The 59273-nt window shown below is 40.9% G+C and overlaps 1 protein-coding gene across 7 annotated transcripts; it reads right to left on the bottom strand.

Moving 5' to 3' along the window:
- Positions 1 to 15610: 15610 nt before the first annotated feature.
- KYAT3 (kynurenine aminotransferase 3) lies at positions 15611 to 58191 on the bottom strand. Of its 7 annotated transcripts, none has more exons than XM_029617802.1 (14): positions 58045 to 58191; positions 56095 to 56186; positions 52242 to 52300; positions 51690 to 51834; positions 49548 to 49697; positions 40692 to 40778; positions 38724 to 38849; positions 38507 to 38627; positions 36413 to 36489; positions 35401 to 35490; positions 34988 to 35174; positions 30302 to 30375; positions 27308 to 27394; positions 15611 to 17858 (listed from the first exon to the last, which is right to left on the bottom strand). In XM_029617802.1, exons 2-14 carry the CDS (start codon positions 56182 to 56184, stop codon positions 17796 to 17798), a joined length of 1356 nt encoding a protein of 451 aa, XP_029473662.1. In that variant the 5' UTR covers positions 56185 to 56186; positions 58045 to 58191; the 3' UTR covers positions 15611 to 17795. The 7 variants fall into 7 exon arrangements, with proteins under 7 accessions (XP_029473662.1, XP_029473661.1, XP_029473664.1 ...); XM_029617801.1 differs by lacking the exon at positions 58045 to 58191 and adding an exon at positions 57820 to 57976; XM_029617804.1 differs by lacking the exon at positions 58045 to 58191 and adding an exon at positions 57403 to 57740.
- Between the last annotated feature and the right edge of the window lie 1082 nt (positions 58192 to 59273).

The following is a 59273-nucleotide window of genomic DNA, read 5'->3' as shown; positions in this document are numbered from 1 at the left end:
TTTCCCTACTGAAAAGAAAAAGGAAAAGAAGACATGATGACTGGATAGCACCGCTTGGCTCCTGAGGTGATACCATTAGGTCCCTCCTTTAGTTGAGAGCCTTCAGTCCGGTAGACTTTTTCTGGCATAGAAAACCCAAAAAACAGTGGTTGCATACCGAGAGAGCCTTGGTCGTGAAGACTTTTTCCCTCTCCCGCTGTAGGCAGAGACCCGATTCTGTCTTCAGTCAGGGATGAGTGAGCGCAGGTAAATTAAAAAAAAATTTTTTTAAAGCGAGAGAGGAAGTTCTTGTGACTTCCTTCCTACCGGGTCTTTCTTCTCAGTGTTGGTGTTTAGCATCTTCCACTCAAGCCTCTGAGAAGTTAGTGAAGTGCTGAAGCAGCACAGGCTCAGCCAGTTGAGCAGCCCTTTTGGGCTAGGCCCCTCTTCCAAAGCTTCTTTTCCCTAGTCGCATGGTAGGCCTCAGTGATTGTACCTTTTCTGTGTATGATGGCCTTCTTGTGCGCCTAGATTCGCACCTCCTGTTGTGCATGTACATATGCAGCCTACCGGTGTGTGCACATAAAGACTGGCTGAGCACGTATTGCGTACATGTTACTGAGCGTATACTGTGCATGTTGTGCGCGCAGTTAAGCGCATAGCTGAGGGTGATATGTGCATGTGTCTCATTCGCGTTCCTGGACGTGTAGCTGTCTGCTGAGGTGTTTTGAGCGCATATCTTACTGAGGCACGCGTCGACTGGGCAGCTCCATGGCACTAGCATCCAAGAGGTCTAAGCGCTTGGCTATTGTGCTGCATGCCATATAAGGGCAATTCAGCCAAAGTTTTCTGCGAGCCTGTGTCAGCGCTGCCTGGATGCTAGAGGTGATTTGCCCCTTGCTGATTTTGCCGACACTGGTCCATCCTCTCCGTCTAAGGGGAGTGGGACTGGAGGCAGCACAATGAAGGTGTCCCCCTTCTTCGGTTGATCCACTGGCAGAGACATCCTCAGCAGAGTCTCACTCACAGGATGTCAGGTTTGGGCCTAGGGGACCTGGTATGGATCCATCCTCTTTTCCCTGGGTAGTATTTTTCCAGAGGCTACAAACCTTTCTGCAGGGGCGTCCTGCAGAGAATGCATTGCCTCCTAAATCAGGGTCGCATGCTCAGAGCCTCCTATGTCTTTCACCGCATGCAAATGCCAGGGCAAAAGAATGCCTGACAATGGTTGAGGGAATGTAAATCAAGATGATTTGGGTTGCTTGCCTCGAGGAAGAAGAAATTCCCCCGGATTTAGAGCCACATCGAATTCTCAGTTTCTTTCAGAGAGGAGTTGCCAGATTTGATTACTCAGACACTGAAGACCCTTGGGGTGGCTGGGAGTGATTCCTCAGGTGTGCAGAAGAAGGATCCCATTTTGGTCACCCTACCCAAGACTTCATGTTTCTAGCCCCTCCTAGATAAGAACATACGAACATAAGAAATTGCCATGCTGGATCAGACCAAGGGTCCATCAAGCCCAGCATCCTGTTTCCAACAGAGGCCAAACCAGGCCACAAGAACCTGGGTTGATTGACTTTGAATGGAGTGCGCAAGAGGCAAATTTTAAAGGAGGACGCACCTTGGTGGGTTTATATCCCTTGGATCCGCAGCCAAGAGAGTAGTTGTGTTTCCCAAAAGTGGATGCATTGGTGTGTTCTGTCACCAAGTGAACCACCATACCAGCTGAAGAAGGGGCATCTCTAAAGGATGCTCAGGGTAGAAGAACTGAAGCTATCCTTAAGCAAGCCTTTGAGGCTATGGCAATGAATTTGCAAACTGCCGCTTATTGTTCCCTAGTAGCTTAAGCTACTCTGCACCTCTCTCAGGAGTCTGGAAGCAGTGATTGCAAATTTTCTCTCATGCATATTCATTGTGGATATCCTGAAAACCCGACTGGCTGGTGGGCCCCCAGGACAGGGTTGGGGACTACTGCTTTAGAATATGGAGGAAAAAACTCCTTTGCTTTATATAGAAAAGATGAACATACAGAGAGTGGGAAAAGTAATGTACTAATTGAAAAGTAGGAGGAGACTGGAGGTTCTGTCTCCAGTGATATGTCGCAGCATAGCTCTGTGCGGTGACTGATTGGCACAAAAGAAGAAAGACTAAAAGATGGGTTTGACTGGAAATGTGCTGATGGAAGGAACACCCCTGGAGGTGTTACCCTTGGTTACCAAAAAAGACCAAATACTTGCCGGATCTGTGCTATCCGTTCCTGGTCTGACCCTTGAGAGATGGGATAAATGGAAAAACCTCTTAGTGGGTGACAGGAATTTTAACTATTGCTCATCTTTCCATTATAATAGGGAATTTGGGCCAGGCACCACGACAACGACGGGAGCGGGGCTACACTAAATTGAACAAGTGTGGGATGGAAAAGGGATGAAGCCACGGTCTGGACTGATCCGGGTACATACAGGGAACCAAAGTTTTTGTTGTTGAATATTCCCACATTGAGTCTTGACCCACACATGACATCCTTGCTACATCAAATAACAATTGCAGCCAGATATGAATGGGCAAGCAGCTGGAGAAAAGTTATCACATCTTCAGAGGGGAGAATATGTATGCATTTGGAGAGAGTTTACTATTTGGGCAAATTTAAAGCAATCCAATGGGAAAGACTACAAACCTCTGAAATGATTTGGAAACCTTATGTACAATAGTTACAGAAGACTTCTCAGGAGTAATAACATCCGAGGCCACCACAAACATCCTGTGAAACACTGCCTAGACCCACCTTGCACCTGTGTACGTGCTCCTACACTGGCAACATCCCACCTGCCAACTGGATCATGTATGCTGTGCCAGTAGCCTGACCTCAAGCTATCCCTTGGTGGTTTCCATTTTTTTTTTGCAATTAACAATTCTGTTGATTTAACAACCCATTTATACACCAATAATCATAGGTATTGAATACAAAATTTTCTTGTTGCGGTAACAGTAATGAAATAACTGACAACATATACTGTAGTGGGATCAAACAAACTTTCAAGCTACTAGTTTGCCAAAAGATACAAAAAAAATACAATAAATTATAATATATAAGGTCCCCAAAAGCCTATGCTTCCATTACATGAAAGTATGGTGCTTCCATTAGATGAAAGTATGGTGGTTGGTAATCTTTTCTTATACCTTACACCCTCCCTTCTCTCTCCCCCCCCCCCACATATCAGCTTAGATGCAAGCTGATATGTGGGGGGGGGGGGGGGAGAGAAGGGAGGGTGTAAGGTATAAGAAAAGATTACCAACCACCATACTTTCATCTAATGGAAGCATAGGCTTTTGGGGACCTTATATATTATAATTTATTGTATTTTTTTTGTATCTTTTGGCAAACTAGTAGCTTGAAAGTTTGTTTGATCCCACTACAGTATATGTTGTCAGTTATTTCATTACTGTTACCGCAACAAGAACATTTTGTATTCAATACCTATGATTATTGGTGTATAAATGGGTTGTTAAATCAACAGACTTGTTAATTGCAAAAAAAAAATAGAAACCACCAAGGGATAGCTTGAGGTCAGGCTACTGGCACAGCATACATGATCCAGTTGGCAGGTGGGATGTTGCCAGTGTAGGAGCACGTACACAGGTGCAAGGTGGGTCTAGGCAGTGTTTCACAGGATGTTTGTGGTGGCCTCGGAATTAACCAGCAAGTGTGTTAGGGGCAGCACTGAGCCATTACGTAACAGTTGATCTCTAAATAAGAAAACCAGACCAGACTGTATGAACATAAAGGCATTTTTTTAAATTGTAAATAATTACATCATCATAAAGATATATACTCAAACTGTCAAGATGAAGCATTTTCCTTTAAACTGTCCCAAATTCTTTTCTATTTTGGAACTGGATGGAGCATTTTTCAGGTTAAATTTAATATAAAACCCCCATTCATTTATCAAGAAAGCATTATTAGTGAGATCATTATCATATTCTAGACTAGTTTATCCAAAATTGTTTTTTTCCCCTAGGATTTATGATGATAATTAAAAAACTATATGACCTCCACAGGGTTTGCTTCCTCTAATAAAGTTAATTGGATCCATTCTTTATTTTTCATTTGGAAACACTTATCTAACTATGGTCCATACACTTTTTGGATGCATATGGTAGTTGCCACATATTTATGATATCACTTGCTAAGTAGCAAAGTAAGCACCCTGATAGATTGTGTTTCCAAATGAATACCACCAAATGAAACAGCAATATGATCAGCAAAGAGCAGACAAGGCTAGGTGTCCTGTCAGATGGGAGATTGGAAGTAGGCACAACTGCAATGGCTAAAGAGTATTATTTTATTAGCACAGGTCTGCAAACCATTTGTGATCTCTGTGCTCACCCTTTCAACCACCTGTGGAGCAATCCCATTTTACTTATTTATATTCAGCTTTTTCAAAGCAGATTACATTCAGGTACTATAGGCATTTCCCTATCCCAAGGGCTTATAATTTAAGCTTGTGCCTGAGGCAACAGAGGGTAAAGTGATTTGTCCAAAATCATAAGGAGCAGCAGTGGTATTTGAAGCCTGACTTTCCTGAGTTATAAGCTCACTGCTTTGACCACTAGGCTACTCCTCCACTTTCACCCTTGGCCCCCAGCCAATTAGTTCTTGCTCTCCTCCCTCTCATGACATCCCACCCACAACCTCCCAGCCGACTTTTCACGAGCATTCCTCTCCCTCAGCCAGTTCAATCTTTCCTCTCCCTGGCAAAAGAACTATAAGAGAAAATTAATCCTCCAATAAGCTTAAACAGTTTCTCCATCAACAAGCAGGCCTAAATTAGCCATGACACATGGATGACATCATGCAACGGCACTGAACAGACCCTTCTCTCTAAGCTCATAGAGCATGTGCAGGAATTCCTAAGTGGGTGTTATCACGAGTTCCCTCCCTCTTTTTTTTGTCCAAGCCTCAGTATGGATGTGTACCCTATCTATTTAGGGAAATTTTTTCCTACTAATATTTTCACACCTTATTTTGATGATTTCATCAGCAGACCCCCCAAACAGCACTTTTCAGTGCTATACAAAAAAAAAAAAAGATTTCTTCACTGAATTTTCAGTTCCAAGAAGCCCATACTGAGTGGTTTCAAAGACTGTATATGCAGTAGGAAGTCTATTACTGATGGACATGACCACTGTTACTGCCGCCTTGGACCGGACCATGACCAGGCAACTGTTATCATTGTGGCCGCATGTCTCCGTGGTCACAAAAGTCCAAAGCCTGGAAAATGGAGGAACTGCATAAGACTCTGAGGAGCCACAGTTGATCATCCTCCTGGAGCTGGACCCCTTTATACTCCCCAGGTGTAGAGTTGAGCAAGAGTTCTTCTAAGAGATTGCCCCTATTGGCTGAATAGGCTGGATCTTCAGGATCGAGCAAACCAAAAACTAAGAATAAAATGTTCTACGAAACCAACAGCGCATCCAGAACAGAAAAAGCATTGATCAGCACCATCAATGCAGCCAAAACATATTCCTCTGACCCTGACATCATTGATGCTCACAGTTCTGGCACAATCGATGCCTCAGGCCTCTGTGCTATCGCTAAATCCAGCCCTGATGCCAATGACAGATCTGGCCCCAGTGCCATCAACACATCAATCACTAGTACTGTTGACACAGAGGGCTTTTTCAAAGTACAAAGCATCAGCAACATTGACGCAGAAAGCGCATAAGTCCTCAATGCAGTTGACACGCCAAACCCTGAAGCATGTGATGCATTGAGCCTCGTTGTCAGTAATGTACTGAGAAACAGAACAGGCTGCTCTATCATTGCCACACTGGGCCACAGTGCAAGCCATCTAACTGTATTCTATCTTACCCATACAGAGAGGTGGATCCTCAGGGACAGAAGGTGATGTAATACAGTTACCCCCATGGATCACCAGGGAAATGTCATTATCCAGTTTGTTGAAGCAAGGCCATTGACTAGCTACACCAGATACCATTTGTTCCATAGTACCCTTAATTTTAAACTGGCCTCCAGTGCAGATCTTTCAAAGTCCAGAGGAGGTGCATCCATCCTGGTATCAGAAAAAGAAGTTCCACTCCCAGCCAAATAGCACATCTGCCCTTGGACCAAGTGGAAGAACAGGTGAAAACTTTCTTTACTTCTCTAGTATCCAAGGATACGGAGGGCACTCTCCAATGTCTCCTTTCCAAGATATCAGATTCTCTCCCATGAGGAGTCCCAGCTTCCCCAATCAGAGTGGACACTCCATCAGATTTCCCATGAGATGTTTCTAGTCCCATTCACTTGAAGCAGAGTCCAACCATTCTGAGAAGGTTCACTAGGAATACACCCCTCCAAGATGGCCAAGGTCCCCTCCTCAGTCACCAAATTAATCTTTGGGGTCCTGGATTAGTATTCCCTCCCCTTGGATATGAAGAGGGCTTAACAGGGATTCCCTCTGATCCCCTACCTGAGCTTCCGAGTGCACCCGCTTCTGCCAGAAGACCTCTCTTATTCAAGATTTCCGGATAAAGAGAAGGATCCTCAAGCAAAAGTCCTTGGCCTTCTCCAATTTCTAGAGACCCTATATCAACCAGTAGGTATTCCAATCCATGATATTCTGCAGGAGTTACAAACAAGAATGTGGGAGAACACTATTTCCTGTACCCAAGTAGCAAGGAAACTAGACTTCTAGAGAGTACAAAAATCTCTGCAATATTGAGGGGTACAACTACCTTTCAAAAAATCACTTAAAACTTATCTCTTTCAGCTTGCATTTAACATACCCACCCAAGATCAAACGCAACATGTAACATAATCCATTAACCTACTCATAGCTCCTACTTATCCAATCCATTTCATTATATCTCTTCCCCTTCCTCTCTCCTCTGCCTGTTAGTTATACTTTCATTTTTATTCCAATTCCCTTCCGCTCCCTTTTCTCCCCTCCCGTTGCAATAGTAAGTCCCAGGGCAACAATTTTTGTTTTTTTCATTTTGAGTAAATGATTGATTTTATTTTAAGCTAGAATTTGTTCCAGCTATTAACTAACTTTTATGTATATTTTAAACTTATTTTGATTTTGTTTGTTCCTTTAAAATTTTTATTTTTTCAATGTAAACCGTTTTGACAAAATTTATTTTTTATAAAGCGGTATATAAATATTTTTAAATAAATAAATAAATAGCTCAATCAGTAGTAGTGAGTCAGCTCTCAAAACAGCAAAGAAAACAAGAATATTTTCTAACACCCCACTGGGGAAGGACCGCAGGTTACTGGACAATTTTGGTAAGAAAGTATTTCAGGGTTCCATGCTCAATGCATGTATTTCTGCTCACCAATTTTCTGTGGTTCAGTATTTACATGACTGTATGCAAAAGCTGAAGCCATTGTTCTGTCAGGTGATACCACCTTGGCACATCTACAAACATTTCTAGACATGAAAGAGCATATATGCCATCAGTCTGTCAAGTCACGAAGCATTTGACACAACACATTGCACTTCATTGGCCTAGATAGGAGCGCATCAAATGGCTTAGTTATATGCCAGCAGCTTGCGGGATGATGTCCATGATAAGCTGGTGGATGTCCCCTGCCTGGGAGAGCACCTCTTCAGAGATAAACTCAGGGAAATGGTTATTCAAATTAAAGGACAACATGTGGCAGTCCAATCCCTCTCAACCAGCTCAGAGCAGCATTCTACTTCACGCTGGCCATACTATGCTTTTAAAAGGCTGTACTTCCAGAGATGCCCCTTCCAGAAAATCCTGTTTCTGTAGCAGCAACAGCTTCTTACCTGGTTGACAGGGAGGATTCTGTCAACTTAAAGCAGCACAACAGACACAACTTACACCTGGGCCAAGATTTTCACCAACCTACAAACCCAACAGCCATTTTCCCCAGTAGGAGGAGGATTCAGCCCTAGCTGGAGGAATGGAACAAGATTACCAAACACTACTGGGTACTCAAAATAATGGAGTCTGGATATCAGTTATGTTTCTCCCAACTCCCCATGCTTCCTCATTACCTAGCCTTCAATCCGGATCAGTCATTCAGTGCAACTCCGCCTGCTAGAAGAGTTGCTTCTCAGTCAACAAGTGATAGTACCGAGTAGTCCCATTTGGACTATCAGCAGCATCAAGGATCTTCACCAAATTCCAAGCTGTAGTAGCAGCACACCTTTGTTGTCAGGGCATCCAGGTCTTCCCATAGCTAGACAACTAGCTCATAATGACAATTTCTCAGGAAACGGTTATCACTTCCTTGCAGAAGCCAATTCAACTCCTACATAATTAGGTTTCTTGGTGAACTTCAAAAAATTGATTCTATTTCCCACCCAGAGAATAAAATTTATAGGAGCATGGATAGATACTCTGCAAGCAAAAGCCTTCGTTCCATCAGACCAGGCAAACACACACATATATCAACTGCTAAACACAAATCAGGCAGCAATCAGAGACACTCTAGTTGTTCTGGGACACATACTGGCAGCAGCTCATGTAGTTCCATTGACCTGCCTTCATGTGTGACTCTTACTGTGGGACCTCCACTTCTAATGGGACCAATTAACTCAGCTCTTAACAATCTCAGTGGATGTCTTGCAAGGCATGAAACAGAAGCTTCGTTGATATATCCCTTCTAGAACTTTGCAATAGGGAGGAATGAAGCTCCTGCAGCTTCAATAGTACACTCTTATAAGTACCATAGCACTGATAAGAGCCTTCTCCATAGTAGCTCCTAATTGTGGAAAGCATTGACATTGAAAGAAAGTAACCTTAAGGTTTTCAGGAAGCAGATAAATGCTATTTTTCTTAAAGAGGCTTATGTGTAGGGGCTACATATCTGTTTTGGTATGTATGTATATTATCATCTTAATATTTTATTTACTTTTATGATTGTTGTACTGTTTCAATGATTCTATTGTTTTACTTTTTTTTTTTTTTTTTACTCTTGTATTGTAATCTTCCCTAGATGGAGTTTCTCTAGGCAGATGCAGAATATAAGCTTTTTAATTAAATCTTATAAAAGGGGAAACCACACCAGCTGCTTCCTCACCAGTAGCATTGGCAATGGATGCTTCCACAAAAGGATGCATCCATTGCCAATGGATGTATCCAAAAGGATACAGACCCCTTCCAAATTCAAGTTCGTTAATAGAAAGAATTTTATATTAATCTACTAGACCTGAGAGCACTCAAATACACTTTGACAACTTCCACACATCTCCTCTAGGGGAAGAGCATTCTCATTCAAAACAACAACCAGGTAGCCATGATCTATGTTAACAAACAAGATGGCATGGAGTCATACACCCTCTGCCAGGAGGTGATAAAGATATGGAAAACAAACACCAAGATGTCCTGCAAGAAAACGACCTTCCAGGAATTTCCAACATGCTAGCAGATCACCTCAGCAGAGTATTGCACTCACAGAGTGGTCCCTGCAACAATCAACTGCCAACAGGTTATTCAGTATATGGGGACTTCCAATAACTGACCTTCTCATGTCAGGGGAAAACAGAAAAGTGGAAAGATATTGCTCCATTTTGCCCAATGAACTCCGATCTGTTCAGGACACTTTTCTGCTTAACTGGAATGCAGATCTCATGTATGCTTTTCCACAGATTCCATTAATTGCCAGGATGGTGTAGAAACGTCTCAAGAGCCAGGCCCAGTTGATTCTTATTGCTCTAGCATGTCCCAATTTTGATTTGCATATCTACTACAGCTGTTCAGAGCCCCTTTGATCCATGTCAGGACAGATCCATCCTTAGAAACTCAAGAGGAAGGGCATCTATATCATCCAAACCTTCCCTCCCTCAATCTGACAGCATGGATGATGAGCGCATGCTGATTGCATGTTTTTCCTTACTCAAAAAGGTAACGCTGCTTACAGAATACAATAATCAGTATTACTATTCAGGTCGTATCACTTTGAAGCTAACCTTTTACAAATTTGTTTTATTTGTCTTACTAAGTTTGTTTTAAAATTATGCTTGTATGATTGTAAACCGCCTAGGCGGACATGTAAATGCCTTAATGCGCGGTATATAAAAACTTTTAAATAAAATAAATAAATAAAATAGTGTCTGCCCAAAAGCTGACTACTAGAAGAGCTTACAGATTCAAATGGAAAAGGTTCTCATCTTAGTGTCTATAGACTTTCTTGGACCCATTTGCCTGTGAACCAAAAGCCCTACGTAAGTGCTTACTTCCTATCCTCCTCAGGTCTCAGTACTTCATAAATAATAGGGTCATTTTCCAAGGTGTGACAGCCCATTATCAGCACATGCATTAGGGCATTATCACACGCGATAACACCCTAACACACATGATAATGGGTTTATCACGGTGGTAAAATTAAAATTAGGGGAAGGGGTGGAGTTTGGGAGGGGTTTTGGGAAATGGGGTGGCAGCTCCGCTGCTGGCAATGTTTTGGACATTATCGCCGGCAGGAGCACGAGAAATAGCACCACCTTTTAGAATGGGGTAATGGGGGCGATAGTGTGCAGCATGGGAAACCGCACCGCCGATGCGGCTGGCTGCACACGAGCATGCCCCCACCCCTTTACCGTGGCAGCTCATCATTCCGCAGGAATGATGAATCTAGGCCTAAGTGTTCCTCTCGGTACTACAGCGGTCTACCACTTTCAAACTGAGGGTAGGCTTCAATCTAGGGTTTGAGTCCCACTGTTGCTCCTTGTGACCTTGGGCAAGTCACTTTACCCTCCATTGCCTCAAGTACAAACCTTAGATTGTAAGCCCTCTGGGGATAGAGAAATACCTACAGTACCTGAATGTAAACCAAAGTGATATCTCAGATCAAATGTTGGTATATAAAAATAATAAATAAATCAATCTCAACTCATCCATTGGTACGCAAGCTCATGAAAGGTTTATGGTATACTAAATTTCCAGTTGTCACGTCTCCTATTGCATGGGATCTCAACATGGTTCTGGCACAACTAATGAAGCCTCAATTTGGCTTCTCTCAAATTTCTCACATGAAAAGTATTATTCTTAGTCACAACTCTCAACTTCAGGCCTTAGTTAATTACTCTCCTTATATGCAATTTTTTTCACAAGAGTGGTGCTCTGCACACACCCAAAGTTTTTACAAAAGGTGGCATTGTTTTACCTACTTTCTGAGGCCACATGCAAATGAAGGTGAAAAAGCCCTTCATTCCTTAGACTGTCAAACATCTTTTGCTTACTACAGAAAAATAACCTAGCCATATCACCAATCTTCAAAGCTATTTGTCTTTCATGATCTTGACTGGGCAATGCAATAGACAAATGAATATTCAGTTGGCTAGCTCAGTGTATTACACATTTTTATGCCCTAGCAGGCATGCAGATCCCAGATTCTATCAAGGCTTATCAAGTGAGAATCATGGCCACATTAGTAGCTCAGCTGAATATAGTACCTTTTGAAGACATCTGCAAAGTTGCAATTTGGTCATCAGTGCACACCTTTCATGTCCCATTACTATCTGGGCAATTTATCAAAAAGCGTTGAACACGTAGTCCACTCTTCACAGTGAGGTCAGAGTTGCTTATTCAGTATATACTCCTCTGTACTCCTAAGCTTGGGACTTCCTATGTGTCATGGATAATTCAGCTCTGCTTGTTGATGGAGAAAGCAAGTTTGCTTACTCTAAACAATATTCTCTGTAAACAGCAGGATGAATTAGCCATGCTCAATACCCATCCAACTCCCTGGAGAGTCAAGTACTCACCTAGACTTAGCTGTAATATTGACTGAGTTCACAAGGCAAAACCTGTGTAGGACACATGACTAGCAAAGGCTCTATGAGCTTAGAGAGGATGATGTCACACGCATCATGGCTAATTCATCTTGCTGTCTATGAAGAACACTGTTTACCATACGCAAACTTGCTGTATGGTGTGTGTGTGTGTGTGGGGGGGGGGGTGTCCCTGGACATATATATAGGAACTTGCTTTGCTTTCATATTGCAGCTCAGTGCCATTTTGTGAAAAGGGTTTCCTGATGGACAGTAGGTGGATGCCTTTAAAGATGCTGTACAGTAGAAAGGTTATTCTTAGCATACAGAACTGTTCATGCCTATTATGGATATAAGATTAGAGGGTAATTCCAGTCAATCCAAGACCCTGCAAGACTATGACTACAAGACTGCAAAATATGCCAGCACTTATCACAGAATCTCACCGTTACCTCCTTAGGAAAGACATTTAATTTAAAAAGTCCTTATAATTATGCCTTCTATAATGTAGTGCATATAAATATATTATACATACATATACAATATATAAAACTTAATGATTTACTTTTTTGACTGGATGACTAGAGAAGTAGATAAAGGATAAGCACTTGATGTGATTTATCTGGAATTCAGCAATGCTTTTCATGCCATCCTACATAGGAGGCTCACGAACAAACTGAAAAGCCTGGGAACGGTCCTGAGGTGGTGGAATGGATTAGAAATTGGTTTACTAAAAAACGACAATGAGTAGCCTTAAATGGAACCTATGAGGAGAGAAGCATACTATGCGGAATGCCTCAAGGTTTGGTTCTGCAACCAGTTCTTTTCAATATCTTTGTGAGAAATATTGCAGAAGGGTTAGAAGGAAGAATACTAAGATGTTCAACAGAGTAGACATATCTGAAGGAGTAAAGAGAATGAAGTGCAATCTAAGTAAGCTTGAGGAGTGACTGAAGGTTTGGCAGCTGGGATTCAATGCCATAAAGAGCAGTCGTGAATTTGGGGTGCAGAAATCCAAATGAACTGTACATGATGGGAGGTAAAAGTCTGATGTGCACAGCCAGGGAGACCTCGGGATAATAGTGTCTGACGCTCTGAAGGTGGCGAAGGCCAGAGGGATGCTGGGCTGTATCAGGAGAGACATAATCAGAAGGAAAAGGGATATGAGAATGCCCCTGTTAGAGATGCCATTTGTTTGAAACGAAATAGGAAATGTCAACAACCTTTCCTATTTTGTTTTATGTCGTTTTCAAAACAGAATGAAAGAAAAACCATCGAGATTGTGCTGGTTTTATTTTCGGTTCATTTTGAAAAGAAAAAAATCCAAGGTCTAGGCTCAACAGGACTCAGCCTGAGGCCTGGTCCAAGCACCGAAACCTAGACACATGCTCAGCAGAGGTCAAAGCTCTACCATCTTGGAGAGAGGAGTCCGTTCAGTGCCGCTAGATGCTGTCACTCACATGTAATGGCTAATTGATTCTGCTTATCAACAGAAAGCAATGTTTATGGACTTTTTCAAACCTCTTTTAAACTTAGCTATGATAGATGCCTTGACCACATCATCTGGCAACAAATGCCATAGCTTAATTGTATGTTGACTAAGAAAAAATACTCTCTCTGATTAGTTTCATAGAATGTCCCCTAGCTTTTTCTGTACCTTTTCTAGTGCCACTGTATCTTTTTTGAGATGTGTTGAACAGAACTATACACAAGGTGCCGTTATACCATGGATTGATAGAGGCATTATATTTAGTTTTATTCTCTATTCCTCTCAGAATTCCTAACATTCTCTTTGCATTTTTGGCTGCTGCCACAGAGTTGAAGATTTTGATGTATTGTCCACGATGACTCCAAGATCCTTTTCCTGGTTGAAGTCTCCTAATATAGAACCCAGGTTTTCCTGCTACTAATTTATACAGTATATTATTCTGGTTTTGGGGGGAAAACATCTTTTTTTTCCATGGTTCGGAGTGAGGGGGGTAATTTATATTTCACAATATGGAGGGAGTGTCTTGGGGGCTAACTGTGATTGTGCTATGGAAGAGTTGGGATAGATCAAGGTTATATTTATTATAATCATTTTTGGTATTAGAACTGTTACTGTCTTGATATACACCTTCTTCTCATACATCATTTTGCACCTATCCACATTAAGTTTAATCTTTTCTTACCTTTTATTTTTCTATATGTATTTAATTTATATTCCACCTTTCAGCACTTCAAAGCATACTATTGTAGGTATTTCCCTGCCATTTAGATGCATTTGTGTGTAAACAAAAAACTCCAAGTATATAAGCCTATAGGTATATTTTAATATAATAAATAGTTATTTTTTGCTGACTAGGCTGTATTACTCCCAGCTCCACAAGACCCCTCCTCATTCCAATCACTTGATATTCTGACAAACAGATGTGTAAATAGGAGATTTCCAGATCCATAGTTGCACCAACAGTCGCAATCTTTGAGGAAGCTGGCAAGTCTTCTCCTTCTGGCAATGCTACAAACCTTTAGGATAAGGAAGGATAATTCTCAACGTTCTCTCCAGGAAGGGGGAGAGAGAGAGAAAAGAGGAATCTCTTCCTTCAAGGACTAAGCAAAACCTCTCTCTTAGCTACTGTATACATGCCCTATTGAAGTCTATGTGAGCTTGAGTTTTAAGTATTCCATCTGCAAAGTTAAAAAAAAGTGTGTACATATATATATTTTACAACAAGCAAAACACAAGTCATTTTCTTCATAACAGCTAGAACTGTTTATTCAGCATATGTAAGAATCCACATATAACTGTTTAATATATTTCAGTCTATTTGTAAGTCAGTGGTTTCTTATTATGTTTCTGTGAACACTGTATTTGTAATGTTCTAAAAAAATATAATTTAAGCAGAGTAAAATTCGTTATCTGACTAAGCCAAAAGATGGCAGCAAACTACTGACAATTTGCTGCCATCGGTTTACTCTTGGTAGTTTTTCAAGAAAGAATTAAAGTTATATTTCTTTAAAAGGGAAATACCAACTGTAGACCTTAACATATTTGTAAAAGCTTGAAATTATATATAAACAAGGGAGTTATTGTCAATCCTAGGTCTCCCACTAATGACATAATAATTACTATAAGTTTAGGAAAAGTATGTAAATATTTCTTTCCTAAGTATATTTCTGACTTTTTACTTCCATAATTATTTTAAAATCATATTTTACATTTTTAGATAGTTCAAAATGCAGTGGGAATTATGGATTAACATTTACAAAATCCATAATCCAATTTTCATATTGTCATGGTGAGCTGGAAAAGAAATTTCATTAGCAAAGCTCCTACCAAACAGAGAATAAGATCTACTACTTATCTATACTAGACACATTCAAACGGCCACTTATTACTAGCCGACACTCAAGTGAAATTCACCAGAGGATCTTTCTTCTCTTTCCTTGCCCCTGCTAAGTGTGTTCTTCCCCTTTTCCTGCTCCTAACCATCTCTCTGGCTCCCTCCACTCCTGTGGCATCAATCAGACATTGGCTCCCTGCAGCCAGGGCAGCGAGCACACATTGCAAAGCTGACAGCTCCTGCATCCACCAGATTTTCAAAGTGAGATGTGCACACATGGTGCACCCCACCAGTCACCAACAGACACCACTTTGCAGGACCAAATTGCATTATATATAGAAAGTGATTTTTATAGATTTAAACTTGACCTCAGGTCAAATTTAATGAACATGAGCATTTTATTTTAGAGAGGAATGACAGTGCATAAAGGGCGGAACATGATATATGTACATAAAGCAAAAAAAAGGGAATGTAGTCAATAGCATATAGACTCGGGGATAAAGGGATACTGTCTCCTCCCACCAAAGCTGATCACGCAGTATTTGAAGGCAGCACTGATTTATGTATAAGCCAAACAGGAAACAAGTTTATTGTGCATATACTACAAAAGCTGATCAACTGACAGTAAGTCCATTAGCCATCAATCATAATTGTGTTGTCAGAAAAGCACAGTAGTAATTTTTTCTTGATAAACTCATTAATAAGGAGAGCAACGTAACAGTCATCTCTTTCTTTGATATGTTGCATCTTGGATGGCACCTTCTTGCACACTGCTGCCAATATCTCACTTTAGGAGAGCTCTTCTCTCTCTGATTTCTGGTAGTATCTTATAAATAACTAACAAATTACAAAATATCTATATGAAGAGGATGAAGGTTTCATATAGAAATGAAACCGATATACCATCGGTAATCAGTCTGATTACCTGATACTGATATACCATCGGTAATCAGTCTCACAATCTTAATATAATCATAAACCTCCAACATTATTCGTATCTTTCAAATTTTTTTTTTTAAATTCAATAGTGAAATGTCACAACATACTTTTGATGACTTAAAGTGGACTATTACTGAACAAGAATCCATCCCCAAGCGGTGGGGGTGGGGCGATATACATGCCCGTTTGAACTTGCGTGAAGCGTTTTGGATTTACACTCTCCACACAGCGACGCCAGCCGGCATGAATGAAGAATTAAATTGGAGTACTTTAATGTAAATTATAGGTGTTCTTTATTCGTTGTTGTGAGTCACTAAAATGAAGTGATTCAAGAGGTTTACTTTGATTGGTCTAGGGAGCTTGGCTAATACTTTGAAGCTATTGGTTTTCGTATCAAAAACCCATCCCATTGGCTATTTCCAGGTCACATGATGGATATATTTTTGAAATGGACGTTTTACGCTTACCCTGTGCAAGTTCAGGGTTTCAACGAGAAAGAGACAAGTTTAAAGGAACGTAGGATCGACACAGCTGTAAAGGAAGACATTTCCTCTGCCGAAGGATTTTTTCTGAAACGTGGCCTCGTTGGGAGGGACAGTAAGATATTTTTGATGTCGAACAAAAATTGACACTGGCTCAGTGTAGCAAAGGAAAATCTAAAAATAGAGTGTTTTGGTTGCCCGTTTGAAGAAACACATTTCACTACTGAATTAAAAAAATGTTTTTTTGAAAAATACGAATATAGGGAGGAATGTGGTTGTAGGTTTATGATTATATTAAGATCTATATGAAACCTCCATCCTCTTCATATAGATATTTTGTAATTTGTTAGCTAAATATATACAATTTTGGGTCTATTTCTGTAAGGGTAAGGAACAGAGTGACAAGATTTGGATTCTGTTAACAAAATCGCCACCGGAAAATATCCTAATTAGTATCTTAAATAAACCATCAGCATCTTTCACATAACTCAGGTATAAGCTGAGGAGTTAATACAAGTATAAATAGTATTACAAATCATATAGGTATACTTGAAAGGGAGTTCTGTGCCCCAAATAGCTTACAATCTAAAAGGCTGGTGGGGTAATAAGCAAAATACAATAAAACAGGGTGGAATGGCATGGGCACAATACAGGATGTAAATGGAGACTGCAGAGGAGAAAAAAACAATAAACAGGATTTGAGACTTTTCCAAATGTCACAATGGTCACAGTGTCCATGATTTTTAAAAAACTTCCTGTATTTTGGATATGATTTTTTTTTAAAGAGAATCTCTAAAAATTTCATAAAGAATTGGGCAGGGTGCTCCATTGATTAAGATTGTGTTTGTGCACAGAAAGCCTGATTTGAAAGATATTTCAGGGTTCTTATTTCTTGGATCAGCTAAAGCTGAAAATTCTGTACAGGAAGAAGTTATAGGAAGAAGTATGGTACATCTCTTAAGAAATGTCTCTTCAAGAAACACTTTAAAATGGTATTGGAAGAGACCACGTGTAACGTTGCACCACAATTTGCAACTGACTGAACTGAGAGTGACAGTACATAATGCTCACCCCATGCTGGCTCCGATACAGAAAGTAAAACCTAATTTTCATTATATGCCTTTTTTTTAAATTATCTGACAACTGGTTGTGATCCTATACCAGAGGTGACATGACTATTTCATTATCTGCTTCAATTATAAAATAGTAAGACAATATAGAGAACAATTATCTGTATCAAAAAGATAACGTATCAAACTAAGGGCCTCAATTATGAAGCATTTTTCCCATAGAGACAGAATGGGAGAAAAGTCTTAGTAAATCAAGCCCTAAGATTTTTGTTTACTCCAGGATTTCAGGATCTTTTCAGCTGCATCCAGTGTGCTATCTTGCTGTAAGTGAAGAAATGTACCAGTTAGGTATCCTGCTATTACAGTACAGAAGTAACTTATTTTAGGATTATTTTCTGTTTATTAAGACTGCAATAAAAAAAATCTAATCCATGCATTTGAATTCTATTACTTTACAATACATTAAATATGTTCTTAAAATGCAGCTCCTATTACAAAAATATTATATGTTGTACTGAGAGCAACTTCAGTGCAAAAAAACTCTCTTTGCTCTGAAAAGCCTAGTACAGAAATAGCAAAGTGGGTTCTGGATAGTAACCGAAGTAGATTGGCAGTTATATGGCAAAGCCTGTACCTACATGTGTCTCAGGTTAATAGTTAACATTTACCCAATTTCTAATAGGGCACTTAAATTTTTTACCCAGATCAACGTTTTTAGATCAAAAATCTATTGAGGATTGTAAACAAAACAGCTGTTCGCTATCATAAAGTCTGGCTAGGTTTATACCGCTTGGATCACAAACCTCATGAGCCAAAAAAAAAATCTAATCTCTAGTATGTGTGTGATGTTTACATATACTGCCTTTATACAATTCTCTCTATTTTAAGTTTAAATCACCTCAAGTTGAAGTATGCAAATCAGATGTGGCTTGGGAGAGTATGTAAATCTTTTATTAGTTGGTTGTGGATTCTCAACTCCTAGAGCATACTCTGCATTTACGCCTGCAATTATGTCAAGACCTGATTTGATATGTAATGTTAGGCTAGCAAACTAGATCAGAACTTCTCAACCCAGTTCTCGGGGCATACCTAACCAGTCAGATTTTCAGGATATGCACAATGAATATGCATAAAATAATTTGCATGCACTGTTTATTGTAACCTGCTGAGATCTATGGATTGGCAGGCTATACATTTTATACATAAATAAATATGCAAACCTCTCTCGTGCATATTCATTATGGATATTCTGAAAAACTGACTGGCTAGGTGTACCCTGAGGACTGGGTTGAGAAACACTGATCTAGATCATTTGATGCACTGGAAACGATCCTTACTTCATTGGACTCCTAACATCAATATAATATCTCCAATATATAGATATTTGATAATGAAATTTGTGGTGGCTGAGATTCCCAATTATTTAATTGAATACTGGAACCAGGGCCATCTTTTTGGTAGGGCAAACTTGGCAACAACCCGTGGCACAAGGAGACAGAGCACCACAGAGGATCCGGTGGCCGAAAAGAGAAAGCGATAGAAGCCCAGTAGGGCAGCTGCGGATTCCACCCCGTGGTTGCCCAAGAGCGACAAAAGCCTGTTGGGGCCACCACAGATTCTATCCCATGGTGGCCCAAGACAGACAAAGGCCCAGAAGGGCCACCATGGGGCCCAGTGGGACCCCATCCCGCGGTGGTTGAAGAGGCCCGGCAGGCAGAGCCTAGAAGAAACAGCACAGAAGAGAGGGAGAAACTTTGAAAATGTGTGTGTGCATGTGAAAGCAAGAGAGTGCATGTGAGTGTGAAAGCCTGTGTAAGTGAGATCCTGTGTAGGTGTGTGAAAGAGTAAGAATGTGAGCCTGTATGTTTGTGAGTGCGAGGACCTATGTGCACGTGAAAGAAAGAGGGGTGTGAGAGCCTGCGTGTGTATGTGGTACAGGAGGGGCGAAAGCCTGTTGTGCATGTGAGACAGGAATGACAATGCATGTGTGTGTGTGTACATGTGAACCTGTGTGTGTATGTGACAGAGCTTGCGTATATATGTAAGGAGGGGTGTGACAGCCTGTGTGTGTAAGAGAGGGAGGGGTGCTGTAAAAGCCTGTGTATGTGAAGGAGGGAGGTGTGAGAGCCTGTTTGTGTGAGATGTGGGTGTGTGAAAGAGAGAGAGTGTGTATATGTAACAAGTGTGGTACGGGTGTGTGTGTGTATGCATGTGAAAGAGGATAACATTTGTGCAGCCTCTCTCCCCCTCAATCCATAACAATCTCAGGGTGACTGGAAATCAAAATATTCCAGGTATGGAGAGAAGGAGCTTTATTTCATTCTTATTAGTTTAATTATTGGGTGTTATTTGATGTGTCTGCTGTTTTGAAATATTTTATTGGTGCTTTGGAAATGTATAACTTTTATAAGGGTTTTAAATTATTGGATCTTCTATTCATCAGCTGTTTTTAAATATTTATTATTTTTATTTGCAAGAAGGGAAGAGAAGAATGGGGGTTGGAGACAGAGCAATAGTGACTGGGAGAGTAGATGGGCGGGAACATGGGAGAATGCAGGAATTCAGAGTTTTGGGAAGTAGAGGGTAGAACTGGGACTTGGGGATGGGTGAGGAGAGTAAGGACTTGGAGACCAAGTAGAGATTAAGGTATGGGGACTCAGTGATTGGGTGGGGAGTATACGATGGGGCTGTGGTGAGATTAATCTAGAAAAAGTAAAGGGAAGTCAATCCACAGAGATTTTCTCAGAGCCCCAAAACTGGTTAAAGCAGCCCTGGATCCAGGACAGGAGCGTCAACCTATGAGTAAGGAGGAGTGGAGCAGCAGCACTTAGGTGGGCAGGATGGAGAGAGAGGAAATGTCTTGAGGAATGGAGGAGGGAATGGTGGAAAGAAGGGGAGGTGGAGGGAGGGGGGAGGGGGGAATGCTTGGAGGGAGGAAAGAGAAAAGAGAATGTCAACAATTTTTGCCCGATGCACCATTTGCTCTAGAGCCAGCTCCAATTGGACCTCACTGATTCATATACATTTAGATCAAGAGTTCTGGCAAAGTATTCGCAGGGAGGCTTTCAAGATATTGATATGTTGAGAGTTGCTGTACAGGATTTTGCATCATTCCTATTGATATTCTCATTTTTTTTTCCCCAAAGTTCAACAACTGCAGTCCTTATTCTTGGAGAGGCTATGGGAATGTTGGGTCTTTATTTTCATGTCTTGGAAAAGCAGACATATCTAAGATTTCTGGTACGGTCTGAAAAATTACTGATAAAAGGATTTCCATTGATCTTATCTTTTTCATTCTGCCTATTGAGGCACTGAAAATCATGCTCGTTTTCCTTAATTGCTAAAAATTGGTTAATCATTTAGTACAAGCTGTTAGAGTGACTGAGGTAGATATTCAAGGGTTTTGTCTGGGTAACTTTTCAGGATAGCCGGACAAAACCCAAAGTAAAAAATAAAAGTATTCCAAGGGTGGGACTAAACTTTAGCCAGTGAGCATTGATATTCAGTGCTACCCAATTAAATTGAGCCAGGCAAGTCTGATGGGAAAACTAGCTGCCCTAAAATTAGCCAAGAATATACTCTGCTGAACATCCAGGTAAAATTGCCCAGGTAACTTTCCAAGTCACTGTTGAATATCACTGTTAAATATCAAGCCCAAAATTGATTGCTATTCCTCAGAGATGGGGTCACTACTGTAGCAATTTTCAAAAGCCATTTATCCACGCACTTATGCAGGTAAATCCTATGGACAATTCAATGGCATATATTGTAGCAATTTTCAAAAGACCACATACATGGGGGTAAAGTGCATTTGCACGTCTAAAACCCATTTTTAAGTGTGTAAATGCTTTTTAAAATCAGGTCCATATACTTTTGGAGACTCCAGGTAGCAGCTATTGCAATGGTAGGAAAACATTTATTCTTTAAAGGAAAATTGAAAGAGGTATAACCAAATTAGGGAGCGTACTGGGAATGGAGAAATACAATAACATAAACTTGAGGTTTTCAATAGATAAATCAGTTTTAATTCAGTTGTGTAGCAGACAGCTTACGCTTGCATGCCAGGCTGAGTAAATTATTTTATCAGGTTTAGAATACTTTTTGCACAATGTTCTTTAATATATGTTAGGGAGACAGGACATGAGTTGATGATTTGATTAAAATCAGATAGAACAGTTGAACAAACAGAGGGGTAGCCAGCACTAGTCAGTCTGGGGTCTTTTGTCCTTAGACCGCATGGCTTGCGCTCAAGCACTTTCACTTTCACTTTACATCTGGGGAGCGGCTGAGTAGAGCGGTTGTAAGTGTGTAGATTCAGAAGGAGAAAGAGGGAATAAGATACAATTGGTAAGTTGAAAGTTTTATAATTAGTATGATAAGGTGTTTTTCGTTAGTGGATTTTTACCAAAGTTTAGTTGTTAAACAAAAACAAATGCGGTGCTTTTAAAACTAGAAACTGCATGGCTGGATATTATAGTTTACAGCTGTCTGTGATCAGAGGTACATAAATGCCTCCAGTTTATTTTAGTCTATGAGATTTATTGTTATCAGTTCATATTTAAGTTTGCTTTGGAGTTAATGCGTGATTGCTGTTAGGGTAGCATTAACCAGAGAAATGAAGTTTTTCAGTTTTTTGGTGTTTTGCTTCTCCCCCCTCCCCCTTAAGGTACAGGGCTGAATGATGTAGCCATGGCTGGCCACAAGGACTCTTATGTTCACTGTAAACGTAGAAAAAGAATAACCAGCCCAGCAAGCTTTTTAGTTTTTGGTTTTATTTCCTACCATTAATGCAGAGATGCTCATATTTGCATCTAAGTTTTTAGAATTGTGTGATTACCACGAGTTTATTGTGAAGAGTTTTTAGCATTATGTGCAGGGTGTGTTATTTCATTTGGTAAGAACGAAAGCATGAACCTGTGTTTATTTAAAGCCATTCATAATTAGATTTGATTTATCATTGGAGAGGGATGTATGGTTTTTTCTTTGGTCAGGGGTATAGGCAGAGAGATAGAAAGGAAAACAATCTATAGATATACTATAAGAGAGCAACTTTATTTTAATGAAATGATCTGTTTAAGGGTTTTATCACTTAACAAACCTATTCAATGAGTGTAATAGTTGTTTGGCGGGAGAGGAGGTGAACCCCCCCTTAGGAATGTGTTTGAGAAGAAAGAAAAAAAAAAATCTGGGAGTGAGTCACTTTTAAAATGGATTTTACAGTTCTGCTGAGAGGTTTGAGATTTAAGTATGTTATAGGACTGAGTGCACAGGTGATAGAAGAGGGACTAATGGATTGATTTGTTTAATGTGAAAACAGAAATTTGTATTGAAAGTATGGGGAAAGTGAATATTAGTGATGAGAGATGACGTAATGTTAAAGAGGGAAGAGAATTCTTTTATGTTGGTGTAGGTAGGTAAAGTGCTATGGCAGTATGTGTTAAGTACGTTAGTTCTCAGTTTTGATTATAGCTCACTAGCTGCTAACTTTTAGATGTAAGGGAATGAATTAGGTGGTTTATTTTGATGGGAGTTCAGGTATTACATGTTTGTATTGTGGACTGGTTAGATGATATGTAAAGGAGAAAGATTGTGAGACGGTGAACAACAGAGAAATAAGCAGCAATGTCTATTATCTATTTATGTGCCAGTAAGAAAAACTTTTGGTTAATGCATATTAGTCTGTGCCATCCTTTTATTTTGCAGGCTTCCAGACTCCTAGCTGATATGTCTGTGCTTTTGGAAATGATTCGTATTTCTATTTAGGGTATTTGCAGGATTTGGTAGTAAGAACTTTGTGGAACATATGCATATTGGATGGAAATAGAATGACTTCTAATTAAGTGCAAAGTTGTTTGTTTTAAGTTTTTCTTTTAGAAGGCGAGTTAGGAGTTTACAAGCGTAGGAAAACAAAAAGAGATTTTAGATTTGTAAAAGGAAGTAGCTCTTATCATAGGGGACAGCGCCTCCTAGGGGTGGACCATCATAGAAAGGAAAGTAGCTGTATGACTGCTTTTTGCTGAATTAAGGTATAACAGTAGTTTGACTTTTAAAGAATCTGTAATGTCATTTTTTAACTTTTATTTTAATCATTATATTAACTGTTATATATTAGATTTCTTTCCAGGGTACCAAAGCACAAAGCGCATCTGTCTCTATGCTATGGGAGATGAAGATCAGTTTTTTTCCAGTTTGATTCCTTTGCAATTTTTGAATAGATCTATTTTAATTTTCATCCTGAGTTTTTGTTTTCTTTTGTGGATCGATCCAATTCTTTTATATTTTAAAATACGTTTTTCTTTTTTGAGCTCAAACGTTTGTCATGTTGTTTGTTCTATGTTACATGTGTACAAGGAGGAATGAATGAATGCATGTATTATGTGGTCAGTGATGTGACATATATGTTTTAATGTACAGTTTGAGTATTTATGTTTGTGGTCTGGACCATTGCATGATGTTTTGAAATAATGTGGGGATTATTTGGCAAATTAAATATAGGGAGTACGTGACATAAAAGTATTTTCTTACTACTTAATCGGATTTGTTGCACTTTTATTTAGGTTTGAATTCATACACATGCATCTAATCTAAGGAGCTAAGAGATTCTGCCTTGACATCATCACTGAATCCTACTAAAAGAACTATATACGCACTTGGTCACAGACTTTCTTACATATTATATGGACTGCAAGGCGTACAATTTATACCTGATTTTTGCTTTTTTCTATGTTTTGTGAGAATGACTTTATGCAGAATTTAGGTTCTTTCCTTTTCTGTCAGCACTTAGGTGTTCAAGTTAATAATATTATTTGAAGTGATGCTGTTTTTATTAGTTTGTATGTTCCAAGTTAAGTAGTATTTTCCAGTCTTAGACTTTATAATACTTATATGCTGACTCAGTTAAATGCATATGTACTACGTTTTTCTATCTTTATCTATGGAAGCTGCTTTGATCACATAGAGGGTGATGTGTTTCATTGTGATTCAAATAGGATAATTCAGGGTTCAAGAGGGAGATCTCTTTATATTTCTCTTTCACACCAGCCTAAGTTATAAGCTATTTCTATTCGTTTGTTTTGCAGCTTGCACTTAGGGTAATCACTTTGCTGATCTTTAATATTTCAATATTCTAATGTCTTTGCTGAACCCTTCTTTGAATATCTTTTCCTATGACACTATTTACTAGATTTTACCTAATGACTGTTTTACTTTCTTTCACAAAGATTTCTTTTCTCCTTGAAACAAATACATACCTTACACATGAGGAGCTCTGCTATAGGGATCTGCAACATTCTATTACTATATTTTCATTGTTCTTTTCTTCTTATCTTGGTCCTTTCACTATAAACTCTATCTGTGACTTATAAGCTAGTGGGTTTCTATTTAGGATTCCAAAGGGGAAGATATAATTTTCCTTATTTCTGTCTTTTATTTATATGACATTCCTTCCTTCCCTGTGTAAAATCTTACACTGATGGTTTATCAATTTTGCAAAGTACATTAGTTTGTTTTAGATTACATAATATGTTAAAGACTTTCTCACAGAGTTAGCTTTCATCTATTGTTATGATTATCCCCAATATATTTAGACTTACTATCATTTGAGAAGGGTATTAGCCCCATTTCCCCTAGAAGTATCTGAAGACGAAGCAGTATTACTAGCCATCATTTACCTTAATAATTAATACTTGCCCTACACAGATGTATTATTTCTTGGACATATGACTGCCATAAGTGAATTAGGACTGTCCATACAGTGAGTGCTTTCACTGCTACAGGTTGTTGTCCTGATACTGGATAGCACTATAAATACCCTACAGAATTAGTATGATGTTTCAGACTTTTGCTATGCCTTTGCCTATCATGCATATGCTTTTGTATTTGATCTTCCATCACTATAGCATATGACTAGAATATGTCTTATGCTTTGCAACACTTTTACATCATGTATGCACAACACAGTATGAGTTTTTCTATAGATTCTTGGTTTTCTTCTATGTTATTGGTTTCTTTACTTTTCTGGTAAGGTGCATTGATTATATCCCTGTTTGCCATTTTAATGAATATTATCCTGGGTAGTTGTTCACAACAATAGTATTCATTGAAAAGATTTGCCCAGTATACCTAGTATTATATGAGAAACACAGTACTTTCATACTAGTCTCTCTGTGTACTTATCTTTACATGTTATACCACTATTATGTACTTACTTGATTCTGAAAGATAACATATGTGATCATGTTATTATGAAGTAGGTCCTTTTTATAATGCAGGTATCTGTATAGCTCCATTATAGAGCTAATAGTTACCTAGTGAAAATTAGTTTTGCTGTTATTTTTTTGATTAACTAGTAAATGCTTGTGGGAGTATCATTCATATTAATTAGGAATCTAGAGGGACACACACCTATGCACTACACCTGATAAATACCAAGGTTAGGGGTTAGGTTACACTTTTAAGTTCCTCTGTCATGGCTTAGCATCGCAGACTGATTGATGTGACACCTATCCATTAAAGGTGTCCCATAGAGGGAAATGAAGAATATGTCTGATTAAGATAACCAAGAATACCCAGACTCCTCTGCTGTACTGGCCTGTCAGAGGTGAATGAACTTTGAGAGACTTTCTGACTATCACAGATTCAAAGGATGCAGAAGATTTTGGGAAACTGGTAAACCCTGCAAAGCCTATAATTATAGGCCAGGAAGGCATCAATGACAGTATTTGCTTTACAATGCAGAGAAACTGAGTCCAGGATGCAAGCTTTTATCTTGCAGATGCAACAGAAACCAATGTGAAAAGGAGATCTTGTGAGGTGACAGTTTTGAATGAATCCTGGTGCCAAGCTCTATTCAAGACCCAGACTGTGAGGTGTTTACAATAAACAAAGAAGAACAACAGAAGACAAGAAGAGAATACTTGCATCAAAGCCAGTATGATACAGGAACTTGTTTACAGTGGGAGGAGAAACAGGGTTAGAAGAATTCTTAGTTGAGGGAGGTCCTCACAAGCATTTCCTATACAGGATAGATTGTCATGACAAACAGTATCATGTGTTTGTGGGCGGTTACACTTATTTGGAAGCTTCGAGAATGTTGTATTTTGATTATATAAGTCAGAGCATGGCAGAGATTCACGGAGATGCTAGTTGGTATAGATAGAGGGCATAGTGCATCTCCCAGAACACTTGTCTTTGCCTCATTTTTAAAAAAAAGCCAAAATAAACTAAATTTTAAAACCTCTTGCTGAATTGCAGTGTTCTTGTGCCCTAAGCTATGAGTCCCAAAATTAGACAAGGTGTCTGAAAAAATACCAAATTTAAAAGAAACCAATAAACCATAATGTGGATTGCAAGGTGCATTAGATGCTGGTGACCACTAATTTAGACTTAGTACATTAACATTGTCTTTTTGATTTTTTTTTTACTGTTCTTTAAAGCTGTCACTGTTAACTGGAAATATAAACAAAACCTTTTCTAATTTTCATATGAATTATTTCTAAGCAGAGATACTTAAATTGCAAAAACCCACTCAAAATCTGGAGCGGATGTTTCAGGGACTGTTAGTTTTTCCCAGCTCATTTTTCAATCCCGATTTTGGCTCTCAATTGCCAGAACCCTGACTGCCAGGAAATATCCTTATTTAGCCAGAGTTTCTAACTGTGATCTACAATCTCAATTTTTCACCTCATCTCTGCTTCCAAGAGCAGCTATTCAGATGCAGAAGCCATGTTTGATGAGCAATGACAGTATGAATAAAAAGTGAATCAACTTACTTTGATAAAACAAAAGCGGACATACTTTTCAAACTGTACTGTAGTGTCTAGACCACAAAATGCTGTAATAGGGATAGCTGCTAATTTCTGAAAGAATAAATATAGAAATGTGCAAGTTAATATGCTAAAACTTGATATAATAATCTGAAAGCTCCAAATTTCTAACTGTAAGTTGTGGACAGCAATATAAAGTAACTTTCAGATAGTAACTTGTTGATAAAATAGACACATCAATACAAGAATAACTACTACCACCAATATGCTAAACAATAGAATAGATACTGCATAGACTTGAAAAATGGAGTATGTTTCATATCAATCCACATATGTATCTTAAAAGTAAGCTAAAGCTGAAAGGATTCATATTTTCCATTATTTACCGTATATGCTAAATCTGTTATTGTTTGTAAGGTTTTGGGTGGACCTTGGACACTGTGGTAAATGACCATGCCCACGGGGGGGGGGGGGGGGGGAGTCCCGTGAGGGGCCACAGGTCAGGCTCAGCTTCAGGATACACAACACAGAATTATCTTTTACTAGCTGAACCCTGCCACGCGTTGCTGTGGCTGAGCCTGGTTAAGTTGAAAAAACAGAACAGAGCAGTAAAGGTTACAGTTATTAGTGTGTTTTGTTTTTTTTTTTTACCCCAAATGAACAGCACCAGCAAAGAATAGTTGAAATATGCAAGCACACCTTCCTGGCCCCCCCCCCCCCCTCCAACCCGGCGAAATAGAGCAACCCATGCTACAGCCCCCCTCTCGGGAGATGTGGAGAATGAGTGGGCCCCCCCCCCCCCCCGTGAAAAACGCATGGCGGAAAATAAGAACGGTCCCCCACCGAGCTCCTCCCCGGCTACCTGTGTAAACTGCCAGCCGGTGGCGAGGGTGTGTGCTAGGGTTTGTTCCGCCGGCTGCCATGTCGCAAAACTTCACCGGTGAAAGTGGTGCGTCAGGATTCCTGACCTAGTAAGGGCAAATGTCCGCTGAGGATATGGCGCTGACGGGCTCTTGCCCTTACTATGTCATATGGTGTACCGACATCGTTGTTGTCTCCGTATAGCATAGTAAGGGCAAGGTCCGCCGGCGCCATTTTGGTTGCTGGCATCCGACGGCCCTACTGAATGCGATGTGTCCCGGACCGTTCCTGTGGTGCTGGCGGAGAAGCACGGACTTGTTTCAGGTGTAGTCTGTGATCGGAGTGCAGTGCGTGGGTGGGTGGAAGAGGGTACTTTAATTTAAATTCGGAGGGTGTGTGAAATGCGTGGCTTCCCAATGTAGCAGCCAGGAATTTGTGTTTAGGTGTGTTTTGGGAGGGTGGGTGAAGTAAGTGACATTGGCAGGCATGTGGGTGGGGGTGTGTGGTGTGATGAGTGTGGATTTCTGTGTGTTATGAGGGAGTGTGAATGAAAGACAATAGCCCTGTGTGGGGGTGGGGTGTGGTATGTGTGTGTGAAAGGTGTAAGAGGTTGCGCTTGCGCTGACGGCCACCAGATGTCGCTGTTTTGTGTAAGCAATTTTTAAACTTGTATTACCTGTCACAGGTGTGACCTATATGTAATGTAAGTGTATAAGATCCTTCCCGTATGGGAAGTGAATGTTGTGTGCAAATTTGAACGCATTCGGTTAAGCGGTTGGTGAGATTAGCGACAACATGCAAACTATTTAACATTTTTATTTATATAGATTAAACAGCGTTGAGAAGCCACCAGAGGTGGCAGTAGTGAGTAGAGATGAAGCCCGGCTGGGCTTGTAGTCCCCTCAGGACACTGGAACAGCGATCCCTCAATAGCTGTGCTGTAGTGGAGAGAAACTGAGATACTGAGTACAGTGGAGCATACACAGGGTTCTGGTATAGAGCCTCTTTGGTAGATTACTTACACAGCGGTTTCTCCCGGAAGGTAACACGGAAGCTGGAATAGAGGCAGGCCCTAGAGGAGCGAGTAACTCGTTCAAGAGAACAGCTCTGAGAGAATCTAGATGGTAACTCACTGATGGTGTAGGCCAGTGGTCCCCAAACCTGTCCTGGAGGGCCACCAGCCAGTCGGGTTTTGGGGATATCCTCAATGAATATGCATGAGAGAAAATTTACATGCATGTAAATTTTCTCTAGGGCACCCTATGGTAGCTGAACAACATGGCGGGATGCAGCGCCCAAGCCGGACCGGGGACGCTGGAGAGGACGGCAGGCAGATGCCGCAGCAGCCAGACGTCCATCAACCACGGGAGGAGTCGCCAAAGAGGTAAGGAGGGCGGAGTGGAGACAGCGGGCAGTGACAGTCGTAACAAAATCCTGCACAAACAGGAGGGATAGCTACTATTGCTGCCATTCCAAAACCTAGTATGAACAAAGACAGGGCCCTTCTACCTCCTACTAAATTACTACCTTAAATTTAGCATAATTTGAATTCAAAAGGACAACTATTAATCCCCACATTTTGATGGAGAAAAATAATGGGTTCTGATTATTGGAGGATCTGTAATCGCTTGTCCTCATTTTCTGCACAAGAACATAAGTGCCATGTCAGGTCAGACCAATAGTTCATCAAGCCTCTGACTCCAAAGGTAGCCAGTCCAGATCACTTGAAGTACCTAACAGATCCTAACAGTGAGTCATGCTGCTCACTCTCATAAGTTAGAAGTGGAGACAAAAGTCTATCTGGTTATGGCAGAGATATCAAAAGTAGCAGCCATGGGAGCATCACTATGGATATAGATGATACTTTTCTCCTGTATAGATACATATACACATGCACACATTTACAAGACTGAATCCTTCTTTTTACTTATGGCATACTCATTTCATTAGGAGAATAAAAATTCATTTAACATATTTTAATCTTTTTTTTATATATTATAGTTTTCAGCCATGATGTAACATCAGCATTTAGTATATACTGCATCACTTTCATGTCACCTCAAACTATTAACTCTTCTTTCTGAAGTTTCATAGACCTGTAAAAGCCCTCTCTCCTGCAAATACATACACAAATCTCACCTTAGTTTTAATCATCCATTTCACAAATTTGTAATCATAAGGTTCATTCTCTTTCATATTAGACAGATCCACATCTAAAAGAACAAAAAAATATTTGCAGTGCATTACTTATATAAGACTTTCAACAAGAAGGATCTCTGCTAAAAACATTCGGGCCGATTCTGTAAAGTGCGCTCGGCCGTGCGCACTGTTTAGCACAGGTTTGGTTGCATGTTTTCAAGGGGCGTCTATTACCCCTTATACTGTAAGGGGTTTAGTGCCTCGAAAACACATGGCCAAACCTCCTGAAAATTAACAGCGCTCATCACATGCAAATGCATGTTGTTGAAACTAGCAGAAAATACTGCTTTTCTGTTCACCCTCTGACTTAATATCCTAGCGATACTAAGTTGGAAGAACCAAAAATGTAAAAAAAAAAAAAAAAAAAAAAAAATTTTTTTTTAAATGTGCCGGCCGGTCCAGTTAGGAGAGAAGACGCCCAATTTTACCAGTGTCCGTTTTCCTAACCAATCGCTGTCAGCGGGTTCGGAAAACAGACACTCGTAAAATTGAGCATCGGTTTAGTGAACCCACTAGCAGAATGACCTCTCCTGGGACAAGGAGGTGCTAGGGGCACGTAATCGTCCCCAGCGCCTCCTTTTAGCATGACCCCTCATTTAAATATAGGATTGCACGCCCAGGAAAGGTAGCTGGGTGCGCACTGGGAGAGCGGGCGCTCAACACGGAGCGTCCGTTCTCCCACGATCCTTTCTGCATAGGTCTGATTAAGAGGTTCAGATTCAACTTAAAAGTCAATCATCTAAATGGCAAAAATGGCATACTCAGCAACTTATCTGGCTATATTCTAGCAATTTTCTTAACAAGTTTTTACCTCAAAGTGATTTGTGCTCAATCACTTTGAGGTAAAAACTTGTTAAGAAAATTTACATAGTTGTAAGTGTGTCCTATGGTCTCGCATCTAAAACATAGATTTGGTTTTCTCAGTGGTTGCAGTTCCCCTGAGGAAGCTAACGCAAGTGAAACAGGGGCCGCTTGTCGGGGCTAGACCACGTGAAATAACATCAAGAACCAAGTTGAGAACGGAGATTCCAAAGGGAAGCAAGTTTGCCAGGGGTCAGCTATAGAATGAAGATGTGTTGCAATATGTGTTAAATTGGTATTCTATGTACAAAAGAGTTGGAAAATAGGTGTGGGGGTTGGGTATATAAAGATTGTAAGTGGATGTATCCACAGGGAAGTTAAGAAACACTTTGTACTGAAGGTATTTTGCAATATTGTATAAGACTCGTTGGAGTCCTACATGCTGACCTCTGTATTCATATTTGCATTTGTATGATTTTAGGGTGTGAATGAGTGTGTGTGTGATTGGATATTTTATGGACACATTTCTAAAAATAACATTGAAAATTGTGATAAAGTTGTACAATTTTCTCTTATGATTAGTTGTGTTGCATTACCTAGAGAAAATAGTTCTTGTTACCCAGTGAGTGTACCTTGTACAGTTCTCTGAAATAAACACAGCTTCTATTAACCCAAGAAACCGAATGAGATCTATCTTCCAGAAGCCTATGGGACTTGGACTCTCCCAAATCCTTCACCAACTGTGTAACGTTCTCTCCGAGCAACAATCTCCCTTTTAAAAGAAGCTTACTAAGTCAGGTTTTAGAAGCTGTATCTGCTGCCCAGTTTCTTAGCCACAGCAACCTTCGAGCCACCAACCAAGATGCAATTCTTATAAGATTATACAAGGCATCTACCACAAAGGTAGCTCCTGACTCCATCCTTGTCACTTCTGAGCTAGAAACTTTTGTAACCAGGCTACCCGCTACAAATGGAGGAGAATGTCTATGTTAAAAAGGACACTGCAATTATACAAAAACCCCCACTGCTCTCATTTCACCACCTTTTTGTCGCCAAAAGGTGGTGAAATGAGAGCAGTGGGGGTTTTTGTATAATTGCAGTGTGATGATAGATCCCTAGCTCGAACAGAAATTGTGTGTCAGTTGAAGGTTTTACGTCTGTTATGTTAAAAAGGATACAGTCTTTCTATCCTAAGTATCTTTCAATGCAGTGCCACTTTCAACAGGAATAGATGCTTTGCAGGTCATTGTAGAAACCAAGGCATCCACCTTGGGAATTTGAAACAAACTTTCCCTTTTCTCTATGGGGAGCAGATAAAACTTACTCATCATCTTGCTCTCTTGAACCCCCCCCCCCCCCCCCTTGGGAGCTTCCCACTCCCATTACACTATGCACTTGTGCTTTGTGAAGAGGAAAGGCCTTAGCTGGTTTCCTGTGCCCCCCCCCCCCCCCGAGGATGGAATCCCCCTTCAGAAACCTAGACTTTTGAATTTGGCATACAGAGAGAGGAAACCACATAAGCACGGAGGGCGATCAGCTAATCTCTTCTAAATAATTTAATCACAGAGGAGTCCTCAAAACTCCCCCTCCTCTAAGGACTCAACATTTTCTTCCGCCTTCTCCAATTTCCCCCTGAACCCAGGGAAGAACTTGGGGATCCAAATTTAGGTCTTCCCTCGACAACCTAGGATGTTTGGAGAACCACCTCCACCCCCCCCCCCCCCCCCAATGGAGCCAAACCAAGAGAACTCAGAGAAGCTGAGGGCCCAGGAATCATCAAAATTAATTCCCCCCTCCTCTGGTCTCTGAACAGCACCAAGAATCTGCAGATAAAGGGAAGGGAAGGCCCAGGCAGCTCTAGCACTCTCTCCCCCTCCGGGACAGAACCAGGGGAGGGAATAGTCATTTGAGGGATCATGTGGGGAAGCTAAAACGTCAAACCCTGCCAAAACTTCATCCCTTATGGCCACTGCAGCTGTCGCTTCCTCCTCACTCACTTTCTCGTGCATAGAAACAGCTCCTCCAATAGAAAGCAGATCACAAGAGGGGCAGCAAGAACCTGAAGTGTTCAAAATGCACCAGCTCCCACACTCTCCACATGGGCATGCTTCATCTGCCAGCACTCTCCCCACCATCCGCCATAAGCATGTGGCTTCCATTCCCCTGCGGCCCCAGAAGCTTTCAGCTGAACTCACTCCAGGCTGAAACATGGCCAGAGCCACCTTCCCCCCGCACCACACAGCAGACCAATACCAGGCCACCTTCACTCTTAGCTTCCAGAGGCATAGCTCTCAGAAGTGCTGTGGGAGCAGCCTGCCCCAGGATAAAGTTTTCGAGTCGCCACTATTGAAGTTGCCAAATGAGGGGCAATCCTTATAAAATCAAACAAGGCAGCCTCAAATTCCAACCTGTTCATCTCCAGGTTCTCTGAAAACTGTTGTAACTAATATATCAATGCTCGAGGTATGTATACCCTAGAAATGGAGGATGGGAATGCCAAAATTGAAAACATGTTGTGCTTTATCATGATTCTTTGTACTGTTTTAGGTATCTATTGCATTAGGTATATGATTTTTGGGTTTTTTGATTGCTCACTGCGTTGATGTATCCAAGGAATTTTGGTAAATCAATACAAACTAAATTAAACTAAACAAAAGAACAGCTTCTCCTTTGTCTCCTGTTTTTGCTGTTAATTTCTTTTTTGTTTTTTTAACAAACTAATGTTCCAGCTGCTAAGATCCTCCAAAGGAACATTGTTGAGAGGCCAAAGGCAGTAGCTTGGAGAGGGAGGTGTTGGGGGGGGGGGGGGGGGGTGACACATAGAAAAACAACAAATACAAAAGGACCATATTAGAGGTTCTCTCCTGCCCAGTTGCTCAGGGTCAACTGGGGCCGAAGGCAACAAGGAGCTCCTCCTATACACCACTCAGCCAGGGAATACCCTGGGAGCCCAGTCCACAACCTGCTCTACTAGAGAGACCAACAGGGAGCCCGCTGCCCTAAGAGCCAAGGACCTCACTATCATCAGGAGATTTAACCCTGAGACTGATGCCCTGGAGTGCCACTAAGTCCTTCTCAACCAAAGAGACTGTGGCCTAGTCCTGGAAGTCTAGAATCTTGCTGCATCAGTCCCATACTGCCATCTGCTTGAGGCAGAGAATACTAGCAGGTTGCCTGTGCTTTTCAAGTACTAATAGCAGTAATGAGGTTATTGGGAAAAATTGTGTTCTCTGTCTGCTAGCAGGGTGGTATAAACCCAGGCATCTGAACTGGTCTAGCAGGATGATAGGGAAAAAGCTCTTTGTTACCAAGAGCAAATCACTTCAGAATTCACTGCCACAAGTAAGCCTTCTGGAGATAGGGAAATACCTATAGTATCTGAATGTAATTTGCCTTGAGCTACCGTTAAAAAGGTGTGAGCTAAATATCAATAAATAAATAACATACTGTAAAAGAACTGGTTGCACAATAATAAACCAAGAGGATATAGCGTAAGTGGGTCAGAAGCCATACAGATCTTTAAGAGTCACAAGATCTGGACCAGCCATACACAGGGAACCTGGGTTCAATTCCTGGCTCATGTCTTCTACTCTCCGAAATGGATTTGAACTCTGGTGCAAGGCCCCTGGGCCGAGGACTGTCACTGAAAGGACTGGACTAAAATCAGCTGGGAGAAGATATAAAATAGAGGAAAAAATCTCCAAGTATTTGTGAATGAAGGCTCATACTGCCAGATCCCAGCCCTGGTTCTGATTGAGCTAGAAGCTTGAAGGAGCAAGAGGAAACTGTAGGGCCAAACAAAAAAAAAATATGAAATTTGCTAACTTAATGCAGAAACATCAGCTATCATGAAATATCCTCCTTCAGGAATGACAGGTTTCAGTCCAACTTCCTGGAGTAGCTTGGCCATCCGATCTCGCTTGACTTCCAACTCCCGAGACAGTGAGTTAAAGTAACACTCAGAGCTGCCCATACGGTTAAAGTCCTTCAAAAGAGCTCGAGCCAACGCTTCCTATAAATAACATCAAGATAAAAATATTAGAAAATATACTCTTGGAACAAGATACAAAAGAAAATTGCACAAAAAATACATTTTAATGCAAAATAAATAAAAATATTTTAAATACAGAAAATGTACTTGTAAACCCCAGAGAGTAACAGATGAATGCCCCAGATAACTATGACTAAAATCCTGTATTATCAAGTATAAAACAATTAAATGTCAGTTTTGTACCTACTTGCAATGGAGTTGCACAAGTATAAATACAATTCTGCTGGACAGTTTGTAAGTGTTTTATCAGATGCTGGGGACCAATAGACCAACCAAGCTAAAAAGAAAAAAACAAAACAACACACACACACAAGAGATTTTACAAACAGGCAAACAAAGCTTTCTAATTCCTCTATCTCCCATTCTTTTCGCTCTTGGACTCCCTACCCTATAAAGCATGCCCTGGAGGCAGTGGGAACCTTTGTCAATGCTGAGGCCTAGAAGACCAACTCTGAGAGGATTCCTCAGCACTGCCACACAGGCCACCACACTGCCAGCAGTTGCCTCCCTTTCCTCTCCAGGACTGAATGCATTGTTCTGTGACAAGCCTAGCCCTAGCCAGCCTTGTTATCAGACTCAAGCCAGAGTCTCTAAAATAAGGCACTCCGAGATGAGCCATGGGGGCCAATCAGTCTTCCTCATTTTTATCATTTCTTCCTCAACATATTCCCGCAACTTGTGGTCAAGCCAATGCGTCATATTTAAGTTTTCCTCTCCACCACAGAAAGCTGCCCCTGGAGCCTGCTCGGTGGCTCAGTAGCAAGTGCTGTGTTCTTCCATGCGGAAGATCCCTGGTTTGATTCCCAGAGCAAGTTTTCTCTGCATCCAAGATCAGTTGAGACCTTTTCTGTGGTTCACATATTCCTATACAGTGCCAGGATGACATCGATACTAGGGGACTAGGCTGAGAAGGGTCCAGGCTTTGTTAATGAAGTTAGATCTGGTTAACAAGAATTCTCTCTGTTTCCTCGATTGCTGGTCACTTGGTTTGACTAGTGCAGCTTTTTTGGGACAGTTTACCTATCACTCCCTTGATACAGGTAATAGTACTGAAAACAATCACATCTGAAACATTTCTTACTTCAGCCAATCCCAATGCCCCAGACCAGCTGTATAAAAATATATCGGGACTAGGTAAGGGACCACAAGGTCATTCTAGCACAAGTTATTTTTACATTTTAAATTTTGTTTCCTCCTACCTTCCAACCAGTTACACTGAATGTCTTTCCAGCACTTCCTATTGTTATTGTTCTTTCCCACATACCAGGCAAGGTAGCTGAACAGAAAATAAAAAAAAAAGTGTTCAGTATCCACTATAATTACCTGCAAAATACCCTCTGCTTAAATAAAAATCAAATGAATCCAAAATCCACCCAAAATGATAAACAAAAAATATTTCCATACCTTGTTACAAGCATAACAGTTAAGATTGTTTTAAACATGCAACTGCTTCCATTATGCTAAAGTAAAATGGCCTACCCTACTATTCTTTAGCATGGGATAAACACATAGGATCCCTTATTGGCAAGAGGTTGGAAACACACTGGGGTGGACTTGCACGGAGCAATGGTTAAACACAAAAAAACGTACTGAAGTGATTGTAGTTTGCTCACACAAAAGGCATGGAAGTAACCTGCATAGACTGGCAGTTACAACACTAAACAGAAGGCAAGGGGGTAACTTGCACAGAACAGCAGTTACAACCCTGAAGTCCTTGTGGGCAGAATGGATAGGCAGTTTTGGTCTTTTTCTGGCATCATTTGCTATGTTAGGTATGTTTTCTCCAAAATACCGGTGTTAAAAAGGTATTAAAATCTTTACGAAAGTCACAGTTGGAGATCTTACATTTTCCGTTGGAATTGGAATGGCTGCCACAAATCATCCACTATAAAATGAACACAAAGAACTAAAGAATAACACAGATAGATTTTCAAAGCGCTTTTTGGAGACTAACTTAACTAGCCAAATTTTGGCTGGCTACATTAAGCTTATTTCCAGCCTCAAGCTAACCGACTAACTTACCTGACCATGTTTAGGTAGCTGGGGGAGGGGCATATTCAAAAACAGAGGTTTAGCCGGCTGATTCTAGTAATCACACTGAAGATGCACATGTGTTCATTTAGCTCAGCCTCTATATATTTTCTCTGCTGTTCACATATTCCTATACAGTGCCAGGATGACATCTGACATATTTCCTGCTTTCAGTTAGGATTAGGAGCCTCACATGAGAGACTTACTCTGCAGGAGGCACAGGCATTCATTTCACAGCAAGACTTGAAAAAAAGCAACAGCAATGCAGACTACCATCTACTGGGTCAAATCACCAATGGATTTCTCATCACCACAAAACAGAAGGAATCTCCTAATACATCAGGTTGATTAATTAAAGAAACTAACATACGGCCTGAAGGCTTTTCTGCCATTCTGTGTCTAAAGGAAATTGCCAAGTCAATGAGGTCGATAGTTTGCTATATTCCACCTCACAAATTTCAAAAATGAGTTAAAGAAGGTGTGAGAGAAACAATTCAAAAGTACAGCATTTGTTTGGATGCTGCTGAGAAAGACACCATAGAGGAAAATGGGTAATAAATCTGGCCCTATATTCACTTATTTATAAATATGTTTTTAGGATGCTCCCATCACTCAAGAACCAACAGCATAAATATAATTACACACATTATATCCCTACCCTGATGATTCATGCAGAGAAAACAAGAGAGTTTGGCAATACCCTACAGTAAATGGTCTAGCTTGAAGACCCATGGATTACCAGCCACCTCCAAAATGTCTACAATCCCTTCTGTAACTGAACTGTAACTAATCATCACTGGTTAAGATCCTCAGCTCTAGTCTGATCACTTGATTCATCTGCCCATATCAATAATCCCTTGGGTCACCTCTGTTTTAATAGTAAGATAAATGTACATAATGGCCTCAATATTCAAAATTATCCATTTATGTAAGTCAGCCAGATAAGACTTATCTGGCTAACTTTCTTGGGATATTCAACAGCATTGCTATGCTGCTGAATGTCTCTAGACAAATTGTCACATAGTGAATATCGGCACTTATCCGTCTAAGTTAACCAAATAAGTAGCGCCCCCAATCCGCCCAATGCTTGCCCCTGACTTATCTGGCTTATTCAGCTAAGTGGTCACCACTGAATGTAGCCAGAAATAAAGTGACCAATACGATGGTTAAATTGCTACCTATCCGGCTAAGTAGCTTTGAATATCAGCCTCAAAATGTTTCTGATCAAACCATTTCTGTTATAACTATATAATAATAAGTACCTATTTTAACATGCTTATTTTCAGTATACACAAGCCATTCATACACCTCATCACTGATGCACAGGACGTCATATTTAATGCAGAGATCAGCAATTACCTCCAGCTCTTCTCTGGTATATACCTGTAAAGCAAAGAACAGTTGAAGGATAAAGTACATACTGCATGCAAGACAGGAGCAGGAACTCTCATATTTACCTTAGCTTAGAAACACTCTTACCTTGCCTACAGGATTGTTTGGGGTATTCAGTATAATAGCTTTGGTTCTGGAGTTAAATTTATCAGCCAATTCACCAGGATTTAAAGTCCAGTCACCACTAGATGTTGAGCTTGCAACATCAGTTTTCTGTCATGGGAATAAGTTTTGAAATTATTCACCCGCAATCACTATTATATGGCTTACTACATAAATACTGTATATGCTAAACTCTCATCAACAAGAAAGTGCTGACTGATCTATAGAGAAAGGCAGAGAGCAAGGAAGTCAAACTGGGAGGAGGATAGAGAAGGGCTACCACCCCCTCCCCTCAGATTGACATGGATTAACGGGAATGGGCACACTTTCTCTCTCCCCATAACCTCAGCATTCTCCCCATTCCTCACCACAAAACTCTTGCTGGCCTTAGAAATACACATTCTCCAGATATACAAATGCTGCATTTACAGACTAAAAAGACATTTTTTCATTTTCTATCAATCATGTATCCTTGGATCAAACATCATTAGCAGAACTGAGCCAAAAAAATCTCCAAAACACAAATTTCAAATTTTGTCTAAATAATCAAGAAGTAGAGCACACCACTAGACTATGCATACTTTAGTCTGCTATCTCCTAAGAGCCCTATATGCAAGAAAGATAGCCCTGGCCAGTTTTGCTGGGTGGTTAAAACTATTTTTAAAATAATTTGACAGTACTGCATCAATAATTTTAGAAATGGATGCAAGATTTTATTCAATTGATATTTAACACCTCACAGATTACACAAAATATACCCACAGGTGTCAGTTAACTGCTGAAGACAAATACAGAATAAAGGGATCTTAAAGCATAAATAGAAATGTGCAGACAAAAACTGCAACAAGCTAGGTGCTGTATGCAGTACATCATCACCATTCCTCATAAAAAAATAAAAAAATATAAATCATGAATCATAATAGTAAAACCATACTGATAAAATGAATATGTATTTCAAAACATCTCATGAATAAAACATCCAATAATTTAAAAATGTTATACATTTCCCAAAACACCAATAAAATATTGAAAAACAGCAGAAACAAACACCACCCAATAATTAAAACTAATAAGATTTAAAACTTTCCTGCTCTCCACATCGGGAATCTTTTGATTCCCAGTCATCCTGAGATTGGTGTGGAATGGGGGAGGCCGTGCCTCACAAGCTTTATCTTCTTTCTTACACACATACCCACTTACACATTCATTGTCTCACATGCTCCCGTTCTCATATACATGCCCATGCTCTCACACACATTCCCTTTCTCTCTATCTCCTTTAAACATATACAGGCTCTCTTTCACTCACACAGGCATTCATGCTCTCACACACACACACACACTCTCTCCCTTATATACACAGTGTGTGTGTGTGTGTGTGTGTGTGTCTGTATGAGACTTACCCACACACACAGGACCCCCCCTTCCTTCTTCAGGCTGTGGTGGGATGGGCTCTGTCACAGCCCTGCCATCCTTGCTTCCTTCTTTGGGCCGCTGCCCTATTGGCCTTCGGGTGCACTAAGGAGAAGGTTGCATGCTGGAGCTTGAAAGGTTGTGTGCATGCACACACGCATGCAGCTTAGAGGGAACACTGATCATAGAAGTAATTTTTCACTCAGCGCACAATCAAGCTATGGAATCTGTTGCCAGAGGATGTGGTCAAGGCGACTAAAAGTGGGGTTCAAGAGAGGATTGGACAAGTTCCCGAAGGGAAAGTCCATAAACAGTTATTAGCCAAGTAAAATTGGAAAAGCCGGCAGTTATCCCTGAGAATGTGATGTAAGAAATGGATCACCTATTGGGGATCTGACCCAGACTGGCCACTATCGGAGAAAGAATGCTGAGCTTGGTGGACCTTGGTCTGACCTAATATGGTATTTCTTATCTCCTTAGTTATTTTTATTTTTTTTAAATAAAAGCAACATCCCATAGATGTAACATAAAACATACTCACAGCTCTCAAGGGGATAAAAATAGGTGTTGCTCCTGCCATCTTGACCATTGGCTCATAACAATCATAGAATGGTTCTATTAAAATCACCTTGAATGGAAAGACAAGAAATAGTGAAGGCCTTAAGGAAGTAACTACAGTATGTAACATACGCTAACGTAGTAGATGATGGCTGATAAGGACCAGTTTGTGAAAAGTATGTCTATACTTTTCAAACTAAGATGTAGCCCAGCTGTCAGCTGTACAAGTTTGACTTCCTGTTCCTTACCCAAGCCAATTTTGTCATCTTCCCTCTGTCATTTGCCAGCTTGCGAGCTGCTTCAGCAAGCTGGCACACTCACCAGATGCTGTCGACGCCTGAACCTATCTTGCAACAAGGATGATACCATCTTTCTTTGAGGGATTTCCCCCTAGGCGTGCACAGTGGGAATCTCAAGAGCTGGCTATTTAAAACCCCCAGCCTGCTACTGATCGACACTTTAGCAATGGGTCGATACAGATCCTCTGTAGTATGAGTTGCTGTGATCCGGTGCCTGATCCTTTCCTCATCTCTCCAAGCCCCACCTGCCTCATCCTCCCTGTCCTGGTCTCCTCATCCTTCCAGAGTCTTTCACGTCTCCTCTCAGACTAACTACCAGATCTGACCATAGCCTGTACCTTGACTATTCTTGCCTGCCTCTGACCTCAGCCTGGACTATGCCCATCCTTGTCTGCCACCTGCCTCTGGCCCTAGCAATGACAGAGACATCTCTTGTTACTACTCTCCACAAGACACCTAAATCCTGCTGGCCCCCAGAACCTGAGTGCTCAACCTAAGGGGAAAGGGGCTGATACAGGTGAAACCCTAGACCAGTCTCGCACTTGTCTAGTCCCCGTATAGGGCCTTTCCTGTAGGTGGAATCAACCTCCCCACAAACATTACACCCTCTGTGGTCCTCAACCCTTCTTAGTAGTTAGGAACGTAAGTTCTCATACTTACACATTCAGACCTCTTTCCCTTCCTCCCCCATTTCTTTTAACAAGCCTTCGAAACTTTTGTCACCATTGCTCTATATATCTACATCAAGCATGCTTGTATTCTGTCACATTTTCACTGGTAGGCTATCCCAGACATCCAAACTTTCAGTAAAGAAGTAGTCCCTCATATTTCTCACTTTCGTTAGCTTTGTATCATGACTTCTTGTTCTTGATTTTCTTTTCCTTCGGAAAATTGTACCTTCCTGTGCTAAGTGTTGGAATGTTTATATCATATTCCCCACTTCTCTTCTTCCCTCTAGCAAGAAAAGAAGCAACATACTATTTAATGACTGCCAGTTCTTGTCCATCTAATTGATAAGTGGTAATGGACTTTCATGCACCACTTGCCCAACATCACTTTTTTTTTTTTTACCCTGAAGCATGGTTTTCAAGCTCTTGATCATTCTTCCAGTATTTTTCGTCCCTATCTATTCTTCTATTCCCCCTTAGTGTACAAATATTTTTGTATGTATTGAGATGTCAGAAATGTATATTGTAATAAACAGAAAGCAAGTTTGCTTACTGTAAACAGTGTTTTCTTTAGATAGGAAGAATTTTGTAAACTGTAAACAGCGGTATATAAGATTTCTAAAATAAATAAATAAATCACATGTGATATGATATCATCGAGTGGCAACAAATGGACCTCTTAGTAGAGCTTTTGCTCTGAGCATTTATGGGAATTCCCACTTAGTCATTTCCTTGTGAGCCCTCTCAGTTGATTTGAGAGTTAAATCTAGATAGGAAGCCAATTTTCCAGGGAGGTCAGCAGGTATTTAGCATGATTAATTCATCCTCCTATCTAAAGAAAACACTGTTTACAATAAGCAAACTTGCTTTTTCCATTGATAAGCAGGGCTGAATTATCCATGACGTGAAGAGTCCCAAGCTAAGAGTTGCAGTAGAGCAATTACTGAAAAAGCAACCTGGACCCCACCGTGGAGCGTGGACTACTAGGAGCACAGGCTACACTAAACTGCTTGTCTGAATTTACTATCATTCTTTGATAAATTGTCCAGACAGTAATGGGACAAAAATGAGTGCACAGGCTCTCTCTTGGTTATCTTTGACAAAGTTCATAATCTGGAAGTCTGACAGGGTACAGCAATATGCAATACAGTCTTCTGGCCAACCAGACAATGTTTGTTTGGCCACTGCTATATTTAGTTGGTTAAGATCTAAAGAGACAAAGAGCTGTGAAGCCTGATAGTGTGGCTACTTTCAGTAGGAATTTTGGGTAAGTACAGAACACTTTCCTATTGTGGTAGAACTGCATGTAAGGTGAGTAATGAATAAGAGCTTGAAGTTCACTGATCCTTCTGGCTCATGTTACTGTTATCAGGAACAGTACTTTCCATGTTAGGAACAAGAGAGAGAGGGTAGACTCCAATAGTTCAAACAGCAGTTTCGTGAGTTGTGCTAGGACCACATTTAGACCCCATGAACAAGTAGTTTATAAACCTTTCATGAACTTGGACACTAACAGATGAATGGAGATAGATTTACTCTCAATCTGAGTATGGTAAGAGGTTATAGTGCTGAGATGTACTATTACTGATGAAGAGTTGAGTCCTAAAGCAGACAGAAAAAGCAAGAAGTTAAGCAAGTCTTTGGGTTTGCACAAGAATGGATTCAAGGAATTTTGACACCATGCAGAAAATCTTTCCATTTAAAACCATAGAGACTCTTCTCATTGCCGGTTTTCTTGCAGATTCTATGATGTCCTTCTCTTCCTTTGGTAAGGACAATCCAGCAATTACTGAACATTCAACATCTAAATCGTCAGATTAAGGGATGGTAAGCTTGGCTGAAACAGTTGTCCTCCTTCTTGGTTAATAAGGATAGATCTAATCTGAGAGATTGGAGGACACCTGGATAGTTGCACTAGATATGGAAACCAAACTTATCTGGGCAATGCAGAGCAATGAGGATCAGACGGGCCCTGTCTTTGAGCACTTTTTGCACCGTTATGGATATCAATGAGCTTGGTGGAAAAACATACATGAGATCTACATTCTAGTTGAGCAAAAAAGTGTTCTGAGCTATTCTGTCTTTACTGAGAAAAACAGAGCAAAAAACTTTTCTAGGTTTTCTATTTTGTTCTGATACAAATAGGTCTATCACTGGAAGAACCCATAGGACTGAATAGCTTGTTGGCTGTTGATTGTTGTAGTGATTTGTTTAGTCAAATAACTCTGCTGAAGCGATCTACTAATGTGCTGTAGATTCTCAGAAGGTAGTTAGCTTGAAGCATGACATGCTGTTTGGTTCCCCATTCCCATATCATTAACGCTTCTAGGCAAAGAGTCTTTGACCCTGTGCCTTTTTGTTTGTTTACATAGAACATGGCAACCTGGTAGTTGGTCTGAATGAGGATGATCTTTCCTTTCAGCATTCAAGTAAAGGTGCATATCTGATCACTCTCAAATCTAAGAGATTAATTTGAAACTATCTTTCTTGGTCATTCCAAGCCTCTTCAGTCTGGAAAGGGCCCGTGTCAGCTCCCTACCCTCTTGTGGAGGTATCTGTCACCGTAATGGAGCAGCTCTCGTAAAGGGTGAGAGGGTCTAGCCACCAGCATAGATCCTCATTCATTTGCATTTTGTAGTCAGAGGCTGAGTGGACTGGTCCCATTGAAATAGATGACCCCACTGTAAATGTTGTATATTCAAGTGAGTTAGAGGAACTACATGGATCGCTGCTGCCATTACATCTCTAGCTATCGACTGATGTGTGTGCAGCAATTTGTTTACTAGTGACATAAGAATAGTCACTTAATCTAAGGGAAGGAATGCTCTGTCTTGTAGAGAATCTATCCATGCTCCAATGACTATGATTCTCTGAGTAGGAATTAGAGTTTATTTCTCAAAATTGATTAGGAATCCCATGGACTGCAGAAGTTCTGATGTATGCTACAAAGTTAGCATAACTTCCTGAGAATTTGTCGCCACTAACTAGTCATCCAGGGAAGATTTGAATGCCCTGCCATTGTAGATGTAATATTATTACAGCTGGGCACTTCATGAAGACCCTTGGCTCTGATGATAGGCTGAAGGGGAGCACTTTGTATTGGTAGTGGAACGAGTCCACTATAAAGTAGAGGGAATGCTAGTGGGCAGGATGGATGGGAATATGAGCATATGCATCCTTTAAATCCAAATGTACATGCAACTTCCCCTTCTGGATGAAAGGAAGGATCGTGTGGAGAGAATTTGTTTTGAATTTCTCCCAGAGCATGTGTTTCTTCAGGCTTAACTCCAGGATAGGTCTCAGTGGTCTAGATGTTCTGGAGATGACGACGCAGCAGGAGCAGAACCCTTGGCCACATAAATTGGTAGGAAATGGTTCTATTGCTCGCTGATTGAGAAACGACTGCACCTCGAGGCAGAGATATGTTGAGCAAAATGGATCTGGACTGAGGTATGAACTATGAGGGAGAACGGGATGCTGGGAGAAACGCAAGTAGTATCCAGACTCTACAATTCTGAGAATCCAGTCGTCTTTCATAATCTTGTGCCATTCCTCCAGGTAGTGCTGGATTCTCCCTCCTACTGGAGTGGCTGGTTGCTGGGTTTGAAAGGTAATAAAAAAAAAATCTTTGTCCAGGTTTAAGCTGGACTTGTGGGGGCGGATTTTAAAAGGCGCGCGAATAGCCTACTTTTGTTTGCGCTCCAGGCGCAAACAAAAGTACGCTGGATTTTAGTAGATACGCGCGGAGCCGCGCGTATCTGCTAAAAACCTGGATCGGCGCGCACAAGGCTATGGATTTTGTATAGCCGGCGCGCGCCGAGCCGCGCAGCCTACCCCCGTTCCCTCCAAGGCCGCTCCGAAATCGGAGCGGCCTCGGAGGGAACTTTCCTTTGCCCTCCCCTCACCTTCCCCTCCCTTCCTCTACCTAACCCACCCGCCCGGCCCTATCTCAACCCCCCCCCCCTTACCTTTGTCGGGGGATTTACGCCTCCCAGAGGGAGGCGTAAATCCCCGCGCGCCAGCGGGCCTCCTGCGCGCCGGGCCGCAACCTGGGGGCGGGTACGGAGGGCGCGGCCACGCCCCCGGACCGCAGCCACGCCCCCGTACCCGCCCCCAAAACGCTGCCGACACGCCCCCGAAACGCCGCGACGACCGGGCCCGCCCCCCGACACGCCCCCCTCGGAGAACCCCGGGACTTACGCGAGTCCCGGGGCTCTGCGCGCGCCGGGAGGCCTATGTAAAATAGGCTTCCCGGCGCGCAGGGCCCTGCTCGCGTAAATCCGCCCGGTTTTGGGCGGATTTACGCGAGCAGGGCTCTGAAAATCTGCCCCGTGGTGTGTATTTTGCTGACTGCATTCAAGTTGCCTGAGACAAGACAGAAGTTATTGATGCTGCAGAAGGAGAAGTAGAGGCAGTAACTTTGGAATTGCCAAAAGGGGCATCTCTGGACATAAGGAAGCCGATGCAATATTGGCGCGAGGAAAAACGGGCACTCATGATTGCTCCCAATACATGCCAATCAACTTCTCCAGGACACCCAATTTAATATTTAAAATCGAGTGCCATGGTAAAAAGGAGCATTAGGGGAAATTGTGCACCCCTAGCGCCTCCTCGGCAGCGGGCGCCCAGGAGAGGTTGGCTGTCAGCTGGTTAGGAAAAGGGACGCTCAATTAACGAGCATCCATTTTCCTAACTTGTGGCTGTGCACTTTTTTTTTTTTTTTTTTAATACAATTCCTCCACAATAATAAGTAGGAGGAAGTACAGAAAAGCAGCATTTTCTGCTTTCCTGTACACTTTTTGGGCTGCTCAGAAATTAACATCTGCTCTGGGCAGGTGTTAAATTTCCGAGGGTAACAATGTGTACGTCGGGCACATTTTTTTTTTTTTTTTTTGAATCGGGGGAGAATCGCTAATAGCCTCATCAACAAGCATTTGCATGTGATAAGTGCTATTAGTTTCGTAGGGGGTTGGACGCACGTATCCCCTTATAGAATAAGAGGTTGTGGACACACGACCAAAACCCATGTCCAACCATGGGTTAAACAGTGCACTAGGCTGAGCGCACTGTATTGCATCAACCTAATGGTCTTTTACAAGAGTGATAAGGATGCCTTAGAGAAGGTTGTTGTTCTGGTCCTGCAGAAAGGGACTGAACCAATACATTCTGTTCCTTAATTTGAGCCACTGTTTCACTGAATTTTTTGCTAGAGAGATTGTCACTGAGGCAGGGCATATCCACTATTTATGGACAAAGACTTGAAGGCTACTGGCTCTCAACTAGACCATGCAGCATGCTCTGATGGAGGTTGAGAAGAAATGTGCAGACAGTATCAAACTTCTCATAGACAGAATGAATAAGATGGTGTATATATTCTTCAGCATCTAAAATTGTTTGAGAATATGCAATATCAATATTTCCAACCAAATGCAAGGGCTTCAGTCTTTGTATTCAATCATCTAAGTATTGACTCATGAGACATTAGTGGTTAGAAATCCTTGCAGTTAGCATGGAGCTTTCAAACATCTTTTTTCCAAAATTTTCTAGGAGTCGGGGATCCTTCTCTGGTGGAGTATTTGAGCATATTCAAGTTTTCTTTGCTTTCTTTAGAGCTGATTCTACCACTACAAATTAATGGGGAAGTTGAATAATACTAAATCCTGGAGATTTTTGTACCTGTTATTTGTCTAGTTTCCATGATACAAGAATGCAGATAACAGGATTTTCCCACCTCATCATTTGTAATTCTTACTGGATTTGATGAACTGGAAGAGCTGCTGTCTCCGCTGCCATTTCCAGAATTTGGAGGAGTCCCACATCATCTGTGCAAGGGTCTTTGTCTTTATGCATATTTATTGCAGGAGCTTTTCCAAATGTCCAAAACTTTAGAGTAGAAGAGGTCTTCCTGGGGAGACAAATGTTCTTGAAGGAGCAGGGGTGGGCTTCAGTTGGTATCCCTGTCAAACCATCTTCAAAGCCCAGAGGTGAGGAAACACTAATCAAGGACTCCAGTGATAAAACAAAAAAAAAAGGAAACTGAGATAGGGTCCTTGGTTATCTCTGAGGGGCTAGCGTCTGCTATGAGAGAAGGTCACGAACTAGAACTTCCTTGCAGGAAGTTCTGGTGGTGTGGAAAAGTGAACTGGAGACAAAGGAATTCCTTTCATGTGAGTAAAGATGGTACCCACTTTTTCCTTTGCTACCAAATAGGAAAATAAATCCTTCAGTAACTCCACTACCTGGTCAAGTGGCTGACCAGGTAGCGGAGTTCCACACTTATGCCCCCTAACCTGGCATAAGTGTGGAACATCCTCCTCTGAGACAATATTCCAGGATCTGTAAAATTTAAGACAGAGATCAATTGGAAATTAAAAGACTCTAGACAGCAAATAGGATCTGGTGTCTCTAGACACAGTCCTCGATCTAGTATTTTCTTGGCGAGACTCTTCTGGTAACAGACGAAGGAAGAGGTATCACGTCCCCTCTGATCTTGTAAACTGACTTGTATGAGCTAGTCCAGTTGCGTAAGGAGAGTTTTGACCTGATGCGTCAATGCTTCCGATTATAAAGGCATCAAGCAGCAATGCGAAGCCAACATATGCGTTGATGGCACCAATGAGGCCTTGTGTGCCAATGGTAGCCCATGCATCGAAGGTGAGGATGCACTGTGCGCCTATGCTTTTTTGATGCAGAGTGCTCCGAGTGTTACGTGGACTGGCGCCTCTTCGTTTTGGACATGACAGCTATGTCTACTCGATCCCAAGGATTCAGCCTGTTTTACTGACGAGAAAGATATTTTGGAGATGCTTCTGCTTAACTCTCTTCCTGGTGAGGCAGACAAAACTGTGCTTTGGGAAGAAGACAGACTATGGCTTCTCCAAACCTTTTGCATTTCACCCATTTTTTTGTGGTGTAGGCGATGACATCTGTCCACAGTTATAACAACTAGCCTGGTCAGGGTGAGGACCCAAGCAAATGTAACAAAGCTCATGTCAATCTGTTCTGGACATTTTTCTACCACAAATACAGTCCATAAAGCTTCTTTTTCCCCCCCCCAACATTGTGATGAAGAAATCTTTTCGGGGGGTTTTTTTGGTAGCACTGAAAACTGCTGTTTGAGGGCTGCTGAAGCAGAGAGGCAACTTTTAGAGAGAAAAGTGTCCATACTTTTGCTTGGATGAAAAAGATTGAGGGAGTTCACAAGGCAATGACTAAGCAGGAATTCCTGCACATGGTCAGTAGAACAAAAGGTCTACTAGCTTGGAGAAAGGTCCTTTCAGGGCCACTGGATGACATCACCCCACGTCATATCTAATTCAGCCCTGCTTATCAATGGAAAAAAAACCAACGTACAATTTCAGGATTTTAAATATAAAGCGTAACTCAATGGTTTATACTATAATCCCTGAAGTCAAATGCACTGTAGCAACCTTTTCCTTTGTTCTAAACGTGCATGAAATTTAGATATGCAAAATATTTTAGCATTATGTTTGCTCCTATCTTTGAAAATTCAAACAAATTATTTAAAAAAAAACAAAAAAAACCCCAAATAAAATAGTGTAAACAACCTAACTAGAGACAATTTTCACCAAGAAAGTGGAACAGAACAGCACCTCCTCTCATAAATGCAGGGACTACGACATCAACACAGAACAAAATTTTGTGTCTCCTTTATACATTTTCCCATTGTACAGAACTTTAAAATACTTAGATCTATTGTTTGGATGTAAAATGGAGTGTGGAAAATTATCAAGCAAGGTTCCTTTGTGTAAGAGCTAGCTAGCATAATTATAAATATCAAAATATTACTTTTCTTAGTAAATAGTCCTCAACTATTCATTACAGCAGAAAGAAAATACTGCTGAAACTCACTTCATCACCTTCTTCAATGAATCCCTGTATTGCACTGAACAGTGATCCATATGCTCCAACTGTCACAAGGATTTCTGTATAGGGATCAATCTTCCGATCACACACCTTCCCATAGACTTTAGATAAAGCTTCCACCAACAGAGGATGCCCCTATCCAAACCAAAAACACACAAAAGGATTGAATAGTATCATAGTGGGTATGTGGCGCATGCAAGCTCATGGGAAAGCAAACACCATTCTTGCTTACTGTCATGAGGAAAACTGGAAAATGTTTTGAAAAAAGGATCTTAGACTGAAAATTCCTAAATATTTTGTGAATGAAGCAATGTTGTAGAAATACATATATATAGAACTAAAATTCAACAAAAACTGAAAGTTTGACCTTTTCATTGAATTAACATTAGGAAGAATACCTTCTGTTTTCAAACTATATTGATTATTAAGGAGTTTTATGGTTATGTTAATTTTATTTTACTAGTTTTACTACTTTTAAGGGATGTCAGTATTGTTTTATCTTCATGAGGTACATGATAAGTGTATCCATTATGCGGTCTTGCTGAGATTTGAATCTATGTATACATTTATGAAAACTATTCACATTCCATCTACAACAGAATCCATGTTTTTTTTAGTATGTAAACTGCCTTGATTTACTGTTGAAAGGTGGAATACCAAGAACAATAAACTAAACTAAAAAAATCTCATTTACGAGCAGATTCTCTAATCTTTTCACCTATAGACAGAAGTGGAATAAAGCCAGTGATGGTAACTTTAAAACAAGTGCGTGGGCACCTGTATTCATGCATAAGCAAGCGCATATAAGAAGGAATTTTAAATCCTGCCTGCAATCACACTCATATGATTTAAAATATAATCATTATGTATATGTGCTCCAAATTTTAAGCGGTTGCTTAAGCAAGTGTAGTTCGCATATCTTCCTTAGGACTTTGTCGGCTTTGACGCACAGACATACATGAATTTTAAAACATGCTCACGTGAAGGACAATCCCAGTTTTACCAATTAGTCCACCAGTTTGCCCAGCCTACCTCTATGTCAACCAGACCCCTCTGGATCTTCAGCCTACATTCCTCCAAGTTTTCCCAGACCCCTCTCTTAACTTGTTGTTTTAGGTCTAAAAAGAGATTTCTGCAGACTTACACCTCATCGAAAGCAGAAGTAAATATACTCAGCTAAAAGTCCACCGTGCACGGCATCCGCCAGATTTAAAATACGGCTTTACATGCGTAACTGTAGGGCCTGCCCCGAAATACCTCAGACACGCCCTAACTCCGCCCCTTTTTCCCCTTTGCATTTGGTTGCTTGCGCATGCACATATATGCATGTCATTTTCCAGTTTTAAAATAAGTTATTCACGCTTAGCCCAGATACTTGTGTATATGGACCTTTTAACAAGAGCAACTTAAAATTCACCCCTTAGTGAATTAGGCCTTTAACACTAACAGGCCGATACAGTACAGTGCGCTCCGGCGGAGTGCACTGTTAACCTGCGATTGGATGCGCATTTTCGACGCGCTAGCTTTACCCCTTATTCAGTAAGGGGTAATAGCGCATCGAAAACGCGCGTCTAACCCCCCGAACCTAATAGCACCTGCAACATGCAAATGCATGTTGATGGCCTATTAGGTATTCCCGCACGATACAGTAAGTAAAATGTGCAGCCAAGCCGCACATTTTACTTTCAGAAATTAGCGCCTACCCAAAGGTAGGTGTTAATTTCTGCCGGCGCCGGGGAAGTGCACAGAAAAGCAGTTTTCACTGCTTTTCTGTGCACTTTCTCTGACTTAATATCATGGCGATATTAAGTCGAAGGCCCCAAAAGTTAAAAAAAGTAAAAAATAAAAAAAAATAAAATGGGCCCGCAGGTTGAAAACCGGATGCTCAATTTTGCCGGCGTCCGGTTTCCGAACCCGTGGCTGTCAGCGGGCTTGAGAAATGACGCCAGCAAAATTGAGCGTCGGCTGTCAAACCCGCTGACAGTCGCCTCTTTTTGCTGCGGACCCTAATTTAAATAAATTACTTTACTGTATCGCCAAGCCGCACATTTTACTTACATGAGCAACTCTTAAAATTCACCCCGCGATTTTTACTGTATCAGCCCGTAAATGTTTCAAAATACTTACAAAGCCACGTGTGTACTGATTCATTTTATCAACTGCTACGGCCTTTGCAAGCTCTTCTTTTACATAGCAGGGAGGAGGTATATCTGGAAATCCTTGACCCAAGTTGACAACTGTAGAATCTGCAGCCAAAGAAGTAAATTCAACCCTAGAAACAAGAAAAAAATAATCTTACCTTTTTTCCCTCATAAAAATTAATTAAAATGTTATTGCTTAAAGCAATTATGCTCTTAGCTAAGGCAGTGTCAACTTCTGTTCTATATATTCTAGTCCTCAAGACCTCCAGGCTTAAAGACAGCAGTCATTTTTAGAACCTCAAATATTAGAACACAAAATCCTTCCATTATGAGGCCAATATTTAAAAAAACATGGATAATGTGGTTAAAGTTAGCCAGATAAATTATCAAGGATATTCAGCCAGCTAAAGGTCCCGCTGAATATCCCTGAATAAAGTTACCCGGCTATATGTAGCTGGATAATTTTGAATATTGTTGGGATGGGAAAAAAGCCTCTATTCTGGCCCTTAGACTGTTCTATTTTTTCACTGGAACTTACCACACATTACTGTCAAGGCCTTCAATTCGTTTTGCATTTTTTAATTTAAAGGACATCATCTGCAGGTAAAGAAGTAAAGAGTTTGGTGGGTTTTTTTTTTTATAAAACAGCAAATTGGCATCATGTGGCAGATATCAAATTAAAACTAGCATGTTGCAACTACACAATTGTAAAGGCAACTACCAGCCAAAGTGCACATTGATGGAGTTCTTTAGTAATGCCCCAGAATCTCATTCCTGCTTCGTGTTCTGTGAGGATTATGCTAGTCCCACAATCTGCCTACATCCTCATCATTTCTGCAACTGTAATACCTAAGGTACCGATGTAAAAAGGAATGTTAAAGTGTGCACACATTTTTTTGTGCGTAAACTTTACTCCCAATTTAAGCAGTTTTGGGCACAAAAAAATATACGCATAATCCAGTGCTAATATGTGCGCATACCTTAGCCCTTCTTCATGCAAATCCCATATTAATCAAACCATTAGCAATTATTCCCTGTTGCAGAGAGGTACTAAGCTTTATTAATGTTTTCTTAACACCTGAAATTTAACTCTTGGTCACATGTAGAGTAACATTATCTTACAGCGTGATATAGCCATACAAAAACTCCAAGAAATATTTAGTTGCAATTTGAACCTCAGATTTCTCAATTATCCCCATTAAATTAGAAACAAAATCATTTTACAAGAAGCAAAAAGAAAAAAAATCAGCAATTACAGTAGCTATTTTGCTATTGATCTATCCCTCCTAGACAGCACCATCAAAAAGAAAACAAGGCTTATTCTTAAAGCCCCCATTAAAGAAAACATGTTTATAGTTATATTTAAGGAGGCTGATTTGCTTTCCTTTCCTTTGAACTTTATACTGATTTCGTAAACAAGAAATATAGAATTGGAATTTGGAAAATGTGAGAGTTGCAGCATAGTCTTACTTCAAGCCTAAACTCATTTTTGGCTTCTACTGTCACTTTACTTGTACAAGCTCCTCACTGTTGAGACAAAGGTTAGTCCATATACAATAAAAGCCACTCTGCTCATCATGCCTTATTAAGTAAATCTTAAATTCACAGATGTAGTGCCAGGACACATTCCATGGAACACAAAATCAAAGGCTTAGCAGTTTGTCAGTGTCATCAGGTCCCTGGAATAGCACTACAGCTTTGTTCACAGTCATATATTTTATTTTTTGTAATGGATCTAACTGTGTAGCATACAATTTAATAAATCAACCCTTTAGGGGCAGATATACTAAACTGTGTTAATACTGGCCATAAACACAGTGTTTAACATGCATATTAACAACCGATGTTAATGAGATGCAAATGAAGCATGCAGTACTGCAAATGTCAAAGTGTGGATAACACAAAACTTTACACCTCCAAAGTGAAGATTTTTCCATTAATGCACCCGTTACATTTTGTTCATTTTAGTATATTTTTCAACTATGTTAATAGAAAATAAGCTATTTTGCATACCCGTGTATCTCATTACCTCATTAGCATAGATTTTGCATTGACACTAATGAAATCAGATTTCTGTATGTTAGAAGTGCAATTAACACACATTAACCACTTGCAATAGATAATGCAAGTGTTTAGCGTGTGTGAATATTTGCTTTAGTATAGTGGCCCCTTAGTCTATTCAGTGTTAATTTGCTTCTGATTCTTAGTTCAAGGCTGCTTCCTTATGCACAGGAGGGATGAAATGTATGCTTCTTCTTTCCTCATCTAATTTAATGGAAATAAAGGTCAATATACAAAAAAGTATATAAGGAGATATCTTTTTCTTGGACTAACAATTTTATTACAGATTTGCTGCACTCTTGTCCCTAAACTATGATCACTTCATTATATTTGTTTACTATACTTTAATTGTAGGCCCAACCAGGCTGTATTTACTGTACTTACTTGAGCTGTAAATCCAAACCTGATTGCAATACCTTTTTAACTCTCCAGTTGAAAAAGCATGAAACAAATGACCATGCTCTTTTTCTTTTATCTACCCATTCTTTTTTGACCTAAGGTAATATTAGCTTCCAAAACCTAGTAAAGAACTGTCAGGCCGATACAGTAAAGCGCGGCCGTGGTTACCCTGCTTCTAACCCGCAATTTGGCCGCGTAAGTCCAACCCGCGATTCACTATCCCTTTTAACTCATCCTTACCGCTTCTTTAAATCAACCGGTAACCCTTTCCGCCCGCAGCATGTATATGAGATGTAATCGATCGGATTAGCTATTCCCTCCCATTCAGTAACGTGCGCCCCGACTATCGCCTTTTTAACCTGCTAACTTACCGCCTACCGTTACCCCTGTGTTAGTGTGGAGCGTCAGGTCAGAGAGACGAAATTTCATGGGCAAACGACCCCCTCACCCCCCGGGACCCTTACCCTGGCGTTACTGTGGTGTGACAGCAATAGGCAGGCTCCGGTCAAAATCCCCCCCTCCCGAAGCAAGGCGCAGGGCAAAAATCGGCTCGACATGTCATTAAAACAAAAGTAAAGTGTAATAAAAGTAAATTTACTGCATGTGAATTTCCTTTGAACAGTCCTCTCTCTCCTCTTCCCGAGGCACGCACCGCGGCTCCCTTGCCTCCCGGGGGCAGCCGGCGGCGAAAGCGGCTTCCAGCAGCCCCCACCGGCGAAGGTGAATGAATGGACGCCCATACACCTGGATGAATGCATGCCCGCTGGCGAAGGTGAGTGAATGAATACGGGCGTGCATTCATCCAGGCGTATGGGCGTCCATTCATCCACCTTCGCCGGCGGGGCTGCTGGAAGCCGCTTTCGCCGCCGGCTGCCCCCGGGAGGCAGGGGAGCCGCAGTGCGCGCCTCGGGAGGAGGGGAGACAGGACTGTTCAAAGAAAATTCACATGCAGTAAGTTTACTTTTATTACACTTTATTCACTTTTGTTTTAATTTTCGCCCTGCGCCTTGCTTCGGGGGGGGGGGGGGGGGGGGGAAGAGAGGACTGGCAATCTCCGATGCCTGAGCGTAGGAGAACCATCCACTTCCTGGTACCTGTCATTTCAAATGACATTTGAAATGACAGGTACCAGCGCACCCAGGATACTGTATAGGTGCTGTATAGCGCTCTATACAGTAAAATGGGTTGAGCGGGCCTAACGCTTCACGGACGCTTCTTGGACGTGGCTTGCATTTGCATGCCATTTAAATACTGTATCGAGCGGTAGGTGATCCAGACAGTGCGAGCGGCAAACACAGGTGCGCCTGGCACTAACACACCTCTTCCTACCACTCCTTACTGTATCGGCCTGTGTATTAGGTTAGTCCAATAAAAAAGTATCACTTTATATAATTTTTTCATTGACCATTTCCACACACTCAAGTGAATTAAATCAATAAACATATCTCATTTGCTTGAGAAATTTTTACAGTCCATTCTCTACTGCTCATTGCAACTGCTTTCCACTTCCTATCAACAACCCAGAGTACGGTATTTCTCAAGTATGTATATTTTAAAATATTAGTACTCCACCGCTGATTTATATGATTTTTTTCTCAGACCGCATATTAGTTACAGATGTTCTTCTAAACTCTATTAGTCAAACATGTTTGAATTAAACCTAGGTGCATTCAGACACTACTATAGTTTTCTTATGATTATCAGAAAGTTCTCCAGGAAACAGAAGTATACCAGATAACATAAAACAAATACATTTTCAGTCCCTTAGCGTGCACAGCCAAGCTCAACATTTTTTCTGACATGATCCATTATATAATGAGCAGTCCACACAGATTTTATATAGAAATGCTAATGCCCTTCTGAAATGTACAACTATATGGCATGCTTACGGTAACATGATATAGGCAGAAAGTGGATCAGGCAATACATACAGCAGAGCTGGAAAATCTGAGGTAGCTCAAGGAATAAATGGTCTTCAGCAGCTGTGCTTTAATGCCAAGACTTCCATGAAAAATAAGCATGCCTGCATAATAACATCACAAGTACACAAAGACAACTCATTAAATTATAATTATTAATTAATTCCAGTTTTCACCAATGCTTTCACACTAACTAAATTCATAGCTTTTGTTACAAACAAGGCCATTTTGAACCTATGTTTTTTTTGTTTACTTGTTTTCAGACTAGTTCCTGCCTTAGTGAAACCATTTTGGAAGCATAACTTTATTACCTTAACTCTTCAGAATAAGATGACTGTTCTGCTCTTTATCAATGCTGGAACAAATATTTAAATATGACATGACAATCTGACATGACATGACAATTTCTCTGTTATCTGTGAACCGGAGTGATATGTATATTATACAGGAACTTCCGGTATATAAAAACCAAAAATAAATAAATAAATAAATAAATCATTAATTTTGAAGATAGTTTAGGAGTGGAGTCATTCGCTTAATAATTAATCTCTGGTTTGTACACCCGGCTGTCAAAATCACTTCGCCAATATTAAAATAGTGGTTTTTGCTCAACAAAAAAGTAGTTGCTGAGTTTATACTATTAGTGTGGTCACTTCTTCACAACTTTTGTTATTTAAGAAAACTTGTTCAGACAGTACCACTCAGCCCTTTAGTCAGAACAAGCATCTTAAATATGTTTAAGGCACTGCCAAAGACTTTGCACTCTCCTACAGCTCTACCATTGAAAATTGGCTGCAGAACATAGAGCAGAGGTAATGGAAAAGGTCATGAAACACTAAAAAGCATATGATAGTCACTTTTAAAGCAGCATCCATGTTCACAGTCCTCCCCCCTCCCCCAACGTTTGTCTGGTACTGTTGGATATAACAGAACAGAGTCTAATCCATACCCCATTGACTATATCTTATTGTAAACCGCTCTGGCCAGATCTGGTATCTGATGAGCGGAATATGCAAAAAGTAAAAAAAACAAAAACAAAAAAACCCCCCACAGGTGATTTAAGTCGCCTGCTTTGGCAATGGTCGTTACCTCTGCAAATTCCCAATGGGGTCTGCCATTGGGGCATTAATGCCTTCTCGGAACTGATTTAACAGTTTTAACAGTAGGCAAATTCCTAGGAAGAAGTCGCCCTGTTATGCGTTAACTTGTACATAACCAGCTGCAGCACCACAACTCTATCTTTCGTGCGGGAGAGTAGGGCAGCCGTTCATATACCTAACGACAACCCGGAGGCGGGAATTCATTGTGCTGAACCCCCACCTTATTTAACCACAGCCAAAAGGGACCGTCCTCAGCTCATACAGCAAAACATAATCTGAGCTAAAAAGCGACAAGCATCTGTCACGTTTTGTTTCCACAGCGCGAGTGAATAAAATGAAGGAGCGTCGGGAAAAGTAAATACAAAATAGTCCTCTATGGCTGGTTTATGCTGTTTCTTAAAAGAAAGCGGAGGTGTTCCGGTAGACGGATTAAATATTTGCAATTCATTGGCGTCGGGGGGAACTGTGCACGTTGCACACGCAATCCGAGCAGTTTCTGCATGTCGACATCTTGACAACGGTTTTCCAAAATACTGCAAATGTGTGCCCAGCGAGGAAAACAAGTGGGCCGTAGCCAGCATTAAAAAAAGAAAACGTTTCGTTTTAACAAAAAAAAAAACAAAACACAAAACCCTACATGTTCTGAAGGGAGTTGTAAGGCTCCATTCCCTCGGGAGGGGGGAGCACTGTGCGAGTTTATAGCAGCAACCGGCCATGGCTCTGCAGGGACCAAGGCCAGGGTCGCGTCTAAGCTCCAGCAGGAAGGAGGAGGCGGGCTGCCATTTCCTCTCCTGCAGCCTAATAGCCCGCCGGCGCCCTCCCTGGAAGGAAAGAGGGAGATTAAGATCGTTTCCGTTAGTACCTCTGCCCTTCGCTCCTCTCAGCCGGCGGAGGCCCCTTCTCTGCCCGGCAAATGGCGCTGGTGTGAGGCTAAAGGGGTCGAGCGCCGAGTCATCGCTAGACGCACTGCGGCCTTTCCTCTTCAGAAGTAACTTTAGTATTATGACAACAAAAAAAAAAAAGCCTTTTTAAATGTGAAAAAAAATAAGCCCCTCTGTTAAAAAAAACAAACAAACCAGGAAAGGAAAAGGTCTTTCTTTGCCCAGGGCGGCGCACTGTTGTATCGTGCGAGTTAGGAAGATCGCGGCTTCTGACTTTGTCTGTGGGACCACTGTTCTCAGAGTGGAGGGTCGAGACAGAGGACCACTGCCATACATATGTATACGTTTTAGCAGGAAGGTTAAACCTGCATTGGCAAGGATCTTAAAGTAAATGAGGGAGATGGAACAACAGCAGGCCAAATTAAAAAGAGTTAGTACAAAGACAACAAATCTGTGTTAGAAAAGTAAACAAAAGTAAGAGAAATAAGAAACCAATCTGGTTCTCAAACAAGGTAGATGAAAAAATAAAGGCAAAAAGAACAGCGTTCAAGAAGTATAAAGGATCCCCAAAAAGAGGAACACAGGGAAAATTTCCTGATGAAACTGAGGGAGACAAAAAAATAAGAAAAGCAAAAGTTAAAACCGCAAAGTCCAAAAGCAAAGAACATTAAAGCAGCATTGTCTGAATTATCAGGAAGGTTGCTCACTACATACAAATGTTGCAGTAATTTTGTAATGAGTTTGATAATTTGCTTGGTCTTGCAATGCTTATAGTAAAAGAAGGCTACTACAAACTCATCATGAAAAAACTAAAACCTCTACTGCATACCAGTGACTTTCGTACCGTCATCCAAGCCACTCTCGCTTCAAAACTTGACTACTGCAACTCACTCTTCCTAGGCCTCCCCTCCACCTCTCTAAAACCACTACAACTGCTGCAGAATGCAGTAGCACGAACTATATCAAATGCCCACAAATATGACCACATCACTCCCATCCTCAAAGACTTGCACTGGCTCCCTATCCCCTCTCGTATCATCTATAAAACCCTCACCATAATCCACAAAGCCATATACATTCATATTAATGCCAGTTTGCTTGAAGAACCATTCCAACCCAAACGCTCGAAGCGACTCACTAGAGCCTCCAAGAATGGGACTCTTCATGTGCCCACCCTAAAACACGCTCACCTCACAACCACAAGGGAATG

Source organism: Rhinatrema bivittatum, chromosome 10 (assembly GCF_901001135.1).
Source record: "Rhinatrema bivittatum chromosome 10, aRhiBiv1.1, whole genome shotgun sequence".
NCBI lineage: Eukaryota > Metazoa > Chordata > Amphibia > Gymnophiona > Rhinatrematidae > Rhinatrema > Rhinatrema bivittatum.
This window is presented reverse-complemented; position numbering and strand designations above follow the sequence as displayed.

Bases quoted from the DNA above. Each gene is read 5' to 3' on its own strand.
- KYAT3 (XM_029617801.1), bottom strand. From the start codon at position 57,898: ATGGCCGGTTGCTGCTATAAACTCGCACAGTGCTCCCCCCTCCCGAGG. The intron at 36,490-38,506 runs GTACTTATTATT...TTTTCTGTTCAG, and splicing joins AAATAAGCATGTTAAAATAG to CTACCTTGCCTGGTATGTGG. The intron at 17,859-27,307 runs GTAAGTTGATTC...CTTCACTTACAG, and splicing joins TCCGCTTTTGTTTTATCAAA to CAAGATAGCACACTGGATGC.